At 49.7% G+C, this 66,554-nt stretch overlaps 2 protein-coding genes and 1 long non-coding RNA gene across 7 annotated transcripts; all 3 read left to right on the top strand.

Annotated features, from left to right (window-relative positions):
• Positions 1 to 6,175: 6,175 nt before the first annotated feature.
• On the top strand, positions 6,176 to 19,874 carry LOC147007481 (F-box/LRR-repeat protein 4-like). Of its 5 annotated transcripts, none has more exons than XR_015054160.1 (6): positions 6,176 to 6,597; positions 9,676 to 10,089; positions 15,987 to 16,200; positions 16,372 to 16,443; positions 18,903 to 19,046; positions 19,142 to 19,874. XR_015054160.1 is itself a non-coding variant. In XM_085867057.1 (6 exons), exons 1-6 carry the CDS (start codon positions 6,554 to 6,556, stop codon positions 18,930 to 18,932), a joined length of 1,152 nt encoding a protein of 383 aa, XP_085723183.1. In that variant the 5' UTR covers positions 6,186 to 6,553; the 3' UTR covers positions 18,933 to 19,023. The 5 variants fall into 5 exon arrangements, 3 of the variants coding, with proteins under 3 accessions (XP_085723183.1, XP_085723186.1, XP_085723185.1); XM_085867057.1 differs by lacking the exon at positions 19,142 to 19,874 and adding an exon at positions 10,412 to 10,789 and having other exon boundaries at positions 6,186 to 6,597; positions 18,903 to 19,023; XM_085867059.1 differs by lacking the exons at positions 6,176 to 6,597; positions 19,142 to 19,874 and adding exons at positions 6,611 to 6,758; positions 10,412 to 10,789 and having other exon boundaries at positions 18,903 to 19,025.
• Positions 19,875 to 20,010: 136 nt separating this feature from the next.
• LOC147007480 (uncharacterized) lies at positions 20,011 to 21,622 on the top strand. The gene is made up of 3 exons (XR_015054161.1): positions 20,011 to 20,206; positions 20,503 to 20,631; positions 21,235 to 21,622. It is a non-coding gene; the product is annotated as an uncharacterized LOC147007480 (long non-coding RNA).
• Positions 21,623 to 33,501: 11,879 nt separating this feature from the next.
• LOC147007479 (uncharacterized) lies at positions 33,502 to 42,765 on the top strand (the record flags this gene model as incomplete). The annotated part of the gene is made up of 3 exons (XM_085867061.1): positions 33,502 to 33,703; positions 40,046 to 40,345; positions 41,698 to 42,765. A coding segment is annotated over exon 3 (983 nt), but the record flags the coding sequence as incomplete, so codon positions are not given.
• Between the last annotated feature and the right edge of the window lie 23,789 nt (positions 42,766 to 66,554).

Raw genomic sequence — 66,554 nt, 5'->3', positions numbered from 1 at the left:
ACGATGGTCACGTGACATGTTAGTGGGGAAGAGGGAAACGTTGGTCACGTGACGTGTTCGTGGGGAAGAGGGAAACGCTGGTCACGTGATGTGTTAGTCGGGGAATATGGAAACGATGGTCACGTGACGTGTTAGTGGGGAATATGGAAACGCTGGTCACGTGACGTGTTAGTGGGGAATATGGAAACGATGGTCACGTGACATGTTAGTCGGGGAATATGGAAACGCTGGTCACGTGACGTGTTAGTGGGGAATATGGAAACGCTGGTCACGTGACGTGTTAGTGGGGAAGATGGAAACGATGATCACGTGATCACTTCATCTCGGGACGGTTTGATTTCCCGTTCTATGAACGGTTATAAAGGAGGATTGTGTATTAATAGATTAATCGGTTTATACATAATTTGGGCAGAAATACTCGTTATCGCCCGACAGCACGGACACCGCGGACAAAATGGGGGACGAATGCTTTGTCCCACCGTCACAGGCTGACCGGGTGTCGTGTCTGTTACGGGATCGTCCGGTTTCGTACTTTTCCCGGATACCATTTGTGTCCGTGCAGTGTCCCACCATCATGTCCGTGACACGTCGATGTCCGACCCCAGGGGATTGTGGAGGGGGAGAGAGGGTGGAGGGGGGGGAGGGTGGGATGGCATATTGTGGAGGGGAGTGGGGATGGTCGTGAGTATTGTGGAGGGGGGGTGTGGGATGGTCGTGAGTATTGTGGAGGGGGTGTGGGATGGTCGTGAGTATTGTGGAGGGGGTGTGGGATGGTTGTATTGTGGAGACGCGGTGTGGGATGGTTGTATTGTGGAGACGCGGTGTGGGATGGTTGTGAGTATTGTGGAGGCGCGGTGTGGGATGGTTGTATTGTGGAGGCGCAGTGTGGGATGGTTGTGAGTATTGTGGAGGCGCGGTGTGGGATGGTTGTATTGTGGAGGCGCGGTGTGGGATGGTTGTGAGTATTGTGGAGGCGCGGTGTGGGATGGTTGTGAGTATTGTGGAGGTGCGGTGTGGGATGGTGGTGGGTATTGTGGAGGGGGTGGGTGTGGATGGTTGTATTGTGGAGGGGCGGTGTGGGATGGTTGTATTGTGGAGGCGCGGTGTGGGATGGTTGTGAGTATTGTGGAGGCGCGGTGTGGGCTGGTCGTGAGTATTGTGGAGGTGCGGTGTGGGATGGTGGTGGGTATTGTGGAGGGGGTGGGTGTGGATGGTTGTATTGTGGAGGCGCGGTGTGGGATGGTTGTGACTATTGTGGAGGCGCGGTGTGGGATGGTGGTGGGTATTGTGGAGAGGGGGGGTGTGGATGGTTGTATTGTGGAGGCGCGGTGTGGGATGGTTGTGAGTATTGTGGAGGGGGAGGGTGGGATGGTTGTGAGTATTGTGGAGGCGCGGTGTGGGATGGTTGTGAGTATTGTGAAGGCGCGGTGTGGGATGGTGGTGGGTATTGTGGAGGGGGTGGGATGGTTGTGAGTATTGTGGAGGGGCGGTGTGGGATGGTTGTGAGTATTGTGGAGGTGCTGTGTGGGATGGTTATGAGTCTAGTGGAGGGGGAGAGATGGTGGAGGGGGGAGGGTGGGATGGTATTGTTGTGGTTACCAAATTCGCAAACCACCATTCAGGTCCCTTAGGTGAGGTATCTCGGTAAGTGCATGTGTAGTTAGGCCCAAACCCGTTGTCTAGTGGGAATACATGTCATTTATGCGAGCTGCGACTCTTCAGGATAGCCGTTTTTCTTTTACTATCTTTATTTTGGACCAACCGCCATGATTACCACCACAACCACAACATCAACCAACAACCACATCCACCGCTTCACCACAACGCCACGACCTTCACGTCACACCTCGCAACCGTAGCATCGCCACCGTTCTTGCCCCGCTGTGGGTACCGGTGTTGGACTCGTGCAGGGCGCACGTTGAACAGCGTGTACAAAATCACGGATTTTGTGCTTCAAAAACGGATCAAAAACGACACACGCCCACTTTTTGCCGTCCAATCGGTGAGCGAGGGGCGATTTGGCCCCGCCTCCAGAACGATCGATATATGCAAATTTGTGGATCAAAAGCCTTCACGCCCACTTTTTCTCGGGCCAATGGGGAGCGAGGTGAAAGGTCAAAGGGAGGGGGTCAAAGGCGAAGCTACGGGGGGATAAAAGGACGGTGTTCGTCAGTCAGCAGAACGAGAAGGAGTCGGAGGGTGGAGAGTCGAGTGTGGAAGTCTGGAGCCCGAAGCCTGCAGTAGCTGGAGAAGCTGAAGAGAGTCGAACGAGGAGAGCCCAAAGAAGAGTCCAGGGTGGAGAGTCCAGAGGCGGAGAGGCGGCAGCGGCGAAGGCAGACGAGGGGGTGCTCGCGACGGTGCCGGGAGCTGCACGCCCGAGGAAGGCCGGCAGCGCGACCTGGCCGAGGTGGAGACGCACACCAGGGATAATAAAGATCCTCTATACCCCGAGCATCAGCAACCCCCTCCTGTTTCCCCCCGCGCTGAGATAGTGCGACCAAGGGGGCCCCTTTTCCCACCCCCTGCCAGGCACTGTCCGCGAGGCCCGCGGAGTGAGGCGCCATCGCCGCTCCGCGTCTCATCACCAGACGGGTAGGCGCGACCCGGTCTCGGCCTCAGGCCCGCCTCATCCTTGAGGGTATTTCTTTTCCTTGGTTTTGGGTATGTGTTGTCGGCGCCGTCTGTGAAGTAGAATTGTATAAGTGTTGCCGTGTGCTCGGTAGTCGGTATTAGCTCTGCACTGTGTTTTCACTTTTATATTTGCTTTTTGTGTAAATGGAATTGTGTTTTCTTTTTTTTGTGTGCATTTGGTGGAATTGTATTTGTGTGCTTCCCGTGTGCCGCGAATAAATGTGCTTTATTGTTGAACTGTTGTCCCGCTTCGCTTCGTCTTTTCCTCCATTGAATCCTCATCTTGCTTCACGTAAAGGGTTGGTAGTGGGCTGAATACGCCCGATAATTAATCGAACCGTCAAGGTCGACGATAACACCGCTCGGTTATTCTGATAGTACGGAACGGGTCGCTTAAGTGGCCCGTGTCCGAAGTCGACCTGCGGCGAGGTGCGATCGCCCGGTCTACCCTCCGCGTGGGTACTTAGGTAGGTCGAATTTGGCGAGCAACCCTATCCCACGCGGGGGCTGATTGGCTCGATCGCGGTGAGACCGAAAGGTCCACCCGTGACTGGTTCCCGGCGTTAGTCCGAGAGGGTCACGACTGGATTGTCCGTCCGGTGGGCGACGTGCCGCGATTCGAGTTACGTGGCCGTCCGCACGCCGGCGGGCGCGAAATCCGCAACAGTATATTGTGGAGGGGGGATGGTCGTGAGTATTGTGGAGGGGGGGTGTGGGATGGTTGTGAGTATTGCGGAGGTGCGGTGTGGGATGGTTGTGAGTATTGTGCAGGCGTGGTGTGGGATGGTGGTGGGTATTGTGGAGGGGGTGTGGGATGTTTGTGAGTATTGTGGAGGGTCGGTGTGGGATGGTTGTGAGTATTGTGGAGGCGCGGTGTGGGATGGTGGTGGGTATTGTGGAGGGTCGGTGTGGGGTGGTTGTGCGTATTGTGGAGGTGTGGTGTGGGATGGTTGTGAGTATTGTGGAGGTGTGGTGTGGGATGGTTGTGAGTATTGTGGAGGCGTGGTGTGGGATGGTGGTGGGTATTGTGGAGGTGTGGTGTGGGATGGTTGTGAGTATTGTGGAGGTGTGGTGTGGGATGGTTGTGAGTATTGTGGAGGTGCTGTGTGGGATGGTTGTGAGTCTAGTGGAGGGGGAGAGAGGGTGGAGGGTGGGACGGTATTTTGTGGAGGGGGGGGGGATGGTCGTGAGTATTGTGGAGGAGTGGTGTGGGATGGTTGTGAGTATTGTGGAGGCGCGGTGTGGGATGGTTGTGAGTATTGTGGAGGCCCGGTGTGGAATGGTTGTGAGTATTATGGAGACGCGTTGTGGGATGGTGGTGGGTATTGTGGAGGCGTGGTGTGGGATGGTGGTGGGTATTGTGGTGGTGATGGTTCATGGGGGATTTTGAGAGGATGTTGGAAAGGGGGGGGGGAGAGACCCTGAAAGTTTTAACGTCCTGGTTCAAATCCTCTCCGAGGAGAACATGATGACCCGTCCGTGTACATTGTTTCCATTATAAATCCATGGTGGTTCATTTGATTCTCAGACATTTTTTAGTTTAACGAGTGCGGGCCCGTAGGTGCGTGCCCGTAGGTGCGTGCCCGTAGGCGCGTGCCAGTATGTGCAGCTTCGTTCCTTCACTCTCGTAAACGACGACTGGATTGGGGCATTGTTTCAATTAGATCGGACCAACCATATCATAAATGGCCATAACTTCGGAAACACCTGGGAAACATACTCAGGTCCCCAGCGTCAATTGTGACGTCATATCAAACGAAGAAGAAGAAGAATTGTGACGCTCCTCCTCTCTCCCCTCAAGTTTCTCCCCTCCTCTCTCCTCCCTCCTCTCTCTCGCCCCTCTCTCTCGCCCCCACTCTCACCCCTCCTCTCACACCCCCTCTCCCACCCTACGCTCTCGCCTCCTCCTCTATCCCCCTCTCTTGAATTGTGACGCCCTCTCTCTCGCTCCCCCTCTCTCGTCCCCCTCTCTCCCCTCTCTTGAATTGTGACGCCCCCTCTCTCTCTCGCCCTCTCTCGCCCCCCTCTCTCGCCCCTCCTCTCTCGCTGCTCTCTCTGTAAATGTATTCACAAATGTCTACCAAGCACAACAATTGATTCAAACCTTGGGAAAAAACAGCTTTCAAACCCTTGGGAAACAGCTCTTTCCCTTGGGAAAATTCAAACCTTGGGATTAATTAATAATTTGAACAATGAATTCAAACCTTTGGAAAAAACAGCTTTCAAACCTTGGGAAACAGCTGAAACGGATGAAGAACGATATCAAACCTTGAAAAGGCACATACTCAGGTCCCCAGTGTCGATTGTGATGTCATACCAAACGAAGAAGAAGAATTGTGATGTCAATCGTGCAAAAAAAAAAAAAAAATTAAACATTAATTGTGACGTCATTCGTGATGTTGACAGATAAATGGCCGTAACTTGGGAACCGCTTGTCCGATTAATATTGTGACAAATTTCGCCCACCCGGCGTGCGATCGGCCACGTAACTCGAATCGCGACGCTTCGCCCACCGGAACGGACAATTCAGTCGTGACCCTCTTGGAACTATCGCCAAGGAGCTCGTCATGGGTGGGGGTTTAACCTCACCACAACCCAGTCAGCATTCTACCCGCGCAAAATAGGGTGAATCGCCGAAAGTCGATATACCTGAGTACTCGCACGGGTAACCTACCGAGGGGTTGTACCACGCCACAGGTCGACTCCGGACACGAACCGCTTAAGCGGCTCGTTCCGTGCTACAGGGATAACCGAGCGGAGTTATCGTCGACCTTGACGGTTCAAATTAGTTACCGGGTGTTTTAAACCCACTATCAATCCCTTACGTGATGCAAAATGGAGATTCAACAAAGGAAAGGACGAAGCGAAACGGGGGAACAATTGGACAAGCACACTTTGATTTCACACACGTAAGCAGGCAAATAGGAACAAAAGCAGGCAAATAGGAACAAAGGAAAGCACTACGACCGAATAAAAGGCAATTATTTACAGCACAGTCACTTATACAAGTTTTACTTTGCAAGACTGGCGCCACAAACACACATACAAAAGCCTGAAAAGAAAAGAAAAGAAAAGAAGTGACTTCCCTCATGGACCGAAATGGTCCTCCTCTCCTACTACCGTCAGCACGGTCGCGCCTGTTTCCGGCCTCCCACGCGGCCGGCGAACCCTCTCCGGAACCCCTCGTCCAGACGCGCAGGTCCTGGCAAGGACCCTGGCAATATTCCTGGCAAGTTTCAATCAGATCGGACCGGTGGTTGTTGAGAAACGGCGGTCGCAGAGACACACACACACACACATACACACACACACACACACACACACACACACATACACACACACACACACACACACACACACACACACACACACACACACACACACACACACACACACACACACACACACACACACACACACACACACATACACACACACACATACACACACACACACACACACATACACACACACACACATACACACACACACATACACACACACACACACACACACACACACACACACACACACACACACACACACACACACACACACACACACACACACACACACACACACACACACACATCCACACACACGTTTTGTGGCAAATCTAGATTTCCGTAGATCGAGGAAAGCATTGAACGAGTAAAATGTGCTGTGATAAAATTGAAGGTTTTTGAGCGATACCACGTGAGAGCGTGATGACGTCATCTGAACGGATCAAGCCGCCATTTCCGTACGTGAGGGGCGGAGTCAACGGCAACGTCCTTCTCAGCGCCAGTTCCTGGTCACGGAGTTTGCTGGAGAAGATGGTCGGACTTGATACAGGAGGCCTCAAATCGTGCGAGTCTTTGCTCCCTTCACCCGAACCTTCCAGGTCGTTGACCATTCCCTCGGTTTCCCTTCTCAATCCACAATGAACCCAATTGGAGGAGGACGGCGGCGAAGTCGTTCGTCACAGTAAGTGCAGGGGCTTCTTCAGGGTGGGAAATATAAATATCGGGTTTCCCGCCAAATTATCGCTTCGCTGACGTATTTAATCAAATGACGTCATGTTGTTCTTCATGAACATTCTGCTCCATTCACTCCATCATTAACCCGAGGTTATCTTCCGTCCGCTGGTAAGTCAGATCACATCATGTTCTTCATCGTTCCTCATGATATTTATGTCTGAGCAAATACAACCTGTTGTTTGGTGACAAAAACATGAAGTGGGGGGGGGAGGGTATTGGAGGAAGCGTGAGGGGAGAAGAGGAGGGAGGGGGAAGAAGAGGAGGGAGGGGGGAGAAGAGGAGGGAGAGGGAGCGTGAGGGGAGAAGAGGAGGGAGGAAGAGAGAGAGGAGGGGGATGGGAGAAGAGGAGGGAGAGGGAGCGTGAGGGGAGAGGGGGAGCGTGAGGGGAGGAGGGGAGCGTGAGGGGAGAAGAGGAGGGAGGAAGAGAGAGGAGGGGGATCGGAGAAGAGGAGGGAGGAAGAGAGAGAGGAGGGGGATGGGAGAAGAGGAGGGAGGAAGAGAGAGAGGAGGGGGATGGGAGGCAGCCTTTTTAATTGTATAAAACCCCAATGTTGAACACGTCCTCAAACATTTCTCGACACGCATTCCCCGATGTTTTTCACTCCTGGTATATGGATAATTAATAAATCATGGATTACATGTGAACGTCATTTTATTTCGACATCACATCCAAGATGGCCGACCGGCAGCCATTGTGTCACTTCAATATGTCCCCAACCATTTCTCAGACTTGCTCGCTTTGATTCTATTCAAACTTGGCAAAAGTACATCACATGACGGCAAACACGTGTAACTCATTTTATTTTTCAATATGATCAAAGATGGGCGACTGTGACTGTGACTGTGATTCACACCAGGGTAGAGTGACCCGGTCTGAATTGAAATTGATTTGTTAGGGTTAGTTAAGGTCTGAGGTGATGCTCGGTTCTTTCAATAATTGAATAACAGGACAAAGACACAAACATTGATTTTGAATGCAATACATGGTTGTTGAGTTGGTACCAATGAGAGGGGCCATGAAATTTTCTTCATCACATCGATTCAGCTTTCCCATATTTACCTCCATCACCGAAGGTGGAAGGACGTTGTTTTCACACCTGTGTGTGTGTCTGTCTGTCTGTGTGCAGGATATCTCAAAAAGTTGTGGACAGATTCGGACGAAACTTGGTGGACATGTTGGGTATGTGACAATGACGAACTGATTAGATTTTGGTGAAGATCCAGATCCAGATAACATAATTTTTCAATTTTTAAAGTGATTCTTCACCATTGAGAGGGGGCCAAAAACGATATATAGGTGTATATATATATATATATGAGCCTGGTGTTGGCACAGTGGTTAGGGCAGCGGCTTGGGATCCAAGGCAGCGCAGGTTAGGGCAGCGGCAGCGGCAAGCCCCGTTGGGCCACTGAATTAATACACCAGGGGGTTGACTCAGCCTGTCATCCTTCCGAGGTCGGCAAAATGAGTACCAGTGTACTGGACCGGTGTATACCCCGGTTAAAATAGGTGTACCATATCCCTGTGTCGTAAGAGGCGACCAGGGTTGCGTCAGGAAGGGCATCCGGCATAAAACGTGCCAAATCACTATGCGGATCATACGGATGATCCGCTGTGGCGACCCCGAAAGGGAGCAGCCGAAAGAAGAAGAAGAAGATATATATATATATATATATATATATATATATATATATATATATATATATATATATATATATATATCATGATATGTCAAAAAAGTTTTGGGCCCCATATGTTCTACTGGATCAGGCATTGTGTGGTGGATGTACACGCCCTACCGAGTGTCCTTCCAGTTTCGTGTGATTTCTCCTGTGGAGTTTCCATGGAGAGTCGTTCGATGTTTGGACAGTGTGCTGTCGTTTTCATTTTCCAGCAGTACTTCAAACTCTCCTCATTCAATTGGTTTCTCAGTGTGCTTTTTACGAAGTTCATCGTTGAGATCACTTGCTCGCACAGGCAAGTCGATCCGAAGATGGACGGAATGCCATATTCATATCTCTTCACGTTACTGTCGGTTTCCCGTGAAGAATTCCAAACTTCAAACACTATTTGGTCTTGTTTTTTTTTTTTAAGATCATGCATTTCGGTCCATCTGTGTTGAACTGCCAGGGTAGATCTGTGCCTTTCTAGATTTTCGAGTTTGGTCACTTGGCCTCTGAGTTTAGAACTCCACACGTCCTCCTGCAAATCTGGCAATTCAAGTTCTGCTCGGTCTCCTCCTGTAAATGCTGAAAAGTTGAGGCAGAAGTGTCTGCTTCAAGGGATTTCAACACAAATGATAAAGTTGCCTTTTCCTTTCTGAATTCCTGAAATGGCCCTGCGAAGGCTTCTTGCATTGCCAGGATCACATTTTTTAGGTTCTCGGTGTCAAGTTCATAGTTTGTCTCCTGTTTGAATTGTTTCAGTGATGCGAAATGAGCCGGCAAACCTCTCTCCGTGTCTCTCGCAAATCTCCATGTTTCGCTCAAATGATAACACCTCTTCTCAAAGCAAGTGAGCTGTGTTTCCCTTTCCTTACAGCTTTCTGTTAGGGCCATTGTTAGGTTAGGGTGATGTCCACCATGAAGTTAAATCTCTGGACACACACACAAACACAAACACACACACACACACACACACACACACACACACACACACACACACACACACACACACACACACACACACACACACACACACACACACACACACACACACGCTCATCGCCTTTCTCAAAGCTGTAAGAGTTTGATTTAGGAAATCAATATGGGTGCCAAATATAGATTTTCGTCGATTATCAACATTTAACGAGTAAAATGGATCATGGGAAGATGAGAGTAGGTTTTTGAGTGATTCAATGGGGGGGGGGGAAAGTGATGACATAATCTGAGTTCCTGATAACAAGTGCAATAAATAAATGATCACGTGATCTACGTGTGCTGGATCACGATTGTGGATTTTAATCCAACGACTGCGTGTAAGACACTTGCATGTTCATCCTGCTCTGCACTTCCTGTTCAACAGGACCAGGAGAAACCAACGGCGTGAAAATGCACCAGGACTGCAGGAAGAAGGTTTCTTCACACAGCCGTCTTTTCCCGAGATGTCTCAACACGTGAGCCACATTCTGGACCTGAGCTCCCAGTGTGAAGGATACAATTCCATCAGCGACCTGGTGGGTCCACTTCGCATACTTCCCCTCTCCGGGTCCTTCATGCACGTGACTGTGCCAAGAACATGGTGTGACCACTTGTCCCGATGTACACCCAGACGTTGTCCCAAGAATCCCGAGTGGTTTCAAAGGCAGGATTTCATCGAGTTACTTTTCGATGAGCCAGTCTTCCCAACCAGGGTCTCGATCTTGGAGTCATTCCCCCTGGATATGTGGTTCGGATTCTGGCCAGGTCCTGGGATGAAAGTGAAGTCTGCTGTGTACAGGTACCAATGACCCTTTTGGTTTAAATCTCCAACGACTTTTAAAGTCTTTATGCTCATGGGTCCAAAAGGGACGAAATGACCAATTATCGTTTGTTTTGGGAGGATGTTAAGCATCTGACTGGTCTGACATGATGACAACGGGATTTCCAAAACACCTTCGTTAGACAATGGATTAGTTACCTTTTTGTAACCAGGTTTTTGTAACCAGATTAGTTACCTGGTATTGTATGACATGACCCACACCCTAATACACAATGTCCACTTCATGGTAAAATCAAAAGGACACTCCTCAAAATGTTTCCTTTGGTGATGAGCGATGCAGGTGGCGGACGCTGTGGTCCGGCTCTGTGGACACCAATCTTCCACCGAACAACGCTTTCACGTTTTCCCCAACGATACAACCACCGGGTTTTGCGACGAAAGTCCTCCGTCTGGAGTTCAATTGCTCCCTGAGCGCTTTCCCCATGGAACCGGCCGCTGTTGTTCTGTACGGTGTCCCGGTGGACATTATGCAACCGAAGAAGAGAAAGAATGAAGATGTTGCTGAGTCAGACAGACTTCGGCAGAAACAAAACAGGATGGAAAGAAAGAGGAGACGAGATCTGGTCAAACAGATGGAGGAAGAAAGTAGGGCAAACAAAGAGGAAGCGAAGATTTCCCCCTTCACAAAAATGGATATTTTGACATTTTACCTTTTGAGGTGAGTATGTGAACCCCTACTATGTGTGTTTGATGAGTGTGAGTCTGTGAACCCCTACTATGTGTGTTAGATGAGTGTGAGTCTGTGAACCCCTACTATGTGTGTTTGATGAGTGTGAGTCTGTGAACCCCTACTATGTGTGTTAGATGAGTGTGAGTCTGTGAACCCCTACTATGTGTGTTTGATGAGTGTGAGTATGTAAACCCCTACTATGTATGTTTGATGAGTGTGAGTATGTGAACCCCGACTCTGTATGTTTGATGAGTGTGAGTATGTGAACCCCCACTATGTATGTTTGATGAGTGTGAGTATGGGAACCCCCACTATGTATGTTTGATGAGTGTGAGTATGTGAACCCGACTATGTATGTTTGATTAGTGTGAGTATGTGAACCCCTACTATGTATGTTTGATTAGTGTGAGTATGTGAACCCCTACTATGTATGTTTGATGAGTGTGAGTATGTGAACCCCTACTCTGTATGTTTGATGAGTGTGAGTATGTGAACCCCCACTATGTATGTTTGATGAGTGTGAGTATGTGAACCCAACTATGTATGTTTGATGAGTGTGAGTATGTGAACCCCTACTATGTATGTTTGATGAGTGTGAGTATGTGAACCCCTACTCTGTATGTTTGATGAGTGTGAGTATGTGAACCCCGACTATGTATGTTTGATTAGTGTGAGTATGTGAACCCCTACTATGTATGTTTGATTAGTGTGAGTATGTGAACCCCTACTATATATGTTTGATTAGTGTGAGTATGTGAACCCCTACTATGTATGTTTGATTAGTGTGCGTATGTGAACCCCTACTATGTATGTTTGATGAGAGTGAGTATGTGAATCCCTACTATGTATGTTTGATTAGTGTGAGTATGTGAACCCCTACTATGTATGTTTGATTAGTGTGAGTATGTGAACCCCTACTATGTATGTTTGATTAGTGTGAGTATGTGAACCCCTACTATGTATGTTTGATTAGTGTGAGTATGTGAACCCCTACTATGTATGTTTGATTAGTGTGAGTATGTGAACCCCTACTATGTATGTTTGATGAGTGTGAGTATGTGAACCCCAACTCTGTATGTTTGATGAGTGTGAGTATGTGAACCCCCACTATGTATGTTTGATGAGTGTGAGTATGTGAACCCCGACTATGTATGTTTGATGAGTGTGAGTATGTGAACCCCTACTATGTATGTTTGATGAGTGTGAGTATGTGAACCCCTACTATGTATGTTTGATGAGTGTGAGTATGTGAACCCCGACTATGTATGTTTGATGAGTGTGAGTATGTGAACCCCTACTATGTATGTTTGATGAGTGTGAGTATGTGAACCCCTACTATGTATGTTTGATGAGTGTGAGTTTGTGAACCCCCACTATGTATGTTTGATGAGTGTGAGTATGTGAACCCCGACTATGTATGTTTGATCAGTGTGAGTATGTGAACCCCTACTATGTATGTTTGATTAGTGTGAGTATGTGAACCCCTACTATGTATGTTTGATTAGTGTGAGTATGTGAACCCCTACTATGTATGTTTGATGAGTGTGAGTATGTGAACCCCTACTCTGTATGTTTGATGAGTGTGAGTATGTGAACCCCCACTATGTATGTTTGATGAGTGTGAGTATGTGAACCCCGACTATGTATGTTTGATGAGTGTGAGTATGTGAACCCCTACTATGTATGTTTGATGAGTGTGAGTATGTGAACCCCTACTATGTATGTTTGATTAGTGTGAGTATGTGAACCCCTACTATGTATGTTTGATGAGTGTGAGTATGTGAACCCCTACTATGTATGTTTGATTAGTGTGAGTATGTGAACCCCTACTATGTATGTTTGATGAGTGTGAGTATGTGAATCCCTACTATGTATGTTTGATGAGTGTGAGTATGTGAACCCCTACTATGTATGTTTGATTAGTGTGAGTATGTGAACCCCTACTATGTATGTTTGATGAGTGTGAGTATGTGAACCCCTACTATGTATGTTTGATGAGAGTGAGTATGTGAACCCCTACTCTGCATGTTTGATGAGTGTGAGTATATGAACCCCTACTATGTATGTTTGATGAGAGTGAGTATGTGAACCCCTATTCTGTATGTTTGATGAGTGTGAGTGTGTGAACCCCTACTCTGTATGTTTGATGAGTGTGAGTATGTGAACCCCCACTATGTATGTTTGATGAGTGTGAGTATGTGAACCCCTACTATGTATGTTTGATGAGTGTGAGTATGTGAACCCCTACTATGTATTGTTGTGGTTACCAAATTCGCAAACCACCATTCAGGTCCCTTAGGTGAGGTATCTCGGTAAGTGCATGTGTAGTTAGGCCCAAACCCGTTGTCTAGTGGGAATACATGTCATTTATACGTGCTGCGACTCTTCAGGATAGCCGTTTTTCTTTTACTATCTTTATTTTGGACCAACCGCCATGATTACCACCAACCACAACACCGCTTCACCACAACCGCCACGACCTTCACGTCACAACTCGCAACCGTAGCATCGCCACCGTTCTTGCCCCGCTGTGGGTACCGGTGTTGGACTCGTGCAGGGCGCACGTTGAACAGCGTGTACAAAATCACGGATTTTGTGCTTCAAAAACGGATCAAAAACGACACACGCCCACTTTTTGCCGTCCAATCGGTGAGCGAGGGGCGATTTGGCCCCGCCTCCAGAACGATCGATATATGCAAATTTGTGGATCAAAAAGCCTTCACGCCCACTTTTTCTCGGGCCAATGGGGAGCGAGGTGAAAGGTCAAAGGGAGGGGGTCAAAGGCGAAGCTACGGGGGATAAAAGGACCGTGTTCGTCAGTCAGAGAGTGTGGAAGTCTGGAGCCCGAAGCCTGCAGTAGCTGGAGAAGCTGGAGAGAGTCCAAAGAAGAGTCCAACGGGAGAGTCCAAAGAAGAGTCCAGAGTCGGAGAGTCCAGAGGCGGAGAGGCGGCAGCGGCGAAGGCAGACGAGGGGGTGCTCGCGTCTGTGCCGGGAGCTGCACGCCCGAGGGAGGCCGACAGCGCGACCTGGCCGAGGTGGAGACGCACACCAGGGATAATAAAGATCCTCTATACCCCGAGCATCAACAACCCCCTCCTGTTTCCCCCCGCGCTGAGATAGTGCGACCAAGGGGGCCCCTTTCCACCCCCTGCCAGACACCGTCCACGAGGCCCGCGGGTTGCGGCGCCATCGCCGCTCCGCGTCTCATCACCAGATGGGTAGGCGCGACCCGGTCTCGGCCTCAGGCCCGCCTCATTCTTGAGGGTATTCTTTCCTTGGTTTTGGGTATGTGTTGTCGGCGCCGTCTGTGAAGTAGAATTGTATAAGTGTTGCCGTGTGCTCGGTAGTCGGTATTAGCTCTGCACTGTGTTCTCACTTTTATATTTGCTTTTTGTGTAAATGGAATTGTGTTTTCTTTTTTTTGTGTGCATTTGGTGGAATTGTATTTGTGTGCTTCCCGTGTGCCGCGAATAAATGTGCTTTATTGTTGAACTGTTCTCCCGCTTCGCTTCGTCTTTTCCCCCATTGAACCCTCATCTTGCTTCACGTAAAGGGTTGGTAGTGGGCTGAGTACGCCCGATAATTAATCGAACCGTCGAGGTCGACGATAACACCGCTCGGTTATTCTGATAGTACGGAACGGGTCGCTTAAGTGGCCCGTGTCCGAAGTCGACCTGCGGCGAGGTGCAATCGCCCGGTCTACCCTCCGCGTGGGTACTTAGGTAGGTCGAATTTGGCGAGCAACCCTATCCCACGCGGGGGCTGATTGGCTCGATCGCGGTGAGACCAAAAGGTCCACCCATGACTGGTTCCCGGCGTTAGTCCGAGAGGGTCACGACTGGATTGTCCGTCCGGTGGGCGACGTGCCGCGATTCGAGTTACGTGGCCGTTCGCACGCCGGCAGGCGCGAAGACCGCAACAGTATGTTTGATGAGTGTGAGTATGTGAACCCCTACTATGTATGTTTGATGAGTGTGAGTATGTGAATCCCTTCTATGTATGTTTGATGAGTGTGAGTATGTGAACCCCTACTATGTATGTTTGATGAGTGTGAGTATGTGAACCCCTACTATGTATGTTTGATGAGAGTGAGTATGTGAACCCCTACTCTGTATGTTTGATGAGTGTGAGTCTGTGAACCCCTACTATGTATGTTTCATGAGAGTGAGTATGTGAACCCCTACTCTGTATGTTTAATGAGTGTGAGTATGTGAACCCCTACTATGTATGTTTGATGAGAGTGAGTATGTGAACCCCTACTCTGTATGTTTGATGAGAGTGAGTATGTGAACCCCTACTCTGTATGTTTGATGAGTGTGAGTATGTGAACCCCTACTATGTATGTTTGATGAGTGTGAGTATGTGAACCCCTACTATATATGTTTGATTAGTGTGAGTATGTGAACCCCTACTATGTATGTTTGATGAGAGTGAGTATGTGAATCCCTACTATGTATGTTTGATTAGTGTGAGTATGTGAACCCCTACTACGTATGTTTGATGAGAGTGAGTATGTGAACCCCTACTCTGTATGTTTGATGAGTGTGAGTATGTGAACCCCTACTATGTATGTTTGATGAGTGTGAGTATGTGAACCCCTACTATGTATGCATGATGAGTGTGAGTATGTGAACCCCTACTATGTATGTTTGATGAGAGTGAGTATGTGAACCCCTACTATGTATGTTTGATTAGTGTGAGTATGTGAATCTTTTCTTCTTCTTTTCTAACTTGCTTTTCCAGATCACATCATCTCATTGTTTGTCTTCAGAATGGTTTCAGACGATGGCGTCAACAATGAAATGGCTGTCCAAGTCTGTTTGTGTTTGGAAGTCCTTGATGATTCACTAGTGGTTACCTGGGTTGTTTTAAGGGTTACTGGTGTTTCATTTGATGGACATCCTTGGAGGACCTTCTATCCTTGAAGTCTCGTCTCACTAACACACGCTCGCTCAGTCTCTCGTGGACCGGAAACAATGGTGGCTTCAGTCTTACACTCCTCACAAAGTGAGTAATTCAATGCAAAGTTAGTAATCCACGGCCTGGGTTTCGGTGAACCCTCTCCACTTCTCTGTCTCCACCACAGCAAACGTGGGTTGATGGAAGTTGGTTTTGAAGTTCGTCTTGTCTCTCACTGCTTTGTTTTGAAACACCGTCCCAATGTCTTCCTACGGTACCTTTTCAGTTTCCTGGGTGGGTTTGCTGAGCACCTACTGCACCTGGAGCTGGCAAATTGCCATTGGATGACATACGAATGCTTGGACTCTATTTCCATGCTCTGCCAAAATCTTGTTGACCTGGACCTGTCGTCGTGTGACCAAATACCACCCGGGGAATTCAAGCAGCTCTCGTCCTTGCGGAGGCTGCAACGCCTCGTCCTGTACCGAACGCGGATCAATGTGAGCTGTTCACCGAGTCTATGTTCGTTTACTCTCTCGCAATTGTGTCATTTATAAAACCATTGTAAGTAAATCTTGATTTTCCTCTCTCGTTGTGTGTGCTCCGTGGATGGGAAGGGGATTATTTTAATAAATGTTAAAGGATGACATTGTACTCCCATCTTGTTTCAGACGGAGAGTCTCCTGTGGATCACTTCCAAGTGCACAGAGTTGAGGCATCTCAACCTCGGGGACTGTTCGCAGGTATGTACACCTCAGGTGTGGGCGTGGTTTCACAGAGCAATGAACTTGTCCAATGGGACATTTGAAATCGGGTGTGGGCGTGGTTTCACAGAGCAATGAACGTGTCCAATGGGCTTCTTGAAATCGGGTGTGGGCGTGGTTTCACTGAGTAATGAACGTGTCAAATGGAAGATTTGAAATCTGGTGTGGGCGTGGTTTCACAGAGCAATGAACGTGTCCAATGGGATTCTTGAAATCAGGTGTGGGCGTGGTTTCACAGAGCAATGAACTTGTCCAATGGGACATTTGAAATCGGGTGTGGGCGTGGTTTCACTGAGTAATGAACGTGTCAAATGGAACATTTGAAATCTGGTGTGGGCGTGGTTTCACAGAGCAATGAACGTGTCCAATGGGATTCTTGAAATCAGGTGGGGGCGTGGTTTCACAGAGCAATGAACTTGTCCAATGGGACATTTGAAATCGGGTGTGGGCGTGGTTTCAAAGAGCAATGAACTTGTCAAATGGAAGATTTGAAATCTGGTGTGGGCGTGGTTTCACAGAGCAATGAACGTGTCCAATGGGATTCTTGAAATCAGGTGGGGGCGTGGTTTCACAGAGCAATGAACTTGTCCAATGGGACATTTGAAATCGGGTGTGGGCGTGGTTTCAAAGAGCAATGAACTTGTCAAATGGAAGATTTGAAATCTGGTGTGGGCGTGGTTTCACAGAGCAATGAACTTGTCCAATGGAATTTTTAAAATCGGGTGTGGGCGTGGTTTCACTGAGTAATGAACGTGTCAAATGGGAGATTTGAAATCTGGTGTGGGCGTGGTTTCACAGAGCAATGAACGTGTCCAATGGGATTCTGGAAATCGGATGTGGGCGTGGTTTCACGGAACATTGAACTTGTCCAATGGGATTCTTGAAATCAGGTGTGGGCGTGGTTTCACAGAGCAATGAACTTGTCCAATGGGACATTTGAAATCGGGTGTGGGCGTGGTTTCACTGAGTAATGAACGTGTCAAATGGAAGATTTGAAATCTGGTGTGGGCGTGGTTTCACAGAGCAATGAACGTGTCCAGTGGGATTCTTGAAATCAGGTGTGGGCGTGGTTTCACAGAGCAATGAACTTGTCCAATGGGAGATTTGAAATCGGGTGTGGGCGTGGTTTCACTGAGTAATGAACGTGTCAAATGGAAGATTTGAAATCTGGTGTGGGCGTGGTTTCACAGAGCAATGAACGTGTCGAATGGGATTCTTGAAATCGGGTGTGGGTGTGGTTTCACAGAGCAATGAACGTGTCCAATGGGCTTCTTGAAATCAGGTGTGGGCGTGGTTTCACAGAGCAATGAACTTGTCCAATGGGACATTTGAAATCGGGTGTGGGCGTGGTTTCACTGAGTAATGAACGTGTCAAATGGAAGATTTGAAATCTGGTGTGGGCGTGGTTTCACAGAGCAATGAACGTGTCCAATGGGATTCTTGAAATCAGGTGTGGGCGTGGTTTCACAGAGCAATGAACTTGTCCCATGGGACATTTGAAATCGGGTGTGGGCGTGGTTTCACTGAGTAATGAACGTGTCAAATGGAACATTTGAAATCTAGTGTGGGCGTGGTTTCACAGAGCAATGAACGTGTCCAATGGGATTCTTGAAATCAGGTGTGGGCGTGGTTTCACAGAGCAATGAACGTGTCCAATGGGATTCTTGAAATCGGGTGTGGGCGTGGTTTCACTGAGCAATGAACGTGTCAATGGGATTTGAAATCGTGTGGGCGTGGTTTCACAGAGCAATGAACGTGTCCAATGGGATTCTTGAAATCGGGTGTGGGCGTGGTTTCACTGAGTAATGAACGTGTCCAATGGGATATTTGAAATCGGGTGTGGGCGTGGTTTCACTGAGTAATGAACGTGTCAAATGGAAGATTTGAAATCTGGTGTGGGCGTGGTTTCACAGAGCAATGAACGTGTCCAATGGGATTCTTGAAATCAGGTGTGGGCGTGGTTTCACAGAGCAATGAACTTGTCCAATGGGACATTTGAAATCGGGTGTGGGCGTGGTTTCAAAGAGCAATGAACTTGTCAAATGGAAGATTTGAAATCTGGTGTGAGCGTGGTTTCACAGAGCAATGAACGTGTCCAATGGGATTCTTGAAATCAGGTGTGGGCGTGGTTTCACAGAGCAATGAACTTGTCCAATGGAATTTTTAAAATCGGGTGTGGGCGTGGTTTCACTGAGTAATGAACGTGTCAAATGGGAGATTTGAAATCTGGTGTGGGCGTGGTTTCACAGAGCAATGAACGTGTCCAATGGGATTCTTGAAATCAGGTGTGGGCGTGGTTTCACTGAGTAATGAACGTGTCCATTTCTTCAAGGGGGAAATGATAATTGTCACGTAATTAGATAGGGATACGGGATAGGGTAAGTGTGTCTGCGTAAACCCCTTTTCGTATTCTCTGGAGGCTTGCCGTGACGTCACAGGACAGTGCTGCGGATGGCTCCGCCCCGTGATCACGATTGGCGGAAGGCGACGGCGGTGGGCCAATAAAACGGCTCGATTGGAAGTGACAAGGACGGGAGGATAAAAGGCTCTGTTCGGGGTCGAAAAGGAGAGGAAGAAGATCGGTACCGAAACACTGTTTTTTTGGGGTGGAGGTTGTTGTGCTGGGAGCATGCTTGTTGTTGCGCTGATTCGGCCCTGGTTTCTTCGTGTCTTGTAGCCTTGCTGAGCCTCGTGCCTCACCTTGGTTGGCTCTGGGGTTCTGCTGGCTCGGAGTACGGGGTCGAACGGCGGGCGGACCTGCCTCCCTCTCCTGCTCGCGGTTTGGTGCCGGAGCTGGTTCCCTGGTGGCTGTGAGCGGACTTGGTCCAAGACCAGGAGGTCGACAGCACCACGGTTTCTCCTGCCCCCCCCCGACGAGAGCAAGGCCAGCTCGTCCAACGCCAATCCAAGGACTGTTGCGTCCACACCACGGTCCAGCCTGACCACCAGGAATAGCTGCGTTTTGTGTGTGTGTGTGTGTGTGTGTGTGTGTGTGTGTGTGTGTGTGTGTGTGTGTGTGTGTGTGTGTGTGTGTGTGTGTGTGTGTGTGTGTGTGTGCGTGTGTGTACCTGGCGCCTTAGAGGGTTTGAGATTTGTCTTTGCATTGGAATTGTCTGTGTTTTCCCCACGCCCGATCCCACACCATCCCGTCGAATCGCCCTGGATCCCTCTTCTTGCTGAGTCTTGTTATTTTTGGTTGGAGGAATAAACGTTATCAACTCAGTGAAAAGCGACTCGTGCCACCTTCCTCGTCCCGTTTACGGTAGAGCGATTAGAACCGCCATCTTTGGGTTATAAATAAATAAACCGCCTCCATCGTTTCGGCTCATTCTACGTTGGCGGGACTGTTCAAGTCCCGTGGACGTCACGTTGGTGTCAGGGTGTTGGATGTTCAAACCCCTCTAAATTATATTCGGTATCTGGAGATACATATATAATATATAACTATATATATATATATATATATATATATATATATATATATATATATATATATATATATAATATATATATATATATATATATATATATATATATATATATATATATATATATATATATATGATATAATCATTTAATATTGTTGTTTGAATATTGTTTTAAAATGCTGTTCGTATTTTAAAATAATTGTCGTCATGTATGATTGTTTTTTTCAGTTTGTGAATTGATGGTAGCGAACCGAAGTTGCACACCCAGTCAGGGTCCACACTTTTTCAAAAAGTTTTCAAAAAGATTTCCAAAAGTAATTTTTTCCCCATTTTTTGCGTGTGTTCAAATTGTTTCGTTTGGTTTTTTCAAATTGTTTGGTTGTGTTTGTTTTGTAAATAGCTTGGATAAATAATTTTTTCAATCGAAATGTGTCCTGCATTCATTTCACAACAATATATTGGTGTTAGTTGATATTATTGCTGTTTTTTTATATTTACGTTGAACATTTATTTGAGCATTTTCATATGAATTTTAGCATATGCTCGTCCAGTCACGTGACACGAACGCACTGAGACAAGAACCGATGTTTGCTTTTGCCCTGTCGAGCAGAATTCAACAGAAAATTCAAGAAAATACGACATCGCACAAACTGTAGCTGGAAACCAGGACAGATCGACATCGCGCAAACTGTAGAGGAGTGAGGTGTGGATTTGTCCTGTTAGGTTTTGCACGAACCAAGTGAGTGTTCATGGAAGCGATCGCCTAATATTTACCCTGATTCCCTCGTGTCGTTTGTTTCAAAACGAACAGCCAATACTATATATATTTCTATATATATATATATATATATATATATATATATATATATATATATATATATATATATATATATATATATATATATATATATATATATATGTAGGTTAAAGTGCAATCAAAGTGGTCAATAACTTTGAGAGAGCTTTTCTGCCCTAAAATTGTCGTGGTGATTGATTTGACACCCCCCCCCTCACCTTTATTGCTAATCTTATTGCAATATGTTGTCCTTTTAAAAGTCAAATTTGAAAGTAAGTTCTTAATGGAATCGCCTTTATTTTGTTCAATCAAAAACTTTAAACATGACTCAAGTGGAATGAAGTTGTTTGTCAACTGTGGTGTAAATAGGTGAAAAACAGTGGGGTACAGTCAGGGGAGATGAACACTGACACATGTATAATATGTGATATTTTCTAAGTTTAAAAGGGCATAGGTGTGAAAAATTGATGAAATGACGTGAAACTCAAACTTTTTCTGTAACTTATCTTCCTATAATTCACCGTCTGTCCGTCCGTCTATTCCCAGGTACCGCAAAAACGGCTGAACCGATCGCAACCATCTTTAGCTCGCCTGTTCGAAGAACAGAGAGCTATAGCGATACCCCCGGTGTGAGCGTGAAAATGTTAAAGTTTTTGGTGCAAGTTATTTTTTCCTTTCTAATGTTTTTATCTCCCACATGCGCGGAACGAACGAGTTTCTGGAGTCGTTCGCGCATGCGCTCAGTGCGAATCAATGCAGCTCGAATCACCTCGGAACCTGATTGGTGGAGCTGTGACTTTTACATCATTAGTTTTGCAGCACGTGTGTACCTCGGAACATGATTGGTGGAGCTGTGACTTTCACCTCATTAGCTATGCAGCACGAATCACCTCGGAACCTGATTGGTGGAGCTGTGACTTTTGTCTCATTAGCTATGCAGCTCGAATTGTTATGATGATGATATGCTAGGTGGTCATATTTGAGCCATAATTGAATAATCAATAGTCAATAGTTGTATATTAATCAGCTGTCAGGATTCAAACCTTGCTTTAAGATGTTGCTTTAAATGTTGCATGTTGCCCTAACTGTTCCTTTGGACAGCCTTTATCACTCTCCTGTTTTTATGTCCTTGGGAGAACTGTGTGTGCTGATATCCCACACATTCCTGTTCTTAGTCATCACCAGAGTTTCGCCTTTGCTATCAGCAGGTGCCAGTGTAGGGGTGTCGGAGTCTTAGAAAGTTATTAGTTTGCAAGATGAACTGTTGGGTTGCGAATCTGAGGATTGACTGATTCAACTTCCCTGAGGGCCCCAAGGGAGGGGGGAAAGAAGCCCACTGCCGCATTTATTTCTTTATTTCTTTATCCCTTAGCACACACTTATAGTCCACACCCAGTTCTGCTTTTGTGTGATTATATAAACAACTGTTTTGAAGTAAGAATCTCAATGTGGTCCGGGGGCACCTGACTGAAGGGCCTTTGGGCTGCATTCCGCATGCGTAGTGCCATCTTCTGAAATAAATCGTATCATTCGAGAACCCTCATTCGACTCTGTCAATACTCGGCCGGGTGAAGAGTCATAACAGGTAACACCGGTCAACGAGCGTGTAATAAGACGAAGGATTCATCTCTCCTTGGGTGTCGTGTCTCTGTCTCTGTATATGCTCCAACTGAGGTGATGATCTCACCTGGAAGGACACGTTCTCGTTAAAATTGATAGACATCTTTGCATCACCCTTAGTATACACACCTGTGATACACACCCTTACTATACACACCTGTGGTACACAGCCTTACTATACACACTTGTGGTACACACCCTTACTATACACACTTGAGGTACACACCCTTACTATACACACTTGTGGTACACACCCTTACTATACACACCTGTGGTACACACCCTTACTATACACACCTGTGATACACACCCTTACTATACACACCTGTGGTACACAGCCTTACTATACACACTTGTGGTACACACCCTTACTATACACACTTGTGGTACACAGCCTTACTATACACACTTGTGGTACACACCCTTACTATACACACTTGTGGTACACAGCCTTACTATACACACTTGTGGTACACACGCTTACTATACACACCTGTGGTACACACCCTTACTATATACACTTGTGGTACACACCCTTACTATACACACTTGTGGTACACACCCTTTCTATACACACTTGTGGTACACACCCTTACTATACACACTTGTGGTACACACCCTTACTATACACACTTGTGGTACACACCCTTACTATACACACTTGTGGTACACACCCTTACTATACACACTTGTGGTACACAGCCTTACTATACACACCTGTGGTACACACCCTTACTATACACACCTGTGGTACACACCCTTACTATACACACTTGTGGTACACACCCTTACTATACACACTTGTGGTACACACCCTTACTATACACACTTGTGGTACACACCCTTACTATACACACTTGTGGTACACACCCTTACTATACACACCTGTGGTACACACCCTTACTATACACACCTGTGGTACACACCCTTACTATACACACTTGTGGTACACACCCTTACTATACACACTTGTGGTACACACACTTACTATACACACCTGTGGTACACACACTTACTATACACACCTGTGGTACACACCCTTACTATACACACCTGTGGTACACACCCTTACTATACACACCTGTGGTACACAGCCTTACTATACACACTTGTGGTACACACCCTTTCTATACACACTTGTGGTACACACCCTTACTATACACACTTGTGGTACACACCCTTACGATACACACTTGTGGTACACACACTTACTATACACACTTGTGGTACACACACTTACTATACACACCTGTGGTACACACACTTACTATACACACCTGTGGTACACACCCTTACTATACACACTTGTGGTACACACCCTTACTATACACACTTGTGGTACACACACTTACTATACACACCTGTGGTACACACACTTACTATACACACCTGTGGTACACAGCCTTACTATACACACTTGTGGTACACACCCTTACTATACACACTTGTGGTACACACCCTTACTATACACACTTGTGGTACACACCCTTACTATACACACTTGTGGTACACAGCCTTACTATACACACTTGTGGTACACACCCTTACTATACACACTTGTGGTACACAGCCTTACTATACACACCTGTGGTACACACCCTTACTATACACACCTGTGGTACACACCCTTACTATACACACCTGTGGTACACAGCCTTACTATACACACTTGTGGTACACACCCTTTCTATACACACTTGTGGTACACACCCTTACTATACACACTTGTGGTACACACCCTTACTATACACACTTGTGGTACACACACTTACTATACACACTTGTGGTACACACACTTACTATACACACCTGTGGTACACACCCTTACTATACACACTTGTGGTACACAGCCTTACTATACACACCTGTGGTACACACCCTTACTATACACACCTGTGGTACACACCCTTACTATACACACCTGTGGTACACAGCCTTACTATACACACCTGTGGTACACAGCCTTACTATACACACTTGTGGTACACACCCTTTCTATACACACTTGTGGTACACACCCTTACTATACACACTTGTGGTACACACCCTTACGATACACACTTGTGGTACACACACTTACTATACACACTTGTGGTACACACACTTACTATACACACCTGTGGTACACACACTTACTATACACACCTGTGGTACACACCCTTACTATACACACTTGTGGTACACACCCTTACTATACACACTTGTGGTACACACACTTACTATACACACCTGTGGTACACACACTTACTATACACACCTGTGGTACACAGCCTTACTATACACACTTGTGGTACACACCCTTACTATACACACTTGTGGTACACACCCTTACTATACACACTTGTGGTACACACCCTTACTATACACACTTGTGGTACACAGCCTTACTATACACACTTGTGGTACACACCCTTACTATACACACTTGTGGTACACAGCCTTACTATACACACCTGTGGTACACACCCTTACTATACACACCTGTGGTACACACCCTTACTATACACACCTGTGGTACACAGCCTTACTATACACACTTGTGGTACACACCCTTTCTATACACACTTGTGGTACACACCCTTACTATACACACTTGTGGTACACACCCTTACTATACACACTTGTGGTACACACACTTACTATACACACTTGTGGTACACACACTTACTATACACACCTGTGGTACACACCCTTACTATACACACTTGTGGTACACAGCCTTACTATACACACCTGTGGTACACACCCTTACTATACACACTTGTGGTACACACACTTACTATACACACCTGTGGTACACACACTTACTATACACACCTGTGGTACACACCCTTACTATACACACTTGTGGTACACACCCTTACTATACACACTTGTGGTACACACACTTACTATACACACTTGTGGTACACAGCCTTATTGTGGGTTATTGTCGCTGTGCATTGTGGGTTAATGTCGCTGTGCATTGTGGGTTAACGTTTTAAAGAAATACCATAATTTTGAGGTTCAAATCCGACATTTCCATTTTTAAATCTGGCAATCCTGTTGTTGTTGTTTTTATTTATTATTTTATTACAGGGTGAATAAGTGGTGTTGAAACCCTCCCGTTAATCCCCTCCAGGTGTGTATTTGGTGTTTTATTCATTTGCATTTCTGAATCACACCTGTGCATTCACACCAACGGCCTGACCGTTGGACGCGAAGTTCGTTCAAACATGGTGAGTTATTTGTTTAAATAAGTAATTATAAAGTGAAATAACCAGTTGAATAATTTGTGGTTTGTGGGGGTAAACCGTCCCCTGAACCAGACGTAGTGTGGTTGTTGTTCGAGGGCTCTCTCTCTCTCTCTCTCTCTCTCTCTCTCTCTCTCTCTCTCTCTCTCTCTCTCTCTCTCTCTCTCCCTCTCTCTCCCTCTCTCTCTCTCTCTCTCTCTCTCTCTCTCTCTCTCTCTCTCTCTCTCTCTCTCTCTCTCTCTCTCTCTCTCTCTCTCTCTCTCTCTCTCTCTCTCTCTCTCTCTCTCTCTCTCTCTCTCTCTCTCTCTCTCTCTCTCTCTCTCTCTCTCTCTCTCTCTCTCTCTCTCTCTCTCTCTCTCTCTCTCTCTCTCTCTCTCTCTCTCTCTCTCTCTCTCTCTCTCTCTCTCTCTCTCTCTCTCTCTCTCTCTCTCTCTCTCTCTCTCTCTCTCTCTCTCTCTCTCTCTCTCTCTCTCTCTCTCTCTCTCTCTCTCTCTCTCTCTCTCTCTCTCTCTCTCTCTCTCTCTCTCTCTCTCTCTCTCTCTCTCTCTCTCTCTCTCTCTCTCTCTCTCTCTCTCTCTCTCTCTCTCTCTCTCTCTCTCTCTCTCTCTCTCTCTCTCTCTCTCTCTCTCTCTCTCTCTCTCTCTCTCTCTCTCTCTCTCTCTCTCTCTCTCTCTCTCTCTCTCTCTCTCTCTCTCTGTCTCTCCCTCTCTCTCTCTCTCTCTCTCTCTCTGAGTCTCGAGGTCGATGTTTCTAACCGTGGCCTAGTCATCCAACCACATTAAACTATAACTACATTCAGTAGAGTGCATCCCTCCACCAGGCTGAACGGGCCGAGTCATCCTTCCACATTAAACTATAACTACACTCAGTAGAGTACATCCCTCCCCCAAGCTGAACGGGCCGAGTCATCCTACCACATTAAACTATAACTGTGGTGTAGCCTGCGGGCATGCAGGGCGGGGCATGATGATGGGAGGAGGGGTCGTCGTGGTCATCGGGTCTGCAAGGGATATAAGGTGTGCGCGCCGCCTGAGGCGTTGTAGTGATGCTGTAGTCGCCCGGCTTGTGCGTGTGCTGAATACGTAATAAAGGGGATCCGCGGGCAAAGTACACCCGCGCTCGCGCTTGTGCAACACAGCCCGGCTCGACTGTTCCCCCGCTCGTGTCTGCCTGCTAAGCATCTTCTATCCAGTACACCACAGTTGGCTGACGAGGATCTTCGGATCGGCGTGTGCAGGGCGGCAAATAACCCATGCGGTTCCAGGCTACGGAGCCAAGGGTCTCGCCAGCACGAGCATGGCAGAAGGTCGGGGCACGGCGCACGGGCGCGTACCCGTTTTCGTGGAGATGAATTCGAGTTGTTTTCTGAACAGTTGGGTTGCTACTTCCGCGCGAATGATGTAGATGATGAAGAGAAACGCAAGGCGATCTTGCTCGCCTCGCTATCAACGGAGCACTACCGGCTGCTGAGTGATTTGGTGGCTCCAAATAAGCCCAGTGATGACGGGCTATCGTTTCAGGACATCGTGGCGAAAATGAAGACCCACTTGGCGCCAGAGAAGTCGTTGCATCTCGCGCGGTTCCAGTTCGATCACCTCGCTAAGGGTGGCGAGGAGCGTGTTGCAGACTTCGTAGCACGGGTGAAGCATTCGGCTGTGCCTTGCAAATTCACGACAGAGGAGCGTCCGGCACGGCTCAGAGATCGTTTTATTTCTGGTCTGCGAGACGCAAAGATGGTAGCAGCCATCCTGCGGTTGACCGACATCACATTCGACTCGGCGGTCGGGACTGCTTCGTCTGTCGAGCAGACACTCACGGATGTCCGCACCATCGCTGGCCAGGACGTAATGAGTAGCTCCAGCTGGGGCATGTCAGCTGATCCCGAGGTCCACGCGGTGACCGCGCAGGTCCCGCAGGTCGCGCAGCCCGGAGTCCGCGCGATGACTCAAGTGCCGCAGGTCGCACGCGCGTCTGGCGGTGCGGGACGAGGGCGCGCACCGCAGCACGGTCGCACCGGGAGCGAAGTGGATTTCCAGGGGTGCTGGGGGTGTGGGGGTCCGCACCTGCGACGAATGTGCCCGTATAAGAACACCGTGTGTTTGCATTGTCACAAGGTGGGACATTTGAAGCGTGTGTGTCGGATGGCGGGGGCCTCCGTTGGGGTCTTGGATGACGAGGTGCGGGAGGACCCCAGTGACCTGGAGATCGGCCTGCAGCCGGGGCATGGCGATGCCGGCGGGCCGGAGCAGGAGATGCAACCACGGTTGAGTCTGTTTTCCGTTGGTTCGGAGATGACGACGCCGTTCACGGTGGAGGTCGAAGTGAATGGCGAGCCGACCGTGTTTTGCGTGGATACCGGGGCTGCGGTGTCGGTCATGGGTGAGCAGGCGGCTCGTGGTCTTCGCGGTGTTCGCATGGTCAAGACGGCCTTGTCGCTGTACACGTACACCGGTGAAGCGATTGTACCGCTTGCGAGGGCCGGCGTCTCAGTGCGCTACCGAGGTCGACGCGCCCGGCTCTCGGTGTTCGTGGTGCGAGGGGAGGGGCCCGCCCTTTTGGGTCGGGACTGGCTGGCGCACCTCGGGCTGGATCTCCGGTTCGTACCTCCAGGTGTGCCGGTGCTCTCTTCGATGCCTTCGTCGAGTACCGAGGGCGAGGTTCTGGCGGCGGGAGCCGCGTCGATGCAACGGGAGCGGCCGTTCGTTGCTGCCTGCGGCGGTGATGTACGGTTCGGGAGCGGCGAGAGCCGTATCAGCTCTCGCGATGAGTTCCCGCGCTTCGGCAGCGTTCGTGAGGCAATGCGCGCCGGTGTTGTTCGGGCAGCTTCAATAGGTTGCGGTGAGCCCGTGGCGTTAAAGGAAGTCGCGAGTCACAACATCGAGTCGACAACCAAGAGACGGACTCGTGATGTGGGTTGTGGGTTGCTGTTCATTGCATATTTGTTTTTCCTTGCTCTAGTGATGCAGTTTAACGTTGTTGAAATAAATGCCAGCAGTTCCCGTGTGAGAGTGGGTTTGGTGGAGATCAATCGATGGGATTTGTATTATGATCAATGTGATGTGGTGGCTTTGGGAGCGGTGGTGGCGAATAAAAAGGTTGGGTTGGCCTTCCATTGCCCTGGGCCGCGGGTAGTTGCTTTGTCATGTGCGGGGATTTGGTCGAAAGAACGCGCTGTACGGAAAAATGAGTTTGCAATGGTTCAAATGATGTTCGTAGTGATTTATAACGAGCCTATGGTTGAAGTGTGGTTTAAATGGAATTGCTACCATCTAACTGCCGTGTGGGTCTCGGAGATCGACTCGGAGCCAGGACTGGTGCGCTGGTCGGCGTTACCCCCACCTCTGGTTGCGGGCGCAGCTCTCTGTGTTCGCTCAAGGCCGTTTAGACGGGCGTTGGCGTCTCAACTGATTGTGGTGCGTGGGTTGTTTTGGAGCATTGAGTGCGTCCAGCCAGCGGCGCTGTTCAGCGCCCCATCCAAGGTCGATCGAGGCTGGCGCTGGCGCCACGGCTTCCAGACAGCGGGCTTCCGGCCTCGGAATGTTTATCTGCGTCAGGTCTGCCTGGGGGAAGTGGGCCGGAGGCGTTTGATGGTGCCGGGGAGGTTTGCTCGGGAGATCGCCACGGCCTCGCCGAGGGCCATGTCAGCATGAGCCGCCTGGGGCGATTCCGCTGTGTAGGGCTGCTGTGCTTTTCGCCTTGCTGCTTCATATCGGTAACGCGGCCAGAGTTTGGGAGGTGCTGTGTGCACCTCCGTCTTCGGAACCTGGCCGTGGCAGCTCCATTAGCTCGCTTTCACGCATTATATGATGTGATGTGCTGTTATACTTCGCTGTTTTCATTTTTTGTGCCTTGTCTACTATTATACCGTAGTCCTTCGTGCTGTTTATGCTTATTATGATGGTGATCATTTAATAATCATAGTTTTAGGAGGGAGGAGTGTGGTGTAGCCTGCGGGCATGCAGGGCGGGGCATGATGATGGGAGGAGGGGTCGTTGTGGTCATCGGGTCTGCAAGGAATATAAGGTGTGCGCGCCGCCTGAGGCGTCGTAGTAATGCTGGAGTCGCCCGGCTCGTGAGTGTGCTGAATACGTAATAAAGGAGAGCCGCGGGCAAAGTACGCCCGCGCTCGCGCTTGTGCAACACAGCCCGGCTCGACTGTTCCCCCGCATCGTGTCTGCCTGCTAAGCATCTTCTATCAGTACACCACAGTTGGTTCAAATGACAGGACCTGCAAGGGGACTTCCTTTTGGTACAGCGATGGTGTTCGTGTGTACAGAAGGTTCCTTAAACCTCCTGTGGACTCGCCTATCACTGCTGGACCAACAGGAGGCCATAAAGTCCCTCCAAGTCGAGATGAGATAAATAAAACATTCAGAGGTTATTTGGAAGAAACGATTCTTTCCGGTATCCCTGCTTACGGATGCGGTCTTCAACCGGGTCCACGATGTCCCTTCCAACGGTGGCCCCGTGCGTAGTTATTGGATGGGTCCTCTTTACCCGAAATGAGTTAATCGGGGTGGAAGAGTGGTCCATAAGTTCCGGTGCGCACTTCATCTGAAGAACGGTTACAAGCTCGACGTCACGATGAAGGTAAGTTACCTTAAAACTGGAGGTTCAGAAAGAGGACACTCGGTCGAGCGCATGCATCCCACCGGTGGAACAGTCCACCTTTTGTGTCCCACTGATGGGCCCGATCTGGATTCGGACCTGAAACAAAATCGAATCGCCTTGTTCTCGTCACCTACCCGACTCATGCACCAAGTTTGGTCCGAATCCGTCCACAATTGTTCTGACACGTCGTGGTGCTATATATCGTTTTTGGCTCCATAAATGTCGCCTCGGAATCGATAAATATCGCGAAAAGGTTCGAATCCCGAATCAGGAAACGTTTTCAGGGTTTCCTCTCCAAGGGACCTGGAAATCCCCATCGCTCAATGCTCATTGGTCAACGGAAATCACGTGCCTTCATTTGTGAGCACACCATTGGTCAACATTAAAATAATAAATAATGCTTGCAGTAGTAATATTGTTTCACATTTACAAGAAGTGGGAGGAAGGAAGTGCACGTGCGGGGATAAACAACAACAACAACAACAACAACAACAACAACAACAACAAACTTTTTTGGATCTCACGGAGGATCTTCGTCTTACTCACGTTGTTCTTCTTCATCTTCTTCTTCTTCTTGTGGACTTTTTTGTTTCACATCCTACAGATTTCATCGAAACTTCCTGAAACTTGGCATGTATATGGAAAAATACCCTGCGCAGACAGTAACCATCTCCGATTTTGAAAATTCCTCCGAGAAAAAAAAAGTTATGACGTCAAAAATATCTCCGCCAATGGAAATCGCCGAAAAAATTATCTCCGATACTAGGTGAGCTTTTTGAATTCTGTTTGAGGGAATCGAACGGGGCATTAGCAGAGATGAATTACCGCACATATGATACATCATCACTATGACGTCATATCAATTTTTATGACGTCATTCCTATTTTTTTGGACATTTTTTGTTTCACAACCCAGAGTTTTCATCGGATCTTCGTGAAACTTGCCATGTATATGAAGAAAGCCCACGCGCAGACAGGAACCATCTCCGAATTTGGAAATTCTTCCGAAAAAAAAATGTTGACGTCATAATATCGCCGCCAATGGAAATCGCCTATACCAATATCTCCGAAACTAGGAAAGCCGTTTGAATTTTGTTTGCGGGAATCAAGCCGGGCAATTAGCACAGATAATTTATCGCAATCCTGATGCATCACAATGACGTCATATTCGTTTTTATGACGTCATCATTGAGAGGACGAGGATCTGAGCTCATTTGAGCTCGTTACAAGGAATCGCGAATTCACGAAATAATCAAAGTGTTTACAACGAACAAAACATCGAAGATCCGAGAACAAAGGACTCAATATATATAAATAAATCAACAACAAGTACCTCACGGGGAGGAGGCTGCTGATGGAGGCTCCGTGGGAATGGAGGAACGTGGAGGTCTTGGCGGGTCATGTGACGACCCGAACCAAGTAAACTTAATTAAACCGAGACTCCGAACTCACCATGTTTTAGTGGATGAAAGGAAATCTTCACGAACACAACAATTTGCTTCAAATTGACGCTTCTTCTTCTTCTTTTTTTCTTTATTGTGACGTAATTCTGACGTCATGAGGATGCGTTTGAAAAGACAAATCGTGTTTAACGTTTTATTAATTTATACCCGTTTGTTAAAACTACTCAAACGTTGAGGTGACGGCGCTTTTTTTGATAACTACCGTAACGGTTTAACGAGTAACTCGAAACAAATGTAAAAAGGACCAGGTTGTGGGAGAGGTGTTAACACTTAATAGGTAACATTCATCCCGCACGAACATCTGGGCAACATGGGGTCTTTGTTTCCCAACACCCCCCCCGCCTCGAGAAATTACTTTCAGAAAAAAAACTTTTTCTCCTCATTTTATTGCGATCACGTGATTGAAACCGCTGGCATGTTGAAACTCGAACCAGGGACCTTCATTTTGAAGCCTCTCTGGTTATCTCCCTACCTGTAGCATGAGCATGCTCACCTTCATTTTGAAGGTCACTCTGGAATGCTCATGACGTCATAGGTATTTGGAGCACAAAGGTGCCTTCCCACCTCGGGATGGTCCTGAAAACACACAAACACAGATAACCACGTGATCGCTGCCACGAAGCTGTCGAGCCCATGTTCGAATCCTGCACCAGCCATGAACCATCATCCCGGCCTTTCACGGGCAGGGTGTGTGCCGCCTTTAAGCCGGGCGTCCCATCTGCTGACATGAGTTGGTTCACGTTAAACACACCACCGTTTCCTACTCGCGAAGAGTAGGCGAGCTATCTCCGGCACCCTGGCCAAATTCTAAATTCTTGCCCGAACCTGAGGCGAACGTCAGGCCTGGCCAGCCGGTTCGTGAAAGACTTGAACCAAGCTCCCCCCCACCGTCCACGCCCACAAAACCGTGGGAATAATCGTGCCCTTTGAAGAAGAAGAAGAAGAAGAAGAGGAAGAAGAAGAAGAAGAGGTTGTCTGGTGAAGGTTGTGGTGAGCTGACTTCTCGGCAGATGGAAGACGAGCTCACGCAAACGATCGGGTGAACAGAGCAGAATGTTTGTGAAGTACAATATGACGTCATTTGATTAATAAATCGTTAACGAAGGTGAAATATGCCGAGAATAAACTAGAAAAGATCCTTCGTCTGCTGGGGGATTGGGAGGGGCGTGGTCACCATGACGCGGGATGTGAATGAGACACGTGGGGGGATAGAGAGGGGGCGTGGTCACCATGACGCAGGACGTGAATGAGACACGTGGGGGAGGAAATGGGAGGGGGCGTGTCACCAATACGTGGGACGTCAATGCGACAGGGGGAAATTGGAGGAGGCGTGGTCACCATGGTGCGGGACGTCACTGAGACACGCGCGGGGGGGAATGGGAAGGGGCGTGGTCACCAATACGTGGGACGTCAATGCGACAGGGGGGAATTGGAGGAGGCGTGGTCACCATGATGCGGGACGTCACTGAGACACGCGCGGGGGGGGGGGAATGGGAGGGCGTGGTCACCAATACGTGGGACGTCAATGCGACAGGGGGAAATTGGAGGAGGCGTGGTCACCATGGTGCGGGACGTCACTGAGACACGCGCGGGGGGGAATGGGAGGGGCGTGGTCACCAATACGTGGGACGTCAATGCGACAGGGGGAATTGGAGGAGGCGTGGTCACCATGATGCGGGACGTCACTGAGACACGCGCGGGGGGGGGGGAATGGGAGGGGCGTGGTCACCAATACGTGGGACGTCAATGCGACAGGGGGAATGGGAGGAGGCGTGGTCACCATGGTGCGGGACGTCACTGAGACACGCGCGGTGGGGGAATGGGAGGGGCGTGGTCACCATGGCGCAGGACGTGAATGAGACACGTGGGGGGAATGGGAGGGGCGTGGTCACCATGGCGCAGGAAGTGAATGAGACACGTGGGGGATAGGGAGGGCGTGGTCGCCATGATGGCTTGATATCCGAGCGCTGAGATAAGGCCGGTAAGAGTGAACGAGTGAGTGAAACAAGCTGGTTTGGTGTTCTCTCCACGGCGGCTTCATCTCACAACAAGGATTGGCAGCTTGCCAATCACAGTGTGGATGAAAAAGGTGAGAGAGGGTTGATTTACGATTTCGCCCGTGACGTCACACCTTGATCGGATAGTCGTCGACCTTGGATTCTGATGCTCATTTCACCCTCAGTAACAACTCTGAAGGTCCTCAGGATGTTGGAAGTGACCGTTGGGATTTTGAAGATAAACTATTGGAGACAAAATGAGTGAAGGAAACGATTTCGGGGGAACTGTGGAGCCGAATCGTTTGGGGCCTTGTGGGAGCGATTCAAACAAAGTTGGCGGAACGTGTTGGTGGGGAATATGGAAACGATGATCACGTGACGTGTTAGTGGGGAAGAGGGAAACGATGATCACGTGACGTGTGCGTGGGGAAGATGGAAACGATGATCACGTGACGTGTTAGTGGGGAAGAGGGAAACGTTGGTCACGTGACGTGTTAGTGGGGAAGAGGGAAACGCTGGTCACGTGACGTTGTAGTCGGGGAATAATGAAACGATGGTCACGTGACGTGTTAATGGGGAAGATGGAAACGCTGGTCACGTGATGTGTTAGTCGGGGAATATGGAAACGATGGTCACGTGACGTGTTAGTGGGGAATATGGAAACGATGGTCACGTGACATGCTAGTCGGGGAATATGGAAACGATGATCACGTGATGTGTTAGTGGGGAAGATGGAAACGATGATCACGTGACGTGTTCGTCGGGGAGAGGGAAACGCTGGTCACGTGACGTGTTCGTCGGGAAGAGGGAAACGCTGGTCACGTGATGTGTTAGTGGGGAAGAGGGAAACGCTGGTCACGTGATGTGTTAGTGGGGAATATGGAAACGATGATCACGTGACGTGTTAGTGGGGAAGATGGAAACGATGATCACGTGATCACTTCATCTCGGGACGGTTTGATTTCCCGTTCTATGAACGGTTATAAAGGAGGATTGTGTATTAATAGATTAATCGGTTTATACATAATTTGGGCAGAAATACTCGTTATCGCCCGACAGCACGGACACCGCGGACAAAATGGGGGACGAATGCTTTGTCCCACCGTCACAGGCTGACCGGGTGTCGTGTATGTTACGGGATCGTCCGGTTTCGTACTTTTCCCGGATACCATTTGTGTTCGTGCAGTGTCCCACCATCATGTCCGTGACACGTCGATGTCCGACCCCAGGGGATTGTGGAGGGGGAGAGGGTGGAGGGGGAGGGTGGGATGGCATATTGTGGAGGGGGATGGTCGTGAGTATTGTGGAGGGGGTGTGGGATGGTCGTGAGTATTGTGGAGGGGGTGTGGGATGGTTGTGAGTATTGTGGAGGGGGTGTGTGGATGGTTGTATTGTGGAGGCGCGGTGTGGGATGGTTGTATTGTGAAGCGGTGTGGGATGGTGTGTATTGTGGAGGGGGTGGGATGGTTGTGAGTATTGTGGAGGGCGGTGTGGGATGGTTGTGATGTGGATGTGGGATGGGATGGTATATTGTGGAGGGGGATGGTTGTATTGTGGAGGCGCGGTGTGGGATGGTTGTGAGTATTGTGGAGGCGCGGTGTGGGATGGTTGAGTATTGTGCAGGCGCGGTGTGGGATGGTGGTGGGTATTGTGGAGGGGGGTGTGGGATGGTTTGTATTGTGGAGGGGCGGTGTGGGATGGTGGTGGGTATTGTGGAGGCGCGGTGTGGGATGGTTGTGAGTATTGTGGAGGCGCGGTGTGGGATGGTTGTGAGTATTGTGGAGGTGCGGTGTGGGATGGTGGTGGGTTGTGGATGGTTGTATTGTGGAGGCGCGGTGTGGGATGGTTGTGAGTATTGTGGAGGCGCGGTGTGGGATGGTGGTGGGTATTGTGGAGGGGGTGTGGATGGTTGTATTGTGGAGGCGCGGTGTGGGATGGTTGTGAGTATTGTGGAGGGGGGTGTGGGATGGTTGTGAGTATTGTGGAGGCGCGGTGTGGGATGGTGGTGGGTATTGTGGAGGGGGTGTGGGATGGTTTTGAGTATTGTGGACGGGCGGTGTGGGATGGTTGTGAGTATTGTGGAGGTGCTGTGTGGGATGGTTGTGAGTCTAGTGGAGGGGAGAGAGGGTGGAGGGGGAGGGTGGGATGGTATATTGTGGAGGGGGGATGGTCGTGAGTATTGTGGAGGGGGTGTGGGATGGTTGTGAGTATTGCGGAGGCGCGGTGTGGGATGGTTGTGAGTATTGTGCAGGCGTGGTGTGGGATGGTGGTGGGTATTGTGGAGGGGGTGGGATGGTTGTGAGTATTGTGGAGGCGCGGTGTGGGATGGTTGTGAGTATTGTGGAGGCGCGGTGTGGGATGGTGGTGGGTATTGTGGAGGGCGGTGTGGGATGGTTGTGAGTATTGTGGAGGTGTGGTGTGGGATGGTTGTGAGTATTGTGGAGGCGTGGTGTGGGATGGTGGTGGGTATTGTGGAGGGGCGGTGTGGGATGGTTGTGAGTATTGTGGAGGGGGAGAGAGGGTGGAGGGGGGAGGGTGGGATGGTATATTGTGGAGGGGGGATGGTCGTGAGTATTGTGGAGGAGTGGTGTGGGATGGTTGTGAGTATTGTGGAGGCGCGGTGTAGGATGGTTGTGAGTATTGTGGAGACGCGGTGTGGGATGGTGGTGGGTATTGTGGAGGCGTGGTGTGGGATGGTGGTGGGTATTGTGGTGGTGATGGTTCATGGGGGATTTTGAGAGGATGTTGGAAAGGGGGGGGGGGAGAGACCCTGAAAGTTTTAACGTCCTGGTTCAAATCGGAGAACATGATGACCCGTCCGTGTACATTGTTTCCATTATAAATCCATGGTGGTTCATTTGATTTTCAGACATTTTTTAGTTAAACGAGTGCGGGCCCGTAGGTGCGTGCCCGTAGGTGCGTGCCAGTATGTGCAGCTTCGTTCCTTCACTCTCGTAAACGACGACTGGATTGGGGCATTGTTTCAATTAGATCGGACCAACCATATCATAAATGGCCATAACTTCGGAAACACCTGGGAAACATACTCAGGTCCCCAGCGTCAATTGTGACGTCATATCAAACGAAGAAGAAGAAGAATTGTGACGCTCCTCCTCTCTCCCCTCAAGTCTCGCCCCTCCTCTCTCCTCCCTCCTCTCTCTCGCCCCTCTCTCTCGCCCCCACTCTCACCCCTCCTCTCACACCCCCTCTCCCACCCTACTCTCTCGCCTCCTCCTCTACCCCCCTCTCTTGAATTGTGACGCCCTCTCTCTCGCTCCCCCTCTCTCGTCCCCCTCTCTCCCCTCTCTTGAATTGTGACGCCCCCTCTCTCTCTCGCCCTCTCTCGCCCCCTCTCTCGCCCCTCCTCTCTCGCTGCTCTCTCTGTAAATGTATTCACAAATGTCTACCAAGCACAACAATTAATTCAAACCTTGGAAAAAAACAGCTTTCAAACCCTTGGGAAACAGCTCTTTCCCTTGGGAAAATTCAAACCTTGGGATTAATTAATAATTTGAACAATTAATTCAAACCTTTGGAAAAAACAGCTTTCAAACCTTGGGAAACAGCTGAAACGGATGAAGAACGATATCAAACCTTGAAAAGGCACATACTCAGGTCCCCAGTGTCGATTGTGATGTCATACCAAACGAAGAAGAAGAAGAATTGTGATGTCAATCGTGCAAAAAAATAAATAAATAATTAAATATTAATTGTGACGTCATTTGTGATGTTGACAGATAAATGGCCGTAACTTGGGAACCGCTTGTCCGATTAATATTGTGACAAATTTCGCCCGCCCGGCGTGCGATCGGCCACGTAACTCGAATCGCGACGCTTCGCCCACCGGAACGGACAATTCAGTCGTGACCCTCTTGGAACTATCGCCAAGGAGCTCGTCATGGGTGGGGGTTTAACCTCACCACAACCCAGTCAGCATTCTACCCGCGCAAAATAGGGTGAATCGCCGAAAGTCGATATACCTGAGTACTCGCACGGGTAACCTACCGAGGGGTTGTACCACGCCACAGGTCGACTCCGGACACGAACCGCTTAAGCGGCTCGTTCCGTGCTACAGGGATAACCGAGCGGAGTTATCGTCGACCTTGACGGTTCAGATTAGTTACCGGGTGTTTTAAACCCACTATCAATCCCTTACGTGATGCAAAATGGAGATTCAACAAAGGAAAGGACGAAGCGAAACGGGGGAACAATTGGACAAGCACACTTTTATTTCACACACGTAAGCAGGCAAATAGGAACAAAAGCAGGCAAATAGGAACAAAGGAAAGCACTACGACCGAATAAAAGGCAATTATTTACAGCACAGTCACTTATACAGGTTTTACTTTGCAAGACTGGCGCCACAAACACACATACAAAAGCCTGAAAAGAAAAGAAAAGAAAAGAAGTGACTTCCCTCATGGACCGAAATGGTCCTCCTCTCCTACTACCGTCAGCATGGTCGCGCCTGTTTCCGGCCTCCCACGCGGCCGGCGAACCCTCTCCGGAACCCCTCGTCCAGACGCGCAGGTCCACCACAGGCCGCATTGCGGCGCCTCCCGTCTGCGTCTCAACCAACAGGCCGCGCCGGGCCACGAGCGCAGGAACGAGAGAGGAGGAAGGGAGCGCTTTGGAGAGCGAGACCCAAGGAGAGAGACCGAGCCTTTTTCGAGAGAGAGCGAGAGAGAGAGCTGGTGCCTTTTCCGGAGAGAGCTTCAGCCAACATGAGCCACGACCAGAGAGAGTGAGCCTCGCGTCCGTTTGCCTTTTTGTAAGGCGGGGCTCCGCCCTTCGCCGCGTGGGGCTCCGCCCCGTTCGTGGCTCCACCTCCCTTCGAGGCGTTTCCACAAGGCTCTCGAAGGGGGGCGTGCCCCCACTCCGACCGCCTCACGCCAGGCCTCCACCAATGGGGAGAGAGCTGCCCTGCCCCCTTCCCTTGCCAGCTTTGGCACCGCAGAGGGGTGCGCTAACCTGCGCAATAGCGCAGGTTTCTTTTTTTGCCATTGTCGTTGGTTGGTTTGAGGTTGTTGGATCCAAAATAACGACAGAGAAAAAGAAAAATGGTGAACTCAAAGCGTCGCAGCCCGGATGAATCGCACATATTCCCCCTAAACAACAGGTGTGGACTAACTACACATGAACTTAGCGTTATAACTGATCTAAGGACCCTTTATGGTGTATTGCGAATTTCCACAGCCGTAACAATATCAAACCTTGAAAAAGGCACATCCGCGGGTCCCCAGCAATATTCCTGGCAAGTTTCAATCAGATTAGACCGTCAATCGTGCCAATATATATGTATATATATATATATATATATATATATATATATATATATATATATATATATATATATATAAACATTAATTGTGACGTCGTTCGTGACGTCATAGCACCGTGTCTTGTCATTGGTTGACAGGTAAATGGCCATAACTTGGGAACCGCTGATCCGATTAATATCAAACCTTGAAAAGGCACATCCGCGGGTCCCCAGCAATATTCTTGGCAAGTTTCAATCAGATCAGACCGTCAATCGTGCAAAAAGAAAGAAATAAATAAACATTAATTGTGACGTCATTCGTGATGTCATAGCACAGTGTCTTGTCATTGGTTGACAGATAAATGGCCGTAACTTGGCAACCGCTTATCCGATTAATATCAAACCTCGAAAAGGCACATCCGCACGTCCCCGGCAATATTCCTGGCAAGTTTCAATCAGATCGGACCGGCGGTTGTCGAGAAACGGCGGTCGCAGAGACACACACACACACACACACACACACACACACACACACACACACACACACACACACACACACACACACACACACACACACACACACACACACACACACACACACACACACACACACACACACACACACACACACACACACACACACACACACACCGTTAGAGCTGCTCACAGCCACTCACCGTTAGAGTAGCTCACAGCCACTCACCATTGGAGCTGCTGATGTGGATGATTTGTCCTGTTTCATTGTTCATTTAATTGTTCATTTTTGTGACGAGGAAACGTTCACTCCCGACCGAAGCAGCAGGAAGGGTCATGTTATTATCCTCTCTGGGGAAATGGATGACAGGAGATCTCGATTAAAGGGCGGAGGAGCTCCTTGTGAGCCAACGGCCATCCAGATCTCGTGTCCATCTGTGTCTGTGGACGTCCTCCTGCAGGTGGGTTACTTCTTATTAGGAGGTTAGTGGCGGGATTTGTACTCTGGCCACCGGAAAACCCTTCATTCCACAAAACATTCCAAAAGGAAAAACCCACTCGGTGGGAATTCCTCGTGTGCAGCTCACAGGATTTCGGGATTGGGGCAAAGCCTTGGGGACCCCCACTCTCAGATAACAGGAGGGAAACCACGGGGTAACTTTCCCTGGTCATATTGTGGTGCTGAGGTGTCGTCCACCAGACGGCGGTCTCCTTGGATGAACCTGAGGTGGTCCCTTCGGGTGGGTGCCTGGAACGTCCTTTGCCGAAGAGAGGATGATCACCTGTCTCCGTTATCATCTGAGCTCAAGCGTTTGAACATCGGGATTGCAGCTCTCTCTGAGGTTCGAAGACCGGATTGCGGCGAGATCATGGCGGGTGGTTCCACCTACTATTGGTCTGGTCGCTCTGGTGGTTACCTTGCCCAAGGAGTTGCTGTAGCTGTGTCCAATAAGCTGACTCCATTGATAATCGAGGTAATGTTATGATGATGATATGCTCGGTGGTAAGTAACCAGGTAAGTTTTGTGAGAATAAATTATTGTTGTAGTAATCAACAATAAACCTTTTCGATCGGCTTTATTCTCACAAAACCCATACGCATATCTACAACAACATAAATATACATAGGGTAAGAATAACAAAATACAATAACTTGTACACATAATACGGAAGGCAAATACCACATACGCATCACATAATAACGAAGTTAAACTCCATACTCTAATCCCAATTACATTCCTCAGAGTACATTATTCCTAATATTGTATATAACATACCATTACTGTTCCAGCATGACTTTCCATGGAGTACGTGGTATACGTGTCATCACCAGCCATTGACCTTCATATACAGTGCTGCCACATCCGCCCAATTTCCGTTGCCGCCAATTACAGTACGGCACTTTATTATCACAACACGTCTCATTTCCATTTGTCTAAAGAAATGCTGTGAAGCCTCACCCCTCACCCAGGCCATCATAATAATTAACAGCGAACTCATGGAGGAAGACCCCGAGGACCTCTGTATGGGGCCACAACCAGACCCGACCCCCACCAGCTGAGGAGCCAACAAGGTGTTCTGGCGGAGGGCGCCCTGGGGAAGACTCTTCCAGGTATTACTGATTACTCAACGAACTTTCAAGTGAAAAGGTAAGCCAAACATGGACTCACACATCTCACTACACACGAAGATACAGGAAGTTGTAACAAGAAAGAAAGGAAATCTACAAGTAAAATGCTGATGGAGGTTTATGATAGATGTGGCAGTGTTTTGACTAGCATATGCATAATCGTGGAAAATGGACAATACCAGGTAGTGAAGGCATGTATGGAAAATACTTGTATGACCCTTATATGTAAATATGCATCTCATGAGACTCTTTTGTATTCTAGCGCAAGTTGAGAAAGGAGCTTACACCATGCCTTGAGCGCTCACAGTGCTGCTCACCCATTATTACATTTGCATATTGTAAATATTATTGTTGTAATTAGTGTCGAGTATAATTGCCGAAATAATAATGTTGCTGTTCATATTGTATAGACTTGTAGTGCCTTTAATATTGTGTGGACTTAACATCAAATTTGTATATGACAACTTAATGGGAGACTTGTGGCAGTGGGCAAGACAAAAGGCAACAGAAGCTAACCTGAACCACCGGCAGTTGGGGACTTCTCATTTGGGGAATGTTGATGGCTATCCACGGCATTTGCAAATCCCGTTTGGCAGGCACGGGGGCCTAGGGGTAGCTGCTACAGGAACCAAATAGGGATCCACTCGGTTGGTGAGTATCAGGTATGGCTGGGTATGGTCAAATATGAGCAAGGAGGGAACTGTTATGATGATGATATGCGAGGTGGTCATATTTGAGCCATAATTGAATAATCAATAGTCAATAGTTGTATATTAATCAGCTGTCAGGATTCAAACCTTGCTTTAAAATGTTGCTTCAAATGTATCATGCTGTTTTCACTATGTCTTTGATAACCCTTTATGGCTCTGCAGCTGCACAACAGCATGTCCTTGGGAAAACTGTGTATGCTGATATCCCACACATTCCTGTTCTTAGTCATCACCAGAGTTTCGCCTTTGCTATCAGCAGGTGCCAGTGTAGGGGTATATATTCCTGTATACACACTTGTGGTACACACCCTTACTATACACACTTGTACACACCCTTACTATACACACCTGTGATACACACCCTTACTATACACACTTGTGGTACACAGCCTGACTATACACACTTGTGGTACACACCCTTACTATACACACTTGTGGTACACACCCTTACTATACACACTTGTGGTACACACCCTTACTATACACACCTGTGGTACACAGCCTTACTATACACACCTGTGGTACACAGCCTTACTATACACACTTGTGGTACACAGCCTTACTATACACACCTGTGGTACACACCCTTACTATATACACTTGTGGTACACACCCTTGCTATACACACATGTGGTACACACCCTTTCTATACACACTTGTGGTACACACCCTTACTATACACACTTGTGGTACACAGCCTTACTATACACACCTGTGGTGCACACCCTTACTATATACACTTGTGGTACACACCCTTACTATACACACTTGTGGTGCACACCCTTTCTATACACACTTGTGGTACACACCCTTACTATACACACTTGTGGTACACACCCTTACTATACACACTTGTGGTACACTGCCTTGCTATACACACCTGTGGTACACAGCCTTACTATACAACCTTGTGGTACACACCCTTACTATACAACCTTGTGGTACACACCCTTACTATACACACCTGTAGTACACACCCTTACTATACACACCTGTGGTACACACCCTTACTATACACACTTGTGGTACACAGCCTTACTATACACACTTGTGGTACACACCCTTACTATACACACTTGTGGTACACACCCTTACTATACACACCTGTGGTACACAGCCTTACTATACACACCTGTGGTACACAGCCTTACTATACACACTTGTGGTACACAGCCTTACTATACACACCTGTGGTACACACCCTTACTATATACACTTGTGGTACACACCCTTACTATACACACATGTGGTACACACCCTTTCTATACACACTTGTGGTACACACCCTTACTATACACATTTGTGGTACACAGCCTTACTATACACACCTGTGGTACACACCCTTACTATATACACTTGTGGTACACACCCTTACTATACACACTTGTGGTACACACCCTTTCTATACACACTTGTGGTACACACCCTTACTATACACACTTGTGGTACACACCCTTACTATACACACTTGTGGTACACAGCCTTACTATACACACTTGTGGTACACACCCTTACTATACACACTTGTGGTACACATACTTACTATACACACCTGTTGTACACACCCTTACTATACACACCTGTGGTACACACCCTTACTATACACACCTGTGGTACACACCCTTACTATACACACTTGTGGTACACAGCCTTACTATACACACTTGTGGTACACACCCTTACTATACACACTTGTGGTACACAGCCTTACTATACACACTTGTGGTACACAGCCTTACTATACACACTTGTGGTACACAGCCTTACTATACACACTTGTGGTACACACCCTTACTATACACACTTGTGGTACACACCCTTACTATACACACTTGTGGTACACACCCTTACTATACACACTTGTGGTACACACCCTTACTATACACACTTGTGGTACACAGCCTTACCATACACACCTGTGGTACACACCCTTACTATACACACTTGTGGTACACAGCCTTACTATACACACTTGTGGTACACAGCCTTACTATACACACCTGTGGTACACACCCTTACTATACACACTTGTGGTACACACCCTTACTATACACACCTGTGGTACACACCCTTACTATACACACTTGTGGTACACACCCTTACTATACACACTTGTGGTACACAGCCTTACTCTACACACTTGTGGTACACACCCTTACTATACACACCTGTGGTACACACCCTTACTATACACACTTGTGGTACACAGCCTTGCTATACACACCTGTGGTACACACCCTTACTATACACACTTGTGGTACACAGCCTTACTATACACACCTGTGGTACACACCCTTACTATACACACTTGTGGTACACACCCTTACTATACACACCTGTGGTACACAGCCTTACTATACAACCTTGTGGTACACACCCTTACTATACAACCTTGTGGTACACACCCTTACTATACACACCTGTAGTACACACCCTTACTATACACACCTGTAGTACACACCCTTACTATACACACCTGTGGTACACACCCTTAATATACACACCTGTAGTACACACCCTTACTATACACACCTGTGGTACACACCCTTACTATGCACACCTGTGGGACACAATTCAAATAACGAAACCGTTTTGAGGAAACAAAGATCCATTTTGATTTCAACTCAAACGAGGTGATGCATGTTTTGCTTGCAGCGATCGCAGCAGCGATCTAATATACACCGCCCAATGAAGGCACACGTGAATTGTCACGTTTTACACAGTAGGGAAGATCTCTTGGTCTTTCATTAACAAAAAACCTTTCCGTGTTCGTCAGACTTTTCAAATATCATCAAACATGTCGACACGTCACACACACGTTTCATGTGAGGTAAATATAAACATTAAAATCGTCTTCATCGTGAAACACCGCGAGGAGCGAGACCGCCGGGGGAACTCCCAGAGATTGTTATTATGTCCACGGACACTTTAAATTAATTATATAAAACGGACATGTCCACCTTCGTACACGGAACATCTCACGTCTGAGTCCGTGTACATTGTAAAAGTGAACAAGGTACGTTTCCATGACAACGACAACACTCGTCATTAACATTTGGTGTTTAAATCTTCACGAACACAACAATTTGCTTCAAATTGACGGTTCTTCTTCTTCTTTTTTTCTTTATTGTGACGTAATTCTGACGTCATGAGGATGCGTTTGAAAAGACAAATCGTGTTTTACGTTTTATTAATTTATACCCGTTTGTTAAAACTACTCAAACGTTGAGGTGACGGCGCTTTTTTGATAACTACCGTGACGGTTTAACGAGTAACTCGTAACAAATGTAAAAAGGAACAGGTTGTGGGAGAGGTGTTAACCCTTAATAGGTAACATTCATCCCGCACGAACATCTGGGCAACATGGGGTCTTTGTTTCCCCCCCCCCGCCTCGAGAAATTACTTTCAGAAAAAAACTTTTTCTCCTCATTTTATTGCGATCACGTGATTGAAACCGCTGGCATGTTGAAACTCGAACCAGGGACCTTCATTTTGAAGCCTCTCTGGTTATCTCCCTACCTGTAGCATGAGCATGCTCACCTTCATTTTGAAGGTCACTCTGGAATGCTCATGACGTCATAGGTATTTGGAGCACAAAGGTGCCTTCCCACCTCGGGATGGTCCTGAAAACACACAAACACAGATAACCACGTGATCGCTGCCTCGAAGCTGTCGAGCCCATGTTCGAATCCTGCACCAGCCATGAACCATCATCCCGGCCTTTCACGGGCAGGGTGTGTGCCGCCTTTAAGCCGGGCGTCCCATCTGCTGACATGAGTTGGTTCACGTTAAACACACCACCGTTTCCTACTCGCGAAGAGTAGGCGAGCTATCTCCGGCACCCTGGCCAAATTCTAAATTCTTGCCCGAACCTGAGGCGAACGTCAGGCCTGGCCAGCCGGTTCGTGAAAGACTTGAACCAAGCTCACCCCAACCGTCCACGCCCACAAAACCGTGGGAATAATCGTGCCTTTTGAAGAAGAAGAAGAAGAAGAAGAAGAAGTGGTTGTCTGGTGAAGGTTGTGGTGAGCTGACTTCTCGGCAGATGGAAGACGAGCTCACGCAAACGATCGGGTGAACAGAGCAGAATGTTTGTGAAGTACAATATGACGTCATTTGATTAATAAATCGTTAACGAAGGTGAAATATGCCGAGAATAAACGAGAAAAGATCCTTCGTCTGCTGGGGGGGATTGGGAGGGGGCGTGGTCACCATGACGCGGGATGTGAATGAGACACGTGGGGGGATAGAGGGGCGTGGTCACCATGACGCGGACGTCAATGAGACACGCGGGGGGGATAGAGAGGGGGCGTGGTCTCCATGACGCAGGACGTGAATGAGACACGTGGGGGAGGAAATGGGAGGGGGCGTGGTCACCAATACGTGGGACGTCAATCCGACAGGGGGGAATGGGAGGAGGCGTGGTCACCATGGTGCTGGACGTCACTGAGACACGCGCGGGGGGGTGAATGGGAGGAGGCGTGGTCACCATGGCGCATGACGTGAATGGGACACGAGGGGGGGGGAATGGGAGGAGGCGTGGTCACCATGGCGCAGGACGTGAATGAGACACGTGGGGGATAGGGAGGGCGTGGTCGCCATGATGGCTTGATATCCGAGCGCTGAGATAAGGCCGGTAAGAGTGAACGAGTGAGTGAAACAAGCTGGTTTGGTGTTCTCTCCACGGCGGCTTCATCTCACAACAAGGATTGGCAGCTTGCCAATCACAGTGTGGATGAAAAAGGTGAGAGAGGGTTGATTTACGATTTCGCCCGTGACGTCACACCTTGATCGGATTGTCGTCGACCTTGGATTCTGATGCTCATTTCACCCTCAGTAACAACTCTGAAGGTCCTCAGGATGTTGGAAGTGACCGTTGGGATTTTGAAGATAAACTATTGGAGACAAAATGAGTGAAGGAAACGATTTCGGGGGAACTGTGGAGCCGAATCGTTTGGGGCCTTGTGGGAGCGATTCAAACAAAGTTGGCGGAACGTGTTGGTGGGGAATATGGAAACGATGATCACGTGACGTGTAAGTCGGGGAAGAGGGAAACGATGATCACGTGACGTGTTAGTGGGGAAGATGGAAACGATGATCACGTGACGTGTAAGTCGGGGAAGAGGGAAACGCTGGTCACGTGACGTGTTAGTGGGGAAGATGGAAACGATGATCACGTGACGTGTTCGTGGGGAAGATGGAAACGATGATCACGTGACGTGTTCGTCGGGAAGAGGGAAACGCTGGTCACGTGACGTGTTCGTCGGGGAATAATGAAACGATGGTCACGTGACGTGTTAATGGGGAAGATGGAAACGCTGGTCACGTGATGTGTTAGTCGGGGAATATGGAAACGATGGTCACGTGACGTGTTAGTGGGGAAGATGGAAACGATGATCACGTGATCACTTCATCTCGGGACGGTTTGATTTCCCGTTCTATGAACGGTTATAAAGGAGGATTGTGTATTAATAGATTAATCGGTTTATACATAATTTGGGCAGAAATACTCGTTATCGCCCGACAGCACGGACACCGCGGACAAAATGGGGGACGAATGCTTTGTCCCACCGTCACAGGCTGACCGGGTGTCGTGTATGTTACGGGATCGTCCGGTTTCGTACTCTTCCCGGATACCATTTGTGTCCGTGCAGTGTCCCACCATCATGTCCGTGACACGTCGATGTCCGACCCCAGGGGATTGTGGAGGGGGAGATAGGGGGGAGGGGGATGGCATATTGTGGAGGGGGGGGGATGGTCGTGAGTATTGTGGAGGGGGTGGGATGGTCGTGAGTATTGTGGAGGGGGATGTGGGATGGTTGTGAGTATTGTGGAGGGGGATGTGGGATGGTTGTGAGTATTGTGGAGGGGGGGTGTGGGATGGTCGTGAGTATTGTGGAGGGGGTGTGGGATGGTCGTGAGTATTGTGGAGGGGGGTGTGGGATGGTCGTGAGTATTGTGGAGGGGGATGTGGGATGGTTGTGAGTATTGTGGAGGCGCGGTGTGGGATGGTTGTGAGTATTGTGGAGACGCGGTGTGGGATGGTTGTGAGTATTGTGGAGACGCGGTGTGGGATGGTTGTGAGTATTTTGGAGGCGCGGTGTGGGATGGTGGTGGGTATTGTGGAGACGCGGTGTGGGATGGTTGTGAGTATTTTGGAGGCGCGGTGTGGGATGGTTGTGGGTATTGTGGAGGGGCGGTGTGGGATGGTTGTATTGTGGAGGCGCGGTGTGGGATGGTTGTGAGTATTGTGGAGGCGCGGTGTGGGATGGTTGTAGTATTGTGGAGGCGCGGTGTGGGATGGTTGGTGGGTATTGTGGAGGCGCGGTGTGGGATGGTTGTGAGTATTGTGGAGGCGCGGTGTGGGATGGTTGTATTTGTGGAGGCGCGGTGTGGGATGGTTGTGAGTATTGTGGAGGCGCGGTGTGGGATGGTTGTGAGTATTGTGGAGGCGCGGTGTGGGATGGTGGTGGGTATTGTGGAGAGGGGCGGTGTGGGATGGTTGTAGTATTGTGGAGGCGCGGTGTGGGATGGTTGTGAGTATTGTGGAGGTGCGGTGTGGGATGGTGGTGGGTATTGTGGAGGGGGTGTGGATGGTTGTATTGTGGAGGCGCGGTGTGGGATGGTTGTGAGTATTGTGGAGGCGCGGTGTGGGATGGTTGTGAGTATTGTGGAGGTGCGGTGTGGGATGGTGGTGAGTATTGTGGAGGTGGGGGTGTGGGTGTGGATGGTTGGATATTGTGGAGGGCGCGGTGTGGGATGGTTGTGAGTATTGTGGGGGCGCGGTGTGGGATGGTTGTGAGTATTGTGGAGGTGCGGTGTGGGATGGTGGTGGATATTGTGGAGGTGGGGGTGTGGATGGTTGTATTGTGGGGGCGCGGTGTGGGATGGTTGTGAGTATTGTGGAGGCGCGGTGTGGGATGGTGGTGGGTAATGTGGAGAGGGGGGGTGTGGATGGTTGTATTGTGGGGGGGCGGTGTGGGATGGTTGTGAGTATTGTGGAGGGGGGTGTGGGATGGTTGTGAGCATTGTGGAGGCGCGGTGTGGGATGGTTGTGAGTATTGTGGAGGTGCTGTGTGGGATGGTTGTGAGTCTAGTGGAGGGGAGAGAGGGTGGAGGGGGAGGGTGGGATGGTATATTGTGGAGGGGGGATGCTCGTGAGTATTGTGGAGGGGGGTGTGGGATGGTTGTGAGTATGGCGGAGGCGCGGTGTGGGATGGTTGTGAGTATTGTGCAGGCATGGTGTGGGATGGTGGTGGGAATTGTGGAGGGGGGGTGTGGGATGTTTGTGAGTATTGTGGAGGCGTGGTGTGGGATGGTGGTGGGTATTGTGGAGGGGGGTGGGATGGTTGTGAGTATTGTGGAGGAGCGGTGTGGGATGGTGGTGGGTATTGTGGAGGGGCGGTGTGGGATGGTTGTGAGTATTGTGGAGGTGGTGTGTGGGATGGTTGTGAGTCTAGGGGAGGGGGAGAGAGGGTGGAGGGGGGGGAGGGTGGGATGGTATATTGTGGAGGGGGGATGGTCGTGAGTATTGTGGAGGGGGTGTGTGGGATGGTTGTGAGTATTGCGGAGGCGCGGTGTGGGTTGGTTGTGAGTATTGTGCAGGCGTGGTGTGGGATGGTGGTGGGTATTGTGGAGGGGGTGTGGGATGTTTGTGAGTATTGTGGAGGGTCGGTGTGGGATGGTTGTGAGTATTGTGGAGGCGCGGTGTGGGATGGTGGTGGGTATTGTGGAGAGGGGGTGGGATGGTTGTGAGTATTGTGGAGGCGCGGTGTGGGATGGTTGTGAGTATTGTGGAGGGGCGGTGTGGGATGGTGGTGGGTATTGTGGAGGGGCGGTGTGGGATGGTTGTGAGTATTGTGGAGGTGTGGTGTGGGATGGTTGTGAGTATTGTGGAGGCGCGGTGTGGGATGGTTGTTATTGTGGAGGCGCGGTGTGGGATGGTTGTGAGTATTGTGGAGGCGCGGTGTGGGATGGTTGTGAGTATTGTGGAGACGCGGTGTGGGATGGTGGTGGGTATTGTGGAGGCGTGGTGTGGGATGGTGGTGGGTATTGTGGTGGTGATGGTTCATGGGGGATTTTGAGAGGATGTTGGAAAGGGGGGGGGGGAGAGACCCTGAAAGTTTTAACGTCCTGGTTCAAATCCTCTCCGAGGAGAACATGATGACCCGTCCGTGTACATTGTTTCCATTATAAATCCATGGTGGTTCATTTGATTTTCAGACATTTTTTAGTTGAACGAGTGCGGGCCCGTAGGTGCGTGCCCGTAGGTGCGTGCCCGTAGGTGCGTGCCAGTATGTGCAGCTTCGTTCCTTCACTCTCGTAAACGACGACTGGATTGGGGCATTGTTTCAATTAGATCGGACCAACCATATCATAAATGGCCATAACTTCGGAAACACCTGGGAAACATACTCAGGTCCCCAGCGTCAATTGTGACGTCATATCAAACGAAGAAGAAGAAGAATTGTGACGCTCCTCCTCTCTCCCCTCAAGTCTCTCCCCTCCTCTCTCCTCCCTCCTCTCTCTCGCCCCTCTCTCTCGCCCCCACTCTCACCCCTCCTCTCACAACCCCTCTCCCACCCTACTCTCTCGCCTCCTCCTCTATCCCCCTCTCTTGAATTGTGACGCCCTCTCTCTCGCTCCCCCTCTCTCGTCCCCCTCTCTCCCCTCTCTTGAATTGTGACGCCCCCTCTCTCTCTCGCCCCCCTCTCTCGCCCCTCCTCTCTCGCTGCTCTCTCTGTAAATGTATTCACAAATGTCTACCAAGCACAACAATTGATTCAAACCTTGGGAAAAAACAGCTTTCAAACCCTTGGGAAACAGCTCTTTCCCTTGGGAAAATTCAAACCTTGGTATTAATTAATAATTTGAACAATTAATTCAAACCTTTGGAAAAAAACAGCTTTCAAACCTTGGGAAACAGCTGAAACGGATGAAGAACGATATCAAACCTTGAAAAGGCACATACTCAGGTCCCCAGTGTCGATTGTGATGTCATACCAAACGAAGAAGAAGAATTGTGATGTCAATCGTGCAAAAAAATAAATAAATAATTAAACATTAATTGTGACGTCATTCGTGATGTTGACAGATAAATGGCCGTAACTTGGGAACCGCTTGTCCGATTAATATTGTGACAAATTTCGCCCGCCCGGCGTGCGATCGGCCACGTAACTCGAATCGCGACGCTTCGCCCACCGGAACAGACAATTCAGTCGTGACCCTCTTGGAACTATCGCCAAGGAGCTCGTCATGGGTGGGGGTTTAACCTCACCACAACCCAGTCAGCATTCCACCCGCGCAAAATAGGGTGAATCGCCGAAAGTCGATATACCTGAGTGCTCGCACGGGTAACCTACCGAGGGGTTGTACCACGCCACAGGTCGACTCCGGACACGAACCGCTTAAGCGGCTCGTTCCGTGCTACAGGGATAACCGAGCGGAGTTATCGTCGACCTTGACGGTTCAGATTAGTTACCGGGTGTTTTAAACCCACTATCAATCCCTTACGTGATGCAAAATGGAGATTCAACAAAGGAAAGGACGAAGCGAAACGGGGGAACAATTGGACAAGCACACTTTTATTTCACACACGTAAGCAGGCAAATAGGAACAAAAGCAGGCAAATAGGAACAAAGGAAAGCACTACGACCGAATAAAAGGCAATTATTTACAGCACAGTCACTTATACAAGTTTTACTTTGCAAGACTGGCGCCACAAACACACATACAAAAGCCTGAAAAGAAAAGAAAAGAAAAGAAGTGACTTCCCTCATGGACCGACCGAAATGGTCCTCCTCTCCTACTACCGTCAGCACGGTCGCGCCTGTTTCCGGCCTCCCACGTGGCCGGCGAACTCTCTCCGGAACCCCTCGTCCAGACGCGCAGGTCCACCACAGGCCGCATTGCGGCGCCTCCCGTCCGCGTCTCAACCAACAGGCCGCGCCGGGCCACGAGCGCAGGAACGAGAGAGGAGGAAGGGAGCGCTTTGGAGAGCGAGACCCAAGGAGAGAGACCGAGCCTTTTGGAGAGAGAGCGAGAGAGAGAGAGCTGGTGCCTTTTCCGGAGAGAGCTTCAGCCAACATGAGCCACGACCAGAGAGAGTGAGCCTCGCGTCCGTTTGCCTTTTTGTAAGGTGGGGCTCCGCCCTTCGCCGCGTGGGGCTCCGCTCCGTTCGTGGCTCCACCTCCCTTCGAGGCGTTTCCACAAGGCTCTCGAAGGGGGGCGTGCCCCCACTACGACCGCCTCACGCCAGGCCTCCACCAATGGGGAGAGAGCTGCCCTGCCCCCTTCCCTTGCCAGCTTTGGCACCGCAGAGGGGTGCGCTAACCTGCGCAGTAGCACAGGTTTCTTTTTTTGCCGTTGTCGTTGGTTGGTTTGAGGTTGTTGGATCCAAAATAACGACAGAGAAAAAGAAAAATGGTGAACTCAAAGCGTCGCAGCCAGGATGAATCGCACATATTCCCCCTAAACAACAGGTGTGGACTAACTACACATGAACTTAGCGTTATAACTGATCTAAGGACCCTTTATGGTGTATTGCGAATTTCCACAGCCGTAACAATATCAAACCTTGAAAAAGGCATATCCGCGGGTCCCCAGCAATATTCCTGGCAAGTTTCAATCAGATTAGACCGTCAATCGTGCCAATATATATATATATATATATATATATATATATATATATATATATATATATATATATTTGTATATGTATATATATATATATATATATATATATATATATATATATATATATCTATATATATATATATATATATATATATATATATATATATATATATATTGGCACGGATTCGCGCCCGCCGGAGTGCTGACGGCCACGTAACTCGAATCGCGGCACGTCGCCCACCGGACGGACAATCCAGTCGTGACCCTCTCGGACTAACGCCGGGAACCAGTCACGGGTGGACCTTTCGGTCTCACCGCGATCGAGCCAATCAGCCCCCGCGTGGGATAGGGTTGCTCGCCAAATTCGACCTACCTAAGTACCCACGCGGAGGGTAGACCGGGCGATCGCACCTCGCCGCAGGTCGACTTCGGACACGGGCCACTTAAGCGACCCGTTCCGTACTATCGGGATAACCGAGCAGTGTTATCGTCGGCCTCGACGGTTCGATTAATTATCGGGCGTATTCAGCCCACTACCAACCCTTTACGTGAAGCAAGATGAGGATTCAAAGAAAGAAATGACGAAGCGAAGCGGGAAACAGTTCAACACAAAGCACATTTATTCGCGGCACACGGGAAGCACACATGTACAATTCCACCAAATGCACACAGAAAAGACACAATGCAATTTACACAAAAAGCAAATGTAAAAGCGAAAACACAATGCAGAGCTAATACCGACTACCGAGCACACGGCAACACATACAATTCTACTTCACAGACGGCGCCGACAACACATACCCAAAACCAAGGAAAAGAACACCCTCAAGGATGAGGCGGGCCTGAGGCCGAGACCGGGTCGGCCTACCCGTCTGGTGATGAGACGCGGAGCGGAGATGGTGCCTCAACTCCGCGGGCCTCGTGGGCAGTGTCTGGTAGGGGGTGGGAAAGGGGCCCCCTTGGTCGCACTATCTCAGTGCGGGGGGAAACAGGAGGGGGTTGCTGATGCTCGGGGTATAGAGGATTTTTATTGCCCCGCGATGAGCGTCTCCACCTCGGCCAGGTCGCGCTGTCGGCCTCCTTGGCGTGCAGCTCCCTGCACGACGCGAGCACCCCTCGTCTGCCCTCGCCGCCTCTCCACAGCTCCGTCCCCTCCGTTCCGACTCCAACGCACACGACGACCAGCTCCTTCTTGCCAACTCCACCGCCCGCGAAGTCTTGACTCCCTGTTCCCTCTCGACTCTCCTACTCTACTACTCTGACGAACACGGTCGCTTTTTATCAGCCCCGTAGCTTCGCCCTCTCATCTTTGACCCCCTCCCTTCGACCTTTCACCTCGCTCCCCATTGGCCCGAGAAAAAGTGGGCGTGAATGCTTTTTGATCCATAAATTTGCATATATCGATCGCCCTCCAACGCCCTGGGGGCGGGGCCAATTCGCCCCTCGCTCACCGATTGGACGGCAAAAAGTGGGCGTGTGTCGTTTTTGAAGCACAAAATCCGTGATTTTGTACACGCTGTTCGGCGCGCGCCCTGCACGAGTCCAACACCGGTACCCACAGGCGGCGCAAGAACGGTGGCGATGCGACGGTTGCTTGGTGTGACGTGAAGGTCGTGGCGGTTGTGGTGAAGCGGTGGTTGGTGGTGGTAACAATGGCGGTTGGTCCAAATTAAAGATAGTAAAAGAAAAACGGCTATCCTGAAGAGTCGCAGCACGCATAAATGACATGTATTCCCACTAGACAACGGGTTTGGGCCTAACTACACATGTACTTACCGAGATATCTCACCTAAGGGACCTGAATGGTGGTTTGCGAATTTGGTAACCACAACACTACCCCCTCCCCTTTTTACAGACTCGTCCCGAGTCGTCAAATTTTCGTGTGCCATCATGTGTAGTTTTCCCCTAGTACATTTTACCTACGGATCCCTGAGTGCGACATTCATGGTATTCGTGTCCCCAAAATAAATAACCTGAGGGCTGCGTAACTACCTAAACAAACTCACACGGACGTCTTAAATAAAATTGCCGGCGCTAGACAGACATGCCGGGGGCGCACTCATATTTACAGTACATCTTAACCTTAACTTACAAATTTTACACTAAACCATGGCCCAGGATCATTGAACTCTGCAAAACAAAGCAGTTAGCAGGGAGCCAGGCTGCCCACATGCAGTCTCTGGCTCAAAACAATGCAGGTGACAGGGAACGTGGCTGGCTGCTCACACGCAGTCCAAGGCCTTCCCTTTTGAACTGAACGCAGAGAACCACAACGGTGCATGGGCTGCACAACGCAGTCTCCGTGCCAGCTCAAGTGGCACACGCAATGAGCACAACGAATGGATGCATGAACACAAACACGGTGCACGGGCCGCCACTGCAGGCCCGTGTTGTAGCTGCCAACAGGGCAGTTCTTGCAGCTTGCAAACTGTTGCCTTGCGGATCCTGGCGCACATGGAAATGAACAGGGGGGGGGGGCAAAGCAAAAATTGAACGGGGCGGTGAACATGGGAAGTGGGCATGGCATGGCAAAGGCAGCAGGCAAACACAGCCCGCAGAATAAGGCCGCTGCAGGCAAACACAGCCGGCAGATGAACTGGCCGGCACAGGCCTTGACGCAAAACACGGCCAGCCGATGGCACAGGCCTTGCAGCACAGCAGCTGCAGACGATCCAGCCGGCACAGACCTTGCAGCAAAACAACAGCTGCCGATGAAGTTGGCCGGCACAGGCATTGCAGAAAAACACAGCCAGCCGATGAAGTTGGCCAGCCTTTGCCGTTCAGTGGAGGTTGGTGGAGGGAGTGCGGTGGTGCTGGCCACTTGGAAGGCGGGCTCGGACCTACCTACCTGTCTCCCTCCCACCTATCGCCTTTGCCTGTCACTGTACATACCCACTCCCTTAATTTGTCAAACCCCAATTTAGCCCCAACTTAATTTTTAACTTTTTTTACTTCCCCACTATAAATCGTCCCCTAACCCCCTTTATCGTCCTTGTTTGGCTAACCTATCCTGTCACCTAGCCTACTCCCAACCCCTACGTTCCCTTCCCGGAGGGGAATAAGGGAGAGCGAGCGTCCTGTGTCGAGGCCCAACAAAGCCTCAGGATGGCCTCCCCAGAGTTCGGCGATCTATAACCAAAGTGGGTCCAGCGGCCCACAACGACAGCGAGGGGATGGATGGTGCGGAGGGGTACATCTCCTAATCTACCCTATCCATTTAACTGTTAAACTACCCCGGGGCTTTCAACAAGCGCCTCGCGCTTAAACTATTGGTTCTAACAACCCAGATTCCCGTCGCCTGTGTTGGTGTCCTCACAATTTCGGGCCTCGCCCCCCAATTTTCTCTCCGTGCCCTCACACGGTCTCATGGCTGGGACACGTGGCTCCCTTTGGCAGGCACGACCCTCTGCCGAATCTCCCGCTATGGCACCCCCGGGCACTACACTGCCTCCGAGCCTATCAGCTCCCTAACACCGGGGAGTGCCCCCCATGGCACCTCCCCTGAAATGCACACGTGGCAGGCCGGCCTCCCGGGCCCCTTTCCGAGGGTCACCCGTGCCCACAACACTGCCCACGCGGCTAATGGCGCCCCGGGCCCCCGCACCAAGCAGGCGCACCCGTGCCCACTACTCTATCCCGGCCCCCCATGGGCCCTTGGCCTACCGCGGCCGACTAGCCTGGTGCCCGGGGTACCCACTCAGCGATACTCACCTTTCGCAGCCACGCTCCCAAGCCCGTCAACAGGGCTCCTGCACCCCTCCAAATGGGTTTCGAGCCTACATTCCCACCAACAACAAAACGACCTCCATTTTTCAATTTGACTAACCCAGCTAACTCACTCTACACTGACCCCGGGGTCCCTTGGGCGGGAGTCACTCCTCACCCCAATCACTCATCGCACCATGCATTCCCCATTCACTCCACACACACAGACCCGCTGGCCTCACTCACTCATCATGTACTCACCTCTCAACTCACCAACTCTTCAACACACACACCACTGAACTCTGCCATCCTTCTAACTACATCCCCGAACTAACTCGTGCTCCCACGTCGTCCCTTAAACTAGTAGCACGTTCCTTTTAACCTACGTAGCTAAGCTACGTCCCCACTACACATTCATAAGTCTGTCCATGTCTCCAAATAAATCATTTTATTTCCCAACCTAAATCTGGCTACAATCCCTCTAACTAATCCATTCCACGGACCCCATGAGGACTTACCCCTGCCCCATGAAGTCGGTCTAACTAAGCGAACCCTTCCCCCTAACTAGTTTTCATCCTGTGCCCAGGGTAAGGGGGTCTTTCACCCCTTGCCCAGGAATCCTGTGCACCCGAAAGTGAGGCTTGCTTTTTTTTTTTCTTTACACGCGCAGCACCAGCGCGGCAACTCAGAGCTCGCGCACTTTGCACCTGCCCGTGACGTCATGCAGCTGCACGTGTTCCTCGTCCCTCCTTGGACGGTACCCTCCGGCAGAGATACCCCTCCTGCCGGATTCCAACCCCACGTGCAGCCATGACGTCACCGTGCGCATAAAAAAAAAAAACACAAGCCCCACGTCTCGAGGGGTTCCCCACGCGAACACATGTGCTTTGCCCGTTGGAGCTTAACACACACGATCACGTGGAAAACCCGTCCGGTCCAAATCCATTTACCTGCCTAAACTTTGTCCGTCCGCGGGATCGGCAAATCCACCGCGTGCGTTTCCGGACCGGGACTTCACTCTCGCAAGCGAGCACGTGGCGGCCTCGTGCGTTGCACAGCACGGACCTCGAGCTCCCTGCTGGGTGAACCCGGCACGGTCCCCGAAACGACCACAGCCGCTACTCGGCTTTCGTTTCTCCCATGTCGCCGTCTCCGTCTCCATTCAACCCACGCACACCTGCGTGTTACGACGCACACAGTCCACTCCATCACATTCACACCGGGAGACGCGGCTGCGTGCTCCCGCATGCCAACCGACATCTCCCTCACATACCGCTCTCTCACACACACGGTCTCCCTTGCATAACCAATACCACTCACACGTGGTGCTCCATTCACTCGCGCGGGGGCACTCACCCGCGGTGCCTCACTCACACACGCGGGGGCACTCACCCGCGGTGCCTCATCCACACACCGTGCCCCACTCATACACGCGGGGGCACTCAACCGCGGTGCCTCATCCACACACGGTGCCTCACCCACACACGCAGGGGCACTAACCCGCGGTGCCTCACTCACACTGGCCGTTTCATCCACACACACGGCCTCTTCCACACACGGTGCCTCACCCACACACGCGGGGGCACTAACCCGCGGTGCCTCACTCACACTCGGTGCCTCATCCACACACGGCGTGCTGGGAAGCACGTACTCCGGCACCATCGCCACCACACCACTCACACACGGGGTCGCTTCCACACACGGTGCCGCACTCACACCTTGCACCACACACACAGGGACAACTACACTGGGGATTCGTGTCCCCACAAGGGTCTCCGGGGCCTCTACACCCCCCAAGCTCTCCGTGCACCTGTCCACAGCACTCGTCCCCTCAACCTCGCAAAACACGACCGAACTCACCTGGTCGTGACTCGCCTCAAGGGGGCATACTCCCTCCCCTCGTTCCTGGAGGAGGCCATCCAGGTGCTCGCACTGGGTCCCTACACGCTCCGCGAGCTCAACCTCACTATCCTCCACTACCTCCGTGTGTGTGTGCGCGTCACTTACCCCGTCTTCATCGTGTTTATTGGTCTCTGCTTCTTTCTGGCGTCTTTCCCTTATCTTTATGTAGGTCAACCTTGCTTTCTCTTTAAGTCGCTCCCGTCCTTCCCTGTTTTTCACTCCTTGCTCTTTCACGATCTCCGCGTACCTCATCCTTGCTCTCCGTATTAATTGTTCTTTTCTCTCCCTCGCAATTACTTTCACCTCGTCTCTTGTCTCCCGAATTACTTTTTCCTTACCCGCCTCCACCGCGGGCCTGTCAGCCGTTGCACCCCCTTCCAGCTCGTTTGTTCCGACACGTGGAGTCGCCATTTTAAGTTCCCTGCTCACGGCCTTCATGCCCGCCTGCAGGCATCGGCCCATGTTCTGCGTCTCACCCCGAAGTTCTTTCATTTCTTTTTTCATTTGCTTGCCCATGCTTTTCATTTCGTTTATAAATTCATTTGCGTTTGCATCCATTTTCGCTGTCATTGCCGCCAGCATGGCGAATAGCTGGGCCATGTCGGGTGCTCTTGGGTGAGCCGTTTCGGCAAGGGTCGGCGGGTTTTGGTGGAGAGGGGGGGGAGGTGTCATACACCGCGGCCGCTGCCGCTCCTATTTCGGGCTCTGGGTTCAGTTGGGCGAGTCCGTGTTCCTGCACAATCAACATTTCCTGCTCGGGGATTCCATCCTGGACCATGGATTCTACACATTCTACATCCATTTCTAATACCCCCGGCTCCCGCTCGCCTTGAGACGCCATCTTGCTTCTCTTAAAGGGTTAATTTCGCTCGCTCGTAATTTGGAGGGAATCGGGGGTCGCTTCTCTCACCCCTGGACCGATTCCCGTGAATTTAGCCGGAGACAGGAGAGCCCGTTTTCCTGTTCTCCGATACCAGTGCCGCGAGGAGGGCGATGGATTTGTATCACACGACCTGACACCAGTGTTACGGATTCGCGCCCGCCGGCGTGCTGACGGCCACGTAACTCGAATCGCGGCACGTCGCCCACCGGACGGACAATCCAGTCGTGACCCTCTCGGACTAACGCCGGGAACCAGTCACGGGTGGACCTTTCGGTCTCACCGCGATCGAGCCAATCAGCCCCCGCGTGGGATAGGGTTGCTCGCCAAATTCGACCTACCTAAGTACCCACGCGGAGGGTAGACCGGGCGATCGCACCTCGCCGCAGGTCGACTTCGGACACGGGCCACTTAAGCGACCCGTTCCGTACTATCGGGATAACCGAGCGGTCTTATCGTCGGCCTCGACGGTTCGATTAATTATCGGGCGTATTCAGCCCACTACCAACCCTTTACGTGAAGCAAGATGAGGATTCAAAGAAAGAAATGACGAAGCGAAGCGGGAAACAGTTCAACACAAAGCACATTTATTCGCGGCACACGGGAAGCACACATGTACAATTCCACCAAATGCACACAGAAAAGACACAATGCAATTTACACAAAAAGCAAATGTAAAAGCGAAAACACAATGCAGAGCTAATACCGACTACCGAGCACACGGCAACACTTATACAATTCTACTTCACAGACGGCGCCGACAACACATACCCAAAACCAAGGAAAAGAACACCCTCAAGGATGAGGCGGGCCTGAGGCCGAGACCGGGTCGGCCTACCCGTCTGGTGATGAGACGCGGAGCGGAGATGGTGCCTCAACTCCGCGGGCCTCGCGGGCAGTGTCTGGTAGGGGGTGGGAAAGGGGCCCCCTTGGTCGCACTATCTCAGCGCGGGGGGAAACAGGAGGGGGTTGCTGATGCTCGGGGTATAGAGGATTTTTATTGCCCCGCGACGAGCGTCTCCACCTCGGCCAGGTCGCGCTGTCGGCCTCCTTGGGGTGCAGCTCCCTGCACGACACGAGCACCCCCTCGTCTGCCCTCGCCGCCTCTCCACAGCTCCGTCCCCTCCGTTCCGACTCCAACGCACACGACGACCAGCTCCTTCTTGCCAACTCCACCGCCCGCGAAGTCTTGACTCCCTGTTCCCTCTCGACTCTCCTACTCTACTACTCTGACGAACACGGTCGCTTTTTATCAGCCCCGTAGCTTCGCCCTCTCATCTTTGACCCCCTCCCTTCGACCTTTCACCTCGCTCCCCATTGGCCCGAGAAAAAGTGGGCGTGAATGCTTTTTGATCCATAAATTTGCATATATCGATCGCCCTCCAACGCCCTGGGGGCGGGTCCACCTGCCCCTCGCTCACCGATTGGACGGCAAAAAGTGGGCGTGTGTCGTTTTTGAAGCACAAAATCCGTGATTTTGTACACGCTGTTCGGCGCGCGCCCTGCACGAGTCCAACACCGGTACCCACAGGCGGCGCAAGAACGGTGGCGATGCGACGGTTGCGAGGTGTGACGTGAAGGTCCTGGCGGTTGTGGTGAAGCGGTGGTTGGTGGTGGTAACAATGGCGGTTGGTCCAAATTAAAGATAGTAAAAGAAAAACGGCTATCCTGAAGAGTCGCAGCACGCATAAATGACATGTATTCCCACTAGACAACGGGTTTGGGCCTAACTACACATGTACTTACCGAGATATCTCACCTAAGGGACCTGAATGGTGGTTTGCGAATTTGGTAACCACAACAATATATATATATATATATATATATATATATATATATATATATATATATATATATATATATATATACATTAATTGTGACGTCGTTCGTGACGTCATAGCACCGTGTCTTGTCATTGGTTGACAGGTAAATGGCCATAACTTGGGAACCGCTTATCCGATTAATATCAAACCTTGAAAAGGCACATCCGCGGGTCCCCAGCAATATTCTTGGCAAGTTTCAATCAGATCAGACCGTCAATCGTGCAAAAAGAAAGAAATAAATAAACATTAATTGTGACGTCATTCGTGATGTCATAGCACAGTGTCTTGTCATTGGTTGACAGATAAATGGCCGTAACTTGGCAACCGCTTATCCGATTAATATCAAACCTCGAAAAGGCACATCCGCACGTCCCGGGCAATATTCCTGGCAAGTTTCAATCAGATCGGACCGGCGGTTGTCGAGAAACGGCGGTCGCAGAGATACACACACACACACAAACACACACACACACACACACACACACACACACACACACACACACACACACACACACACACACACACACACACACACACACACACACCGTTAGAGCTGCTCACTGCCACTCACTGTTAGAGTAGCTCACAGCCACTCACCGTTAGAGTAGCTCACAGCCACTCACCATTGGAGCTGCTGATGTGGATGATTTGTCCTGTTTCATTGTTCATTTAATTGTTCATTTTTGTGACGAGGAAACGTTCACTCCCGACCGAAGCAGCAGGAAGGGTCATGTTATTATCCTCTCTGGGGGAAATGGATGACAGGAGATCTCGATTAAAGGGCGGAGGAGCTCCTTGTGAGCCAACGGCCATCCAGATCTCGTGTCCATCTGTGTCTGTGGACGTCCTCCTGCAGGTGGGTTACTTCTTATTAGGAGGTTAGTGGCGGGATTTGTACTCTGGCCACCGGAAAACCCTTCATTCCACAAAACATTCCAAAAGGAAAAACCCACTCGGTAAGAATTCCTCGTGTGCAGCTCACAGGATTTCGGGATTGGGGCAAAGCCTTGGGGACCCCCACTCTCAGATAACAGGAGGGAAACCACGGGGTAACTTTCCCTGGTCATATTGTGGTGCTGAGGTGTCGTCCACCAGACGGCGGTCTCCTTGGATTAACCTGAGGTGGTCCCTTCGGGTGGGTGCCTGGAACGTCCTTTCCCGAAGAGAGGATGATCACCTGTCTCCGTTATCATCTGAGCTCAAGCGTTTGAACATCGGGATTGCAGCTCTCTCTGAGGTTCGAAGACCGGATTGCGGCGAGATCATGGCGGGTGGTTCCACCTACTATTGGTCTGGTCGCTCTGGTGGTTACCTTGCCCAAGGAGTTGCTGTAGCTGTGTCCAATAAGCTGACTCCATTGATAATCGAGGTAATGTTATGATGATGATATGCAAGGTGGTCATATTTGAGCCATAATTGAATAATCAATAGTCAATCGTTGTATATTAATCAGCTGTCAGGATTCAAACCTTGCTTTAAAATGTTGCTTTAAATGTATCATGCTGTTTTCACTTTGTCTTTGATAACCCTTTATGGCTCTGCAGCTGCACAACAGCATGTCCTTGGGAAAACTGTGTATGCTGATATCCCACACATTCCTGTTCTTAGTCATCACCAGAGTTTCGCCTTTGCTATCAGCAGGTGCCAGTGTAGGGGTGTAGGAGTCTTAGAAAGTTATTAGTTTGCAAGATGAACTGTTGGGTTGCGAATCTGAGGATTGACTGATTCAACTTCCCTGAGGGCCCCGAGTGAGGGGGGAAAGAAGCCCACTGCCGCATTTATTTCTTTATTTCTTTAACCCTTAGCACACACTTATAGTCCACACCCAGTTCTGCTTTTGTGTGATTATATAAACAACTGTTTTGAAGTAAGAATCTCAATGTGGTCCGGGGGCACCTGACTGAAGGGCCTTTGGGCTGCATTCCGCATGCGTAGTGCCATCTTCTGAAATAAATCGTATCATTCGAGAACCCTCATTCGACTCTGTCATTACTCGGCCGGGTGAAGAGTCATAACAGGTAACACCGGTCAACGAGCGTGTAATAAGACGAAGGATTCATCTCTCCTTGGGTGTCGTGTCTCTGTCTCTGTATATGCTCCAACTGAGGTGATGATCTCACCTGGAAGGACACGTTCTTGTTAGAATTGAGAGACATCTTTGCATCACCCTTAGTATACACACCTGTGATACACACCCTTACTATACACACCTGTGTTACACAGCCTTACTATACACACTTGTGGTACACACCCTTACTATACACACTTGTGGTACACACCCTTACTATACACACTTGTGGTACACACCCTTACTATACACACCTGTGGTACACAGCCTTACTATACACACCTGTGGTACACAGCCTTACTATACACACTTGTGGTACACAGCCTTACTATACACACCTGTGATACACACCCTTACTATATACACTTGTGGTACACACCCTTACTATACACACATGTGGTACACACCCTTTCTATACACACTTGTGGTACACACCCTTACTATACACACTTGTGGTACACGGCCTTACTATACACACCTGTGGTACACACCCTTACTATATACACTTGTGGTACACACCCTTACTATACACATTTGTGGTACACACCCTTTCTATACACACTTGTGGTACACACCCTTACTATACACACTTGTGGTACACACCCTTACTATACACACTTGTGGTACACACCCTTACTATACACACTTGTGGTACACAGCCTTACTATACACACTTGTGGTACACAGCCTTACTATACACACCTGTGGTACACACCCTTACTATACACACCTGTGGTACACACCCTTACTATACACACCTGTGGTACACACCCTTACTATACACACTTGTGGTACACAGCCCTACTCTACACACTTGTGGTACACACCCTTACTATACACACTTGTGGTACACACCCTTACTATACACACTTGTGGTACACAGCCTTACTATACATATGTTATGGACCGTCGTTCCGCGTCGGCGTGTGACGTCATCACTCACGGCCCGTGAACGTTTCATGGTTATGGACCGTCGTTCCGCGTCGGCGTGTGACGTCATCACTCACGGCCCGTGAACGTTTCATGGTTATGGACCGTCGTTCCGCGTCGGCGTGTGACGTCATCACTCACGGCCCGTGAACGTTTCATGGTTACGGACCGTCGTTCCGCGTCGGCGTGTGACGTCATCACTCACGGCCCGTGAACGTTTCATGGTTACGGACCGTCGTTCCGCGTCGGCGTGTGACGTCATCACTCACGGCCCGTGAACGTTTCATGGTTATGGACCGTCGTTCCGCGTCGGCGTGTGACGTCATCACTCACGGCCCGTGAACGTTTGGAGGTGATGGACCGTCGTTCCGCGTCGGCGTGTGACGTCATCACTCACGGCCCGTGAACGTTTCATGGTTAGGGACCGTCGTTCCGCGTCGGCGTGTGACGTCATCACTCACGGCCCGTGAACGTTTCATGGTTGTGGACCGTCGTTCCGCGTCGGCGTGTGACGTCATCACTCACGGCCCGTGAACGTTTCATGGTTATGGACCGTCGTTCCGCGTCGGCGTGTGACGTCATCACTCACGGCCCGTGAACGTTTCATGGTTATGGACCGTCGTTCCGCGTCGGCGTGTGACGTCATCACTCACGGCCCGTGAACGTTTCCTGGTTATGGAAAGTCGTTCCGCGTCGGCGTGTGACGTCATCACTCACGGCCCGTGAACGTTTCATGGTTATGGACCGTCGTTCCGCGTCGGCGTGTGACGTCATCACTCACGGCCCGTGAACGTTTGGAGGTGATGGACCGTCGTTCCGCGTCGGCGTGTGACGTCATCACTCACGGCCCGTGAACGTTTCATGGTTACGGACCGTCTTTCCGCGTCGGCGTGTGACGTCATCACTCACGGCAAGTGAACGTTTCATGGTTACGGACCGTCTTTCCGCGTCGGCGTGTGACGTCATCACTCACGGCCCATGAACGTTTCATGGTTACGGACCGTCGTTCCGCGTCGGCGTGTGACGTCATCACTCACGGCCCGTGAACGTTTCATGGTTACGGACCGTCGTTCCGCGTCGGCGTGTGACGTCATCACTCACGGCCCGTGAACGTTTCATGGTTATGGACCGTCGTTCCGCGTCGGCGTGTGACGTCATCACTCACGGCCCGTGAACGTTTCATGGTTATGGACCGTCGTTCCGCGTCGGCGTGTGACGTCATCACTCACGGCCCGTGAACGTTTCCTGGTTATGGACCGTCGTTCCGCGTCGGCGTGTGACGTCATCACTCACGGCCCGTGAACGTTTCTTGGTGATGGACCGTCGTTCCGCGTCGGCGTGTGACTTTGTCGACACATCAAAGAATACACACCGGAGAGAAACCCTACAATTGTTCTGTGTGTAAAGGCCCGGTCACACCTTGACGTTTTAGCCAACGTATGCCGATTTTTGAATTCTTTTTTCTAAAACGCTGGCACACGTTGAATACGTTATGGGTAAGTTTTGATAACATTGAGAGTACGCTGAAAAACACTGCCATACGTCGTTGTACGTTGGCTTTAAACGTTGTACTTTTCGGTTGTCCTCAAATTTTTTCATGCTTGAAATTTCACAACTTATGCCGGCGTATGACTCACACGTTCCGCTACGCTGGCCACAAGTTGTATGCACGGTCTGCGATCGTTGACAGACGTCAACACATGCTACTTGTAAGTTAATCATAAGTTGAGACACGCCGCGGTAATGTTTAGCGTACCCGAAACTTATTTCTAACCTATGATTAACGTGTTGTTGGCACGTTACGCGATCGTTGCCACACATCGACAGACGTTACTTTTAAGTTACTCATAGGCTGAAAGACGTCGGTATAATGGATCGTCCTTGCGTCAGCGTCCACGGCCACGGCCAGGACACTTATTTGCAGCATTCTTCAAACTTTTCTTCGGCATGACGAGGATGTTCACACTTCGATGTCTAGCTTGGCTATGATTCCAATTGTCCATCGGCAGCGTCTATTTAAAATAGTCGAGTTTGAGCGTTTCAACACGTTCAGAAGAAACGCTTCAAATTTCCGAGCGCCAGCGTCAAAAAACAAAGGCGAGTGACAGCAATTTAAATCGTTCATTGTAAACAATGAAAATAGCAGAGTGGTACCGTTTAAAAGTCGTTGAGTGTAAAAAAAATCCAATTGTTGAGCGCAAGCGTCGACTTTCAATCGTGGAGATGCAGCCATTTAAATCGTTGAGTGGCAGCCTATGAACCTACCCGTGGACACGCGGACGCAAGGACGATCCATCATAACCTACACCCTCCCCCTCACACTCACCTACTACTGCCAACATGAACAAACTACTACTAATACTAATACTAATACTAATACTAATACTGATACTGATACTGTTACTGCTGACATGGACATCGACTCAAAAAGGACTCGAAAACACTGTTGGGTTCCCCTTTTATGAACACCATTTTTACATACCAATTCCCAAAACTGGGAACACATCTTTATATGGCAGTTGTAAGCTAGAAACACATTCATTTTTTTTTTTTGTCGACCGGAATACGTCATTGGAATACGTCTACATACGTCGATGTGTGTTGGGACTACGTAAAGAATTGGTTCAAAGCACGTCAAACATAAGTTAGAAATAAGTTTCGCGTAAAAAAGACATTACCGCGACGTGTTTTGACTTATGAGTAGCTTATAAGTAGCCTTTGTGGACGTGTGTAAGCGTCCACATATCGTGTGTAAAACTTATCCCCATCGCATGCGGAACGTGTGTCATACGCCGAGTACGTCGTAAAAATTTGAACATGTTTAAAATTTCTTGACGTACTCTACTTACTACGACGTATGATCGCGTACTTTAGCGTTATAGTCACGTATACCAAACGTACTCATACCGTATTTGACGTGCCCCAAC

The sequence above is a fragment of the Eptatretus burgeri genome, unplaced genomic scaffold, assembly GCF_056783735.1.
Source record: "Eptatretus burgeri isolate ZD-2024b unplaced genomic scaffold, Ebu_testis_v1 Ebu_testis_scaffold_141, whole genome shotgun sequence".
Lineage (NCBI taxonomy): Eukaryota > Metazoa > Chordata > Myxini > Myxiniformes > Myxinidae > Eptatretus > Eptatretus burgeri.
This window is presented reverse-complemented; position numbering and strand designations above follow the sequence as displayed.

Excerpts from the sequence above, each read along its gene's own strand:
- LOC147007481 (XM_085867057.1), top strand. The coding sequence starts at position 6,554 with ATGAACCCAATTGGAGGAGGACGGCGGCGAAGTCGTTCGTCACA. Across the intron at positions 6,598-9,675 it reads CGGCGAAGTCGTTCGTCACA|GACCAGGAGAAACCAACGGC; the intron begins GTAAGTGCAGGG and ends CCTGTTCAACAG. Across the intron at positions 10,090-10,411 it reads GTGAAGTCTGCTGTGTACAG|GTGGCGGACGCTGTGGTCCG; the intron begins GTACCAATGACC and ends TGAGCGATGCAG.